Source organism: Mirounga leonina, unplaced genomic scaffold (genome assembly GCF_011800145.1).
Source record: "Mirounga leonina isolate KUSES-001 unplaced genomic scaffold, KU_Mleo_1.0 Mir_92, whole genome shotgun sequence".
NCBI classification, from domain to species: Eukaryota; Metazoa; Chordata; class Mammalia; order Carnivora; family Phocidae; genus Mirounga; species Mirounga leonina.
This window is the reverse complement of record NW_023270852.1, coordinates 13617988-13688329: the sequence shown is the minus strand read 5'-3', so window position 1 is coordinate 13688329 and position 70342 is coordinate 13617988. Positions and strand designations below refer to the sequence as shown.

At 53.7% G+C, this 70342-nt stretch overlaps 2 protein-coding genes across 2 annotated transcripts in view; both read right to left on the bottom strand.

Moving 5' to 3' along the window:
* Positions 1 to 21047, bottom strand: part of ARHGEF17 (Rho guanine nucleotide exchange factor 17) — a 55990-nt gene extending 34943 nt beyond the window's left edge. Inside the window, exon 1 of the mRNA XM_034995600.1 lies at positions 17471 to 21047. Within this exon, the coding sequence (XP_034851491.1) occupies positions 17471 to 20677 (3207 nt within the window). The 5' untranslated portion in view covers positions 20678 to 21047. The remainder of the gene's footprint in view (positions 1 to 17470) is intronic.
* A 9662-nt stretch (positions 21048 to 30709) lies between these two features.
* On the bottom strand, positions 30710 to 65763 carry P2RY6 (pyrimidinergic receptor P2Y6). The gene is made up of 3 exons (XM_034995141.1): positions 65738 to 65763; positions 32542 to 32603; positions 30710 to 31730 (listed from the first exon to the last, which is right to left on the bottom strand). The coding sequence occupies exon 3, from the start codon at positions 31694 to 31696 to the stop codon at positions 30710 to 30712; it is 987 nt and encodes a 328-aa protein (XP_034851032.1). The 5' UTR covers positions 31697 to 31730; positions 32542 to 32603; positions 65738 to 65763.
* Between the last annotated feature and the right edge of the window lie 4579 nt (positions 65764 to 70342).

Here is a 70342-nt window from a genome sequence, read left to right as displayed (position 1 = left end):
TCACACAGCAAAGATGAGTATCTGGGAATGCTATGCCCCCAGCCTCGGCCCCATTTCCAACTGCCTGTCACATTATATTGGTGTTGCCCCAAGCCCTTCTTACCACTCTGCCATTGACCTTCAGCAGCGCTAGCCTCTGGCCTTCATACCCACCCCAAAAAGATACTCTAGTTCTGGGAAAAAATAGAGTGGGAGCCATAACTCACACTACACACCAGGATAAATTCCAAATGGGTCAAAGATTTAAATGTAAAACAAAACAAGAAAACACAAAACACCAGAGGAAAACATGGGGAAACTGCTTTATAACCTTGGAGTGGGAAAGGCCTTTCTAACCGTGACTCCAAATACAGAAGCCATAAAATAAAAGCTTGATAAATTAGACCACATAAAAACAAAACCTTCTGCATGGCAAAAATATACCATAAACAAAGTCAAAAATCGAGTGACAGATCCAGAAAAAATACCTACAACTCATAACCCAGACAATAATAAACTCCTTAATATTATAAAGGTTCCTAGAAATTGATAAAAACCAAAGGTCAACAATCCAACAGAAAAAAAGGGCAAAGGATATGAACAGTTCATTGAAAAGAGAATCCAAATGTCTCTTGGACATGTGGAAAGACGCTCAGCCTTACTCATTGCAAGACAAATGCAAATTAAAATACACTGAGATACCATTTCACCTCTCAGATAGGGAAAATAGCGCAGGTCCAACTTGGTGATGCTGGGGGACAAAGGCTCCTTACCACGGTGCTGGACCCCTCTGTAGAGCATGAAAATTGGAATCACATATATGGTGTGTCCCAGCAATTCGACTCCTAAGAAATTGCTCTAAACACACACCAGCCCCCGTACAAAATAACCTATGAACAAGCTTGTTCGCCACAGCACTATTTTTAACAGCCAAAGACTGAAAATAACCTAAACATCCTTTAATGTGTGGTTCAGTACAGATCTGGGAATCAGTGCGATGGGACACCACACAGTGCAAGAAAGAATATGGAGGCTCTTAACGCACTGATAAGGGAAGATCTGGGCCAAGATCTCACTAAGTGGACAGCAGTGTGCCTCTGTGTGTGGAAAGCAGAGGAAAGACAGTGAATTTGCTGGCATTTGCCTACAGAAGGATTCACAAGAATTAATAACCGGGTATCCTGGGTGGGGCAGGGTAGGTACTAGACAGCTGGTGGGAAGGAGGCTTTTTACCCTTTTAGATTTTTCTTTTTTTCCTTTATTTCTCTTTTAAGATCTTATCCATTTGTTTTAGGGAGAGAGTGCACAGGAGAGCAGGGGAGGGGCGGAGGGAGAGGGAGGGAGAGAATCTCAAGCAGACTCCCTGCTGAGTGCAGAGCCTGATTCGGGGCTCTATCCCAGGACCCTGAGATCATGACCTGAGCTGAAACCAAGAGTCAGACTCTCAACTGACTGTCCCACCCAGGCGCTCCCCCTTTTTGATTTTTCTTAACCACATGAGTATATTACACATTAAAAATATTAAATACATTGAATTTTTAAAGACTTCATCTCACCGCCTGGCATCTGCTGCCTGCTTCAGGCTCCCGTGTCAGCCTTTGCAACCCTCCTCATTTTCCTTCTGATCCATCATAGGCTTAGCTTCAGTCTCTTCCTCACAAACTGTCCCTTCGGTACACTGACTTTCTGGGATCCCCGCACCCCCAGCCTCTGGGCATCTCCCCAGCGCCCCCCGATCACCCCTGCACACTGCCCTGTGTTCCCAGCCCACGCACAGGACCAAGTCCCAAGGCGGCTCCTGGTAAATGAAAACCAGATGAAAGTAGGAGGGGGTTGCTCTGGGACCCTGAGTTTGGAGCCTTTGTCTTTGCTTTCTCCCTTCAGTTTCCCACTCGGTCTTCTCTTGCACAATTCCAGTGTCATCTGTGTTGTCTTCCAGGACACTTTCCCAGCCCACCCTGCAGCCAGAGAGGAAGCTCCTAGCCCTTTCTGCAGAGAACTGTCAAATTCCTCCTTTACAACCCCCACGCCTCCTCAAGTCAGGCAACCTCAGAGCTAGACTTCAACCCAGCCAAAGCTTGGAGTTGAGTCCCCAGCCTAGATGAAGGACCTGGGGCTGGAACTCGCTGGGCAACGGTGGCAATCCTGCCTCTCTCTGGGCCACGGATACCGAGTGTAAAGTGAGGTCAGCCGCAGGCAACTTCATAGCAGGGTGGGAATTTCCACCAGTGAGAATCCAGCAGAGCCCCAAGCCCACGGAACCCCACCCCACCTCTGCAAAGCCCCTTAGCTCTTTTCCTATGGCAGCTGCCTGGGAGGATGTTTGAGCATCCCTCGGGGGACTCAGCATATCCCTCTCCCTCAAAGATGACTCTAAGCTATTCCTGGGGACCCCAGCCACTTCTCCCCATCCCTGGGACCGCTCCTCAGCCAGGCCAGGTCACTACCCTCCTCTTCCAACTTTATGATTTCCCACTGATCCCCTGTGGTCAGTGGTCCAGCCCAGCCACCACAGGCATTATCATATTTAATTTTCACAAAAACCCTATAATAAGTGTCACCATCATCATCATCATCATCATCATCATCATCATCCCCATTTTACAGGTGCATAAACTGAGCCACAGAGGGATTAAGTACTTGCTCCTGGTCATACAGCTAAGAGGAAGAGCAGGATTTGGACCTAAGCCATCTGGCTCCAATCTATTCTAACCATTACACCAACACAGCTGGACGTAGGATCAAACGTGAGCACTCAGGCTGCCCCTGACACTCCGGGTGACCCGGCTCTTGCTGACACACCAGCATCAGGCCAAATTTGCCTGCCTCCCCACCTGTGTCACACTGTGGCTGCATGATGCTCTGGCCATAGTGGTTCCTCCAGCCCTGCGAGCTCCTTCCTCCCTCCAAGGGCCTGTACCTTCCCGGAAAAGAGCAGTCAGCAATCAGGGCCTTCCCACCACTCTAAAACGTCGTCTTCCTCATCAAGTAGGGCCCAGCCCAGCTCTACAGGCCCTTAGTAGGGGACATCGCCTGCTCACTGGAGCCCCAAGGTGGGGTGCTCCATCATCCTGGCTCCTTCAGGAGACATGGCCCCACCAGGGTTTGTCCCTGCCCAGGGAGTCTGGCTGGGCTGAACTTCTGAGCCTGAGGAGAAACTGAAGGGAGAGGCTTGTCCTGCTCTCAACACCCCCACCAGGGCCCTTCTGCCCCAAACAGGGATTCTCTGAGTCCTAGGGGGCTCCATGGAAGTACACGGGGGGAGATACGATCAAGAGGGAGATATGACCCCACCTTCACTTATATCAACAAGGTTCCAAACTGGCCTGTTTTATAGTTCAGTGTCAAGATTTCTCCAGAAGAAAGGATTCCACTATTTTTTTTAAAGATTTTACTTATTTGTCAGAGAGAGAGAAAGAGAGCACGAGCAGGGGGTGGGGCAAAGGGAGAAGCAGGCTTCCCCTACGGAGCAGGGAACCCGACATGGGGCTCGATCCCAGGACCCTGGGATCATGACCTGAGCTGAAGGCAGACGCTTAACCGGCTAAGCCACCCAGGAGCCACCCCACTATTTTTAAGAGTTTGGAAATTACTGCCCCAGGGTGAACTCCAGACTTTCAGGGCTGGCCTTCCAGACTCCCCAGAATGCACCTGACTTTCTCCAGAACCAGGGGCCTTTCATGACATCCCAGACACACCAGGACTTTTTCATCACAAGCCTCTGCCTTCCTGGTTCTCTCTGACTGAAAGGCCTGGCCCCATTTCTGCCAGTCAGTCCTGCTGGTTCTTCAAGGCTCCAGCCGCATTAGCCTCCCTCGCCCTCCCCTACTTTGGCCTCCTTCTGATCCTCAGTTCTCAGATGGGGCTCCCACCTCTTCCTGGGGCAGGAACCTCTGTCTGTTTGTCCTATAGCCCACATGCTAACCCTGCAAACATAGGTACCACTGGGCGATAACGGAACTGAATTTTAAAGGTTACCCTGGGCTCTCCAAACCCATTACCCAGGCTGATTCCAGAGTTAATTACCCAGGGCTAATTAGAAAAGCTAGGAGCAGCTGTGTAGTCACTCAGCTACCCAACCAGTGACAGCAAGCATCTGGGTCCTCCCCCTGGGAATGAGGTCCTGCTCCAAGCAGGAAGTGGGCTGAAGCCCCCTCCCCATTCACCTGGTTCTGGCATTCATTGCACAACACCCAGCCCCACACGTTGGGCACTCAGGGTGTCAGCGAAGGGACAGATGGCTCTGTCTGCATTTCTGCAGATGGATAATGACTGTTTACATTACTTGTTCACATCTGGCTGTCCCTATCTACTCCAACTTTGCAGTCATCAAAGCTTGCTCCAGGGAAGGTGTGAGAGGTTCTCAGGCTGGGTCCTCACTTCTGATATCTGCACAGATGTCTTTGTGAATACAGAAGTCTGCTGGGGATTGAGAAGAAATGAGTGTATGAGTGTGTGAGTGTGTGTGTGTGCGTGAGTGTGTGTGTTCATGCCTCCATGTTGTGGACCTCAGGCTTTGCCACACTGGGTACATACTGTAGTCAACTTACCCCCTGGCGTGTGAATTGTCTGTTTAGTGTGTAACCCCATTCCAACTGCGGGCTCTGCCAGGACTCCTCTCCGCATTTCTACCCCAAGCTCAGGGCCCAACACCGGGGGTTTCTTCTCCAGCACCCATGGCCCAGGCTTGACCACATGGAAGGTGGCCTGATGACTGAGGGGAAGAGGCCACAGTGCTGCCTGAGGCCCAAGAGTTAAACTCGTGGGACAGGGCTCAGGGCTAGGGGCCCAGAGGGAGACTGGGGGGGTGGGGGGAGGCGGCCTGGGCTGGCTGCGGGTCCGGGCCTCTCTGGGCTCTTTGTCCAAATATGGAAGGTTTTTTTGTCTCCATTTGAGTCACGCCGGCCATGGCCCAAGAGATCTGCTTTCCAGATACTGCAGGCGAGGCCCGCCAGCACTGCCTGCCCTGCCCCTACCCACCCCTCCTTCCCCTGCCTGTGGTTCATCTCAGCACCCTTGCAACCCAGAGCTTTCCCCACAAGCAAGGAGCCCCGGCACCCACCGCAGCTGCACTCTGGCACCAGAAGAAGGGTCCCTGGGCCAGTGGGGGAAGGAAATACTCATTCCCTCTGCCTGCCCATCACCTCCTCTTGCAGCCCAAGGGCCCCTCATATTCCAGTGAGCCATTCGCCTAGTATTGACTGAGCCACCACTATGTGCTCCTTCCTGGGGCTGGACTGTGGAGTGCAAATCCAGTGGGTTTCCTACGTCCAAAGCGGAGTCCACTCTCTCCTCCCTCGTACCCACCTTGGTGATGGCACCGCCGCCCACCCAGGCAGGCCTGAAAGCCAGGAGCCTGAGTGACGTTCATAGATCCTGGAACCAGACTGTCTGGGTTTTGACTCCAACTCCCCACTTAGTTAGCTTCCCTAACCCAGGTGAACTACTTTATCAGGCTTTGCCCCGGGCTCCTCATCTAGAAACAGGGAGGACAGTACCTCCCCAGAGGTGGTTGTGAGATTAAATTGAGGGGCTGCGTGGAAAGTGCTCAGACCAGGGCCTGGCACACAGGGAGAGCTTGACACGCTTTGCTACCACCACTTGTGAACCCCCACCCGAGTTGCACCATATTCAGTCCAGCACCATGGACCAGATCTCCTAAGACTTACCATCCACTTCCTTCTTGATCTCTCTGCGACATTAGACCAAATTTACTCCCACAGCCTTGGAGTGAGGCCAGCCTAGGTTCTAATGCCACCACCTCTCTCCTTCTGAGCTCTGTGATCTAAGCTGGGAACCTCACCTTCCCTGGGCCTCAGTGTCTGGTTCCCACCTCACCCTTATGCCCAACTGGTACTGGCCTGGGACAGTACCCTTTGCCATCTGCCAACTCTCACCTGCCTGGGTGCTCAGGCCTGTCATCTCCAGGGCAGAGACCAAACAGTGCTGGTCATGGGTGGTGAGAAGAGTTCCGAGGAACCCGCGAACTCCCCAAGGGCAGGGCCCAGCTCTCCTCCTCCTGCCTTCCCCACTCCCTCCACATTATTTATTTAATAAATGTGTTTTGATGCCCCGTGTGCCAGGAACAGGAGGGCTTGGCAAGGGTGGAGCCACTTGCCCAGAACCATGTACCAGGTCACGGGGTGAACGAGGGGCCCCACCCACATCTCCACACCTCGGAACGTTTGAGGTCTGTCATCCCCCACACTCCCACCCCAGAAGAGAGGGGTTGAAATCAGCTGCCAGTGGAGGCGGGGGTGGTTCCTGACACTCAGGCTTCGATGCCAAGGGGACATGTCCCTATATAAGGCCCTCTTCTGAAGGCCTGGTCCTGGCCACGGATGGGCCTCTGTCCGGCTCTGTCAGAGTCAGGGAGATATAGGGAAAAGAGCCAGAAGGGGCGAGGCTGGGGGAGGAGGGCAGGGAGAAGGACAGAGGAGGGAGGAGGGAAGAAAGCACAGAGCCCCAGTCAGGGAAAGGCCTGGCGGGAGGGAGGAGGGAGGAGGCCTTCAGCAACCCAGGCCCTGGGTCCAGGTGAAGAGGTGGGGCAGGCAGGATAAGGGCTTACCCCGCCCTCCTCCTCCTCCTCCTCCTCTTCCCCCTCTAGCCTTGGGGCCAGGCCCAGGACTATTTTTAGCTGGGGCTGAATTTAGCTGTTCCCTCGGAAATTCCTCACCCGCCCCAGGCACCGCCCCCGCTGGCCTTGGGGAGAAGCCTGAAAGCTCTGGTCCAGGAGGAGGGGAGAAGAGGACCGGGGTGCAACAAGGAGCTAGAAGGGTACTTAGGCATCTGATGAGGAAACAGGCTCAGATCAGGCCCCAAATCTGAGTTACTCCTCTCCCTACAGCCTGCCCTCCTCTCCTCCAGGAAGGCCTCCAGGGCTGCAAGGCCAGAGGCCAGCACTGGTCTTGGGGTCTGGGGTACAAATATCACAAGGATACTTTGTGTCTGACTGCAGGACCCACTGTGAGTACTGCTAGCAAGATGGCCTGCCTGTCTACCTACCAGTCACTCTACCCCCAGCTCCTGAGAGCTGGCACAGTCCAGAGCTTTCTGGGACTCTGCCACATCTGGGATTCCTACTTCACAGAGAGGGAGACTGAGACTGAGTGACTGGTCTTGGGTCCTAGCTAGCAAGGCAGCACTGGCCTGCTCCTTCTTCCCCCCCCCCGCCCCCGCCCCCATGCTCCCTACCCAGGCCAATGCCAGAAGGAGTGGGACTGGGGGCATAGCCTGGAGCTCTGCTCTTCTCTGGTGACCCCACTGAGAAGCAGGCACTTCTCCCTGGAGCAGGAGGGACTGAAGTTAGACAGGAAGCATATGAGGCACAGAGACAGGGACCCGAGCTGGCTCAGAGCCCCCTTCCCCTTCTAGAAATACAGAGGAACATTCTGTATTCCTGAGGCAGGGGGATGACTCAGATGACCTCACATTCTGTCCCACTGCCACATTCTCTAACTGAAATAAGGGAGGTGGGCCCTACTCCCCTCATCCCAGTTTCTGATAGGGCCCCTGAGCCTAAATTTAAATTGTCAGGTTTTAACTCCAAATGATTTCCCTTAGGAAGTCCTTTTTTTTCCCCATCCCTGCATCACCTGTAAGCCTTAACTCAGGCTTCTCACCTCTTGCTCTCTGCAGTCCACAACCAGAGAATGTTTGTTAATGTGGCCCACCTGGCAATGCTCCTCCTTAGCTCCTAACCTTCCATGGCTCCCCACTGCCCACAGGACAAAGCCCAGGCCATTCAACTTGGCACTTAAGACCTTCAACCTGGCTCCTGCACACACAGCCTCTCCCTGTGTGCTCTGGTCAAACAGAGACCTCTCTGCAGACCTATATCAAGGCTTCTTTTTCCTGCCTGGCTCAGTCCAACTCCCTAAAATGCCAAGTCACCCATGCCATCCCCCCTCTCAAGAATTCCCAGTGGCCCCATATATGCAGCAGTCCAAGTGCAGGGCTGGAACAGCAGTGAGTCGCACAGGGCAGATTGCTGGGCCTGGTCTGCTATGTCTCAGCCTTGGGGAAGACCACTCCCCTTGCTGGCCCTCAGTTTACCCTCTCAATTATGCCAGGGTAAGGGATGCTTAGAAGACACAGCTGACAGCTGGCTTTTCTTTCTTTCTTTCTTTCTTTCTTTCTTTCTTTCTTTCTTTCTTTCTTCCTTCCTTCCTTCCTTCCTTCCTTCCTTCCTTCCTTCCTTCCTTCTTTCTTTCTTTCTTTCCTTTCTTTCTTTCCCTTTCTTTCTTTCTTCCCTTCCTTCCTTCCTTCCAATTTTATTTATTTATTTGTCAGAGAGAGAGAGAGAGAGAGAGAGATGGACAGCGGGAGTGGCAGGCAGAGGGAGAAGCAGACTCCCCACTGAGCAGGGAGCCCGATGCTGGACTCAATCCCAGGACCCTGGGGTCATGACCTGAGCCGAAGGCAGACATTTAACCCACTAAACCACCCAGGCGTCCTGACACAGCTGGTTTCTAAAGATCCTTCCAGGTGGACCTCCTGGGATCGAGGGCCCTAACCCTTTTCTTCCTCCTCCTGCCTCCTGGCCTGCCAAGAAGTTGGACATCTCACCACCATGCCACTCCACACCCCCACTCTCAGGGAGACAGGGAGAGACAGAGGGGGACAGTGAGGAACCAGGAGTGAGACTTCAGTGACACAGGCAGCCAAGAAAGATGGAGTCAGTAGGATTTTTGCGGGGGAAGGGTCCCTTCCTGTCCTTCCATCCCTTCCCTTCCACATCTGCTCCTTGACCTCCAGTGCCCTGTCCTGGGAAAGGACTGGATGTTTGTCTAAGGGGGCTCAGGGGGAGGGGTCTCAGCAGTCCCAGGAGGCTGGGCTGTGGGGCTGGCTGGCGGCCAGGACACCCCGCCTCCCTCCCTCCTGCTCCTTGCTGCTCTGGGGCAGGGCCTGCTCACCCCCTGGGAACCAATAAACAGGAAACAGACACCAACCTGGCGCTAGCTCCCTCAGCCTGGCCCCCTCCGACACAGTCCCCCCCCCCCCCCCCCCCCGCCACTGGTCCAGGACCCGCCCCGCCTCTCCTTGGCCCCAGAATCTCAGAACCAAGAAGTAACCATCTCAAATGCACGAACAAAATCAAGCTAAGAGGTATGGACTCCTGGGAAAAAAACAGAATCCTTCATCCTGAAACCACAAGATTCTACGCTCTGAGCGAGCAATCGCAAAAGTGCATGTTCTTAAAGTGGCCACCGTTCTGAGAGCTTCTAAACCTGGGGTCCTGGGCTGACAAGGCAGGACACTGAGGCTCCGAGCTAAGATGAAATGACTTGTTAGTTTTCACCCAGTGAGTGAGTCAGAGTCTGCTCTGAGATGTTAACTCTTATTGGTCTGACCCCAAAGCCCACCAGACCCTCAATCTCCCTGGCTTGGAGGGGCTGTTGAGCCCTGCTTCAGAGGCCAGTTCCAATGGGTCTGGGGCTTTGACCAGGGAGGGCTCTGGCTCTGCTCAGCCTCCCAGGTTGGGGCTGGTGGTAAAAAAGCAGGAGGGGGAGCTGGCGAGAAGAGCAAGGACAGTAAGGTACTTGATTCCCCCCAAATGCCTAGTCCTCTACTCTGCCTACCTCCCATCTCCAAAGGCCCAGGCTACTGGGCCACGGAACCTACCCAGTCAGTACCCCACCTGCCCTTCTGTCTAGAGCTCTGTCCTCTGCTTTAAGCTGGAAAGAGATGCTGGGAATCTGAGCATCCTGGAGTCAAGGTCTATTTGAATCTTAGAATCCTAGTGTCTTGCCTCTCAGTCCTGAAGGAAGGAAATAACACTTCCTGAGCACTTACTATGTGCTAAGCCCTCTTAGCATGATTTCATTTAATCTTAACAATAATCCTTGGTGGAGTGAGGGGGCAATGCACAGGATCTGTAAATGCTTGCCCTGGGTCCCAAAGCCAGCCTGGGGGTGGAAAGGATCTGGGTCGTGCTCCTTCCCTCCACCTGCCCCCTCCTGGGAAGTGCCTCGGCCTCTCAGGGCATGAAGGGACCCGACAGGTCCTCTGGTCCAATAGCACCAGGGTCACCAATCCCCAACACAGAGCTCCCGGCACACAGGGATAGGGAGCCCCTCCCCATCTGCCCCAAAGATGTCCACGTCCTAATCCCTGGAACCCGTGAATATGTTACCTTACATGGCAAAGGGGACTTTGCAGAGTAAGGATTTTGCAAGCAGGAACTTATCCTGGTTGATCCGTGCAGGCCCAAAGTAATCACCAGGTTCCTCACAAGAGGGAGGCAGGACGTACAGGTGAGAGAAAGATGCTGCTGGCCTTGAAGACGGAGGAAGGGGTCACGAAGCAAGAAGTGCCAGCAGATACCATAAGCTGCCAAAGGCAAGGACGCAGCTTTTCCCCTAAAGCTTCCAGAAGAAACACAGCCCTATTAACACCTTAATTTTTAGCCCAGTGAAACCCTTTTCTTCTGACCTCCAGAACTGTAAGATAATATTTGTACTGTTCTAAGTCCTAAGTGTGTAGTACTTTGCCACAGCAACAACAGGAGACCAATACACCACCCATCTGCCAACCTAGACTGGAATCAACTCATGTCCCTCTGACCTCAGGTGCCAAAGCAGACTCCCCCTCAGTCTCTCCCTACTTAGGAGCGTCTCAGAGCCACGCGGCAGCCCCACGCCCCGGACAAAGTTTAAAAATCCTGGTGGCCGTAGCATCACCACTTCTGGGGCTAGGCCCCAGCCTGAGCCTCACAGCCTGCCACCCGGGTGGGCAGAGGCCTCATCTGTGTGTGCGCGGTGGAGCCCAGAACAGCAGCTGGTGGCAAGGGCAAGGCCTCGGGGGCCAGACCTGGTGAGGCCCAGCCCCACTCAGCCTCAGTCTCCTCAGCCGCCGAATGGGGCCCCACCTGCCAGCTCTTCAGTCTACAAATTGAGACCTACTCGGGAAAGCTAGTGCCTCTTCCACCAGCCCCGGGGGGCGGGGGGGAGCTTCTATCCTGGTGCCCAAGAGCATGGAGGAATCTGTGGCTCTGAGGGGAAGGGACTTACTGAATGCCACACACCAGGAAAGTGGAGAGGCTAAGGCTGGACCCCATCTCCTGATCCCTAGTGCAGACCTTCATGTGCTACACCAAGTCATCCCTGGTGACCCTGGCTACTGGAGGGGGTGGTCGTGGACACCCCTCTGGGAGCTCAGACACCCTGGCTGGGGCCCCAGGCCCCTGCATGTCATCAGCTGGGGCTCACTCACTGCCCAGGGCCTGGCAGCCTGGCAGTTGTCCTCTGCCTGGATCCACCCCTGGAATGCCCCAGAGGATTGGGGTGGAAATGGGAGGAGAGGATCAACTCCCAAGGCAGGGGCATTGGCTCCAAAAGGCTCTCGCTTCCCAGGGGACCCAGAGCCCCCATTTTAGGGCGTGCCAGCAAGGCGCCAGGCTGCCTGGGCACATTTCCCAATAAGTACGCCAGGGCTTCAAGCCTTTCTGGGAAACATGGGCTCCCCCTTCCCCCACCCTACCACTGCCATTCTAGCCAACTCTGCTCAGTGGGAACTCTGTGGGACCAATGTATGGCCTGGGAGCCAGGACACCTGGGGCCAAATCCCATATTTGAGTCACAGGGCATTAGGCAAACCTCTGTCTACTCTGGACCTGCTTCTTCATCCATATATTGGGACCATGGCAATGCCCACCTGGCTAGAGGACCAGATGGGAGGGACAGAGTTACCTTAGGGTGGTGTGAGCTCCCTGTCCCAGGAGATATGCCAGCTGGAGCTGATCGGTGTCGTGGTGGCTGTAGAGGAGATAGCAGTGGGACATGGCGCTGCTGCTTTCCTCACTAGGGCCCTGTGGTGGTTCCACCCTCCTACTCTTTGAGCCCAGCCAGTGTGGGTCTGCAAGGGGCAGTCGGTGTAGCCTACAGCCCCAGGACACCCTGGGGCCTTTATCAACTTCCCCCTCCCCACACTAATCAACCCCTCACACACTGCCCAGCTCTGAGAGCCGCAGTAGCTCTGTGTTCACCTGGAACGCTGGGGTCCAGGCCCTCACAAAACTCTCTGCGCTGCAGCAGAAACCCACTACTCCACCACCTCGGTCCCAGCCTAAGCCACCATCAGCTCTCACCCAGATTATTCCAGTGGCCTACTTACCGGCCTCCCCGCTTCCACCCTGGGCCCCTGCAATCTACCCTGACAGAGCAAACAGAGCAGACCTAGTAAAGCCTAAGTCAGATCAGGTCACTGTGGGCCTACCCCATCTCACTTCAAGTCAATGCTGGAGTCCTCCTATTGGCCTATGAGATCTGCTTCCACCCTGATCCACTCCCACCCTCCCTTACCTCTCTGACCTCATTCCCACTTTGCTCCATCCACACAGTCCTCTGGATAATTTCTCCAACACACTTCTACCTCAGGGCTTTTGCACTTGCTGTTCTTCTCTGCCCAGAATGCTCTTTCCCTGAGATGGCTACCTGGCTTGCTCTCTCTCACTTTTTCCAGGCCTCTGCTCAGATCTTACTTCCTGAGAGAGGCTTTCCCAGACCTCTTGATCTAAGATTGTACTCCCTCCCTGTCAGTCTCTACTCCCTTAACCTGCTTTCTTTTGCTCTCTAGCCCCTACCTCTCCCTGACACATAATATATCCATTTACACACAGGTCTCCTCACTAGTCTGGAAGCTCCATGAGGCCAGGCCTTTGTTTTGTTTGTTACTGTATCCTCAGGACCTGGGAGAGTGCCCAGCGCATCCAGGAGCTCAGTAAGTATTTGTTAAAGGGATGAATGCATTGCTCTATCAAGGGTCACCCACGTCTCGATTGAAACTCCTACCACACACAACCTGCTATGTCTTTCCTACTTCCTAGCCTTTGCTCACGTTGTGCCCTCCTCCTAGAACCCTCCCTCTCTTCTCTGGCTATACAAACTCTTCCAGTTTTCAAGGCCAGGCTCCAGGCATAGCCTCCTCCAAGAAGTTTCCCCTGCCAGCCCTCAGGCCGATTCCCCAACATCCTACAGGCCCTTTGGTCTGCTTCTAGATTCTGAACTCTCTGAGTGTCTGATTCCCCTGGCCTGGGGGTGCCTCCATCTGCTGCAGGGCAGCATGTGTAGCCTGAGATCACAGATGGGGGGGAGGGGAAGGAAGCAGGAGGGGCAAGTTCCTACACTGAGAGGGTGCTGGGGACAGGATTAGCAGCAGCCCAGAGCATCCCAAACCTAGCTCGTCCCAGAAATGTGGGGCTGAAAAATGTCAGACTCAACTCTGGTCCATCCCCCAACTCTTCCATGTTTGGGGGGGGACCCATTCCTGGACTGTACTCCCTCCAATAGTCCTGGACCCTTAGGAAGGAGTAGGGGGGGCGGGAATAAACAGAAGAAAGGGACAGCCCTCTGCCTGTCCTCTCCATCCCACCCTCCTACTGGGTGACAAGACATTTAATTATAGATATTTGGTACTACACAGAACTCCAAATGTCCTGATTGCCTCCCCTCCCAGAACCAGTTTCCATGGAAAAATTAGAGCAAAGAGCCAAGGAGGGAAAGGAGAGAACCCCCGCCCCCATGGGTTCACAGCCAAGGGGACACAGAGAGAAGAAAGGTGATGAAGAGCTGCAACCCAGGCCTTCCTCAGCAAGGCAGGGAGCTGGCTGGGCAAGCTGGGGGTGGGGGGTTGGCATGTCTGCTGGGGCAGGGGGTTGGTGCTTGGGCCTGGCTGTGCCTTGCCTAGCTGTGTGACCTTAGATGCAGCATTCTCCTTTCTGAGTCTCAAAGTTCTTTCCATCCCACCCCCAGGTCCCAGTGAATTAAATAACCACCAGGAAGGTGTTCAGGCTGTTAGGGGTATGCGGGTGACCCCCCCAACTCCCCCCTGACCCTGTCCCCCTTACTTAGATGGCAGGCCAATCCCACCAAGAAACAGGGATTGCTTGGGCTCCTTCACCTCTAAGACACTGACATTCTAGGACTCAGCAGGAATCTACCAGCCTGCAATTCTAAGAATTCAGCACTGGAAGATTCTCACAGCTTTTACACTTGAAGAATGAAACATTCAGATATCTGGCATACACTAAGCACTTAATAAATTTTAGCCACTGTTACTGCTATTCCAGTATGCTAAAATCCTGTGAGTCAATCCATCTGTGATTCCGAGACACAAGTCATTTCCTGTTTCTGGGCTAGAATTGTCACAGCTGTCAAATGAGTATCAGTACCTGAGGAAAGAAAGTTGGGCTATAAGACTCTGTACTTTAAGGCCGGGGTAGGGGAATCCCTGGAAAGAAGTCTATCATCCAGGCTATTGCGGGTCTAAGTGGAAATGACAAGGGGTGCGGCAGGGGCAGGGCATGGAGGCTCTGCTGCCTGCTCCCAGCGGAAACACAAGCAGGTGTTCAGAGAATAAAATGACCACGAGCTATTCCTTATTCCCTGGGCTCCTAGGTTCTCACAGCTGTTGCACAGAGCTGCCTTTCCTTTCTCTTCCAGCAGCACTCCAACGCTTCCTGTTTCCGTTGACCACTCTGCAGGCTGTCCTCCCTCAGAGCTTCAAAGACCAGGGTGTCTAACATCCCACTGTACAGATGGGAAAATCAAGGCCCAAGATGACTCTGTCCAGGTCTCAGAGCGAGTCAGAGGCCGGGCCGGGCCTAGTACCCAGGCCACCTGCTCACAATGGGGATATGCCATGCAGAGGGCAAATGCAGCTTCTGGGTTGGGAGAGACCCGAGTTTGAGGGACTCCCCAAAGCCTGGGGTTGGGTCAGGGGCCACCTCTACCCCCCAGGGCCTCTCTTGTTTGCCCCTGGCTGGGTTCAGCCTGGTTTCTGCTTCATCAGCAAAGTGTGAAAGCCTCTTCTCTTCCCTTCTTATTCTGGAGCTCACACCACACCATCTCCACCCACAGCCCAGGGAGCGTGACTGGAGCCCCAGGCCCGAAACAAGGGAACATTGTCTCTTCCACGAAGGCCATAACGAGGGGGTGAACAGCTGCTCCCCATCTTCCTGGAGGCAGAAGGAAGGGTATAGCAGAGGGGATTTGGGCTAGTAGATGGGAGAACTTCCAGGCTTTATGAGGGGGTTGGGGAATTAGGGGATAGTGATTCTCTTCTGAGCCAATTCAAGTCCACCAGGTAATACTGAGGCTCAGAGTGCCCAGCCCTGTGCTCAGAAACCAGCAGGGGACAGGGAGGAGGGGCCACGGCTGGTCACTGAGAAGTAGCTGGGGCAGTGGAGTCTGTTTTGTCCCCCCTCTCTCCTGTCCCCAGGGAGGGAGTGATCACACCATCCACTCACCCTACAAGAGCCTGCCAGGCAGAAACCATTACCCCCATTTTACAGAAAGGGAAAGTGAGGTATAGGGCAGGGATGTGACTGATCCTAGGCCACACAGGGATCTGGAGCCTCGGCTCAAACCCTGCTCTTCCAGATATAGACTTACTAGTTCTTTTCTCTACGAGGCAAGAGGGAACATCAAGCTAGGTCTAGAAAGGTGGGAGGACTAGAGTGGGCTAAGGTTTGGAGGCTGGAGAGATGCTCTGTTGAGGATAGGGAGAAGCCTGTATTATGAGCAGATATGCCCCACCTCATAGCCCTCTGGGGGTGGAGGGGGCTAAGCCTCTCCCTGAAGTTGGTGGGACAAGGGGACAATACGAAGGGAGGCAGACCAAAAGCCAATTCTGCAAAAACTCCCACCTCCTCTCTGAGTCTCAATGCTTCTTCTTAGGAGCACCCCCCTCCCACAGTTTCCCTGAGTCCATTGGTTCATTCTTGCCTTCTTCCCTAATTTAGCCTTCAAGGCTCCCTGAGGAGATAATTATGTGGGAAAGACAGCCGGGGAAGGGGCCCCTGGCAGGAGTTGCCCTTGCCCTCCCCCACCCCTATGTTCGAAAGACAACTGGCACTGGAGTTAGGGGCAATCAGAGCTGTCCCACCAGGCTCTCACAAGGAAGGATAGGTCCAAAATTTCCAGTCTCCCCACTCCCTGCCTGCTGGCTCTCTCTGTGGCCTCTGTGAGAGACACCAGAGCCAGGACAAGGGGGAAACAGAGACAAGGAAAGAGAAACAAAGAAAGAGTTCAGAGGGGCCGTGAGAGTGCTGGGAACAGGGAGTGACCAAATTAGTCCAGGCTTTAGGGCTTCCAGGCTCTTCACACAGGCAGGGAACATAGTGGGAGTGTAGGCCGTGGTTGAAATAACCCTGAGCCATCCCCACACTAGGCCCAGAACCCAAAACCCAAAACCGAGCTTCCATTTCAGAGGCGGGGGCATCATGGCACCTAGAACCTATTGGAACCCACAGCCAAAACTCCAGGGACATCTGAAGGCAGAAGTGGGGGCCTCAGAAAGATTGAGTCCCTTGGGGTGCCTGGGTGGCTCAGTCGTTAAGCATCTGCCTTTGGCTCAGGTCATGATCCCAGGGTCCTGGGATCGAGCCCCGCATCGGGCTCCCTGCTCCGCGGGAAGCCTGCTTCTCCCTTTCCCACTCCTCCCTGCTTGTGTTCCCTCTCTCGCTGTGTCTCTCTGTGTCAAATAAATAAATAAAATCTTTAAAAAAAAAAAAGAAAGAAAGAAAGATTGAGTCCCTGGGGCTTGGGGTCTGGCAGAGGAAGGGGGAAGCACTTCAGAGTCACCAGGAAGGGGGTGGGGTGGGAGAGATGAAAGCTGGAGGGATGGGGGACCAGTGCCCCCACCCTCTGCACAGCGGCAGCCCTGCCTGTGGGGGCTGGAGCCACTCCCAAACTCTCTCCAGGCCCCTGTCTGCTGAGCCTGGGCAGCCTCTTTTCTGTCCCTGCTCTCCCCTGAAAGCCCCCACTCTAATCAGAAGAAGTGCTGGCAGACCTCAGGCACAAGAGCGCCTCAACTCCAACCTGTGAACTCCCAAATCTGTGCAGTACCAGCTGGATGGAGACATAAGGACCCTGTCCACAAGCCCCTGCTTTCACAGATGGGGAGGCTGAGGCACAGAGAAAGGCCAGAGCTACCAAAGTACTTTATGGAGTCTTTTTTGCTCCTCCGTAAAGTAATGCCTGTACCGCTCTAATTCTCCCAGGCTCGGGGACAGACCCACATTTTGATCTGCCGCAGGAGGCCCACATGAGGAAGTACAAACCTATGTCAACTGTGGGCCCCAAGCCCGAACATCCTACAAGGGGTCTGGCCGATAGGGCAGCACGACTCAGGAAAGACCCTCACCACCTCCTTGCGTGTTTATAAAAAAGAACCAGATAGGAATCTCTAAAACCAATCCCCGAGAAACAGCTAAAGGACTAGATTAGAACCCTTTGTAATTATCACCCAGAATACCTCGAAGCAGGCGAGAACCTTTGACATCAGCACCAGCAGAAGCCTTCGGGCCTGAGTAGACAGGAGCCCTGGGTCATTAACACCCTTAAAACTCCCTGGGCACTCCCAGGACCAGGGAAGCACCCTCAGACCTGGGCACCTACCCAATGAGCACACTCAAAAGGCTCCTGTGGAAGTCAGCGCCCACAGCCCTTCTTCCCCCCCCCCACCCCCCCCCCCCCCCCCAAGGACTCACCACCTGTGGCTTGCTGCAGCACTGGCCGGCTGGGGCAGGCTCATCTGGAGCCCGGGCTGCCTCAGGGGGCTTGGCCTCAGCCGAAGGCGGTGCAACAGGAGTCAAGCAGGGCATATCCACTGGTGCCGGGGCAGGAACCTCGCCAGCGTGGAGGGTCAGCATATACTGCTTGGTGACATCCTCGAGTGACGGTGCCTGCAGCGTGGAGTGGGCCCTGGCCGGGAAGCCCACGGGCTCGGGCACAGCCACAGGGGGGCCAACAGTAGTCGGTGGCTCAGGCATCACAATAGGTGTGAAGGTGGCGGGCACACTCGCATGGCGAACGTGTTTGGAGGATGGTCGGGCCCGTGACAGGTTGCTGGTCTGGTCCTCACTGCCTTCCTCTCTCTGCAGTTCCTGGTGACTGCTCCGGGCTGGACGCTTCTTGGAACCCCGTCGGATGAGCCGTGGGGACAGAACATCAGCCAGTTTAGGGTCAAGGTGGAAGTCGCGGCGGCCAGGGGAGGAGGCAGGTGGGGTCTTGGGTAGGGCCCTCTCAGACTGTGCCCGGCCCCTGGCAGGACTGGGTTCTTCTGGTTCTGCCCGCCGCTCTGCAAGAACGGGCTCACTGCTAGATGGAGGCAGCACGGGCTCGACTTCTCGGATGGGCTCCCCTCCCGGGCCCTCAAATCCAGGCCCAGCCAGCTCCCCACGGCGGCTGGGGTCACTCAGAGATTTCTTCTTCGGGGCTTTGCCAGCAACCCTGTCGTCCACCGCACACCCCGAAGCACCAGGCCCCTGAACAATACTCTGAATAACCTCCTGGTAACCCTTGCTCTCTTCACTGCCCACAGACCAGTCACTGTGGCCACTGGTCAAGCCCTCGTCCACAGCTGGGGCCGCTGGAAGCCCTGTCTTGGGGCTCAGCGAGCCCAAAAGGTTGCTATCCACGGAGAACCCAGAGGGCTCCTCGGAGGTGGCAGCCCGGTGGCGCTGTGGAATTGGGTCACTCAGAGACCGGTAGGCCTCACCTGCCTCTCCATTGCTCAGTTCAGTCCCACCAGGGCCTGAAGGAGGGACTTTGCGTCTCCGTCGGAGGGCACCTGGTGTGGGAGGGGTATCAGGGGACACCAGGGCCCACCCTCCCAGATTATCTTCAGCCCCAGGGCCATGGTGGTTGGTCTGGGCTGAAGACGAGGAAAGGGGTCGCCACACCCCCGTGGTACCCAGGCTGCAAAAGGCTGAAACAAGAGGCTCAGGGTCTGCCCCAATGCCCTCATCTGTCAGGCTAGACTCGGGGCCAGAGAGCTCCTCCTGGGACCGCTGCCCTTGGGTCATGTCTCCTGCCCAGACAGGGCTTCCAGGGGGGACATCACTTCCGTCATCCTGTTGGGCACCCATTCGCTGGATCTTCTCAAAAACCTGACGGGCCTCTTGTACATACTGATCCTGGACAACCAGGGGCAGTGGGTCCTCCTCGGCACTTGGGCCTGCCAGCAGGAGCTCAGAGGAGCTGGGCTTCAGGGCGCTGGTGCGGGATAGGCGGCGGGCCACGGGCTTCTCAGAGCAGGTAAAAGACTTTGCCCTCCGAAGGGTGGCCGTCAAGTCTTTGAGTGTGGGACGGGTGCCAGGTGACGCTGGGGCTGGGGCAGGCGTGGGTCCAAGTTGTGCCCTGGGGCCACCTGCTGCTGGTGAGTCTCTGCCATCTAAGTTGGGGCCGCTCCCGAGGTCACTGGGGCGCCCACTGGGCTTTCGGACCCTGAGCTCTGAAAGGTCTGAGCGAAGGAAACTGAGCAGCGTCAGGGTCTCTGAGGCAATATCTGGATTCGACAAGGACTTCCGCTGCCGGCTTTTGTCCAACTCCAGTCCTCCATCTCTCAATGCCCTCGTGGTGCCCACAGGTCCCTTGGTGCGGGTTCGAGGCTGGGGCCTTACGAGGAGCCCCTCTCCAGCTCCAAAGCTAGGGGAGCGGTACATGCCCCAGCCCCCAGAACCCCGACTAGCCCATGGGTCCTCATCCTTGAGGGTCTCCGTGCTGGAATAGCGGCTGCTACCGCGGGAGCCTGCTGGGCTGGCTAGGTATGCAGGAAAGCTCACCTTGGCCACGCGGAAAGCTCCCCCCACAGTGTCAGACATGGGCCGGAGTCCCTCCTGAGGACCTGGTCCACAGTGAGGCGAGCCAGTACCCCACTCCCGGGGTCCTTCCTCACTAGAGGCTCTTGGAGATTTGGGGGGCTCAGGACTCCTGGCTCCTTCAGCTGAATCCATGCTGCCCAGATTTAACCCATAACTGTCTGGCCTACAGTCCTTATCCAAGAGGGAGCTTCCAGGCCTGGGTCCCGGCCTCCCTCCCCAGCGGTGGCCGCCCTCACCGTCCTGGTCCTCGTCACTGCCCGAGGAGTGGCCTCCGTGGTAGGCCGGACTCTGCGCCCCGGGCGGCGGCGGCGGCGGGACCTCCTCTTCCTCCTCGCTGGAGCTGGCAGCCGGGCCGCGGCTGACAGGATAGGAGGAGGCGATGGAGGAGGAGCAGGAGCAGGAGGCCCGGGCCCCGGCCTGCGGTTGGGAGAAGCTATGCCAAGAATGTAAACCATCCGCCGGACGCGGCGCCCGCTCCTGTTGCTGCTGCTGCTGCCGCCGCCTCCTCCCCTCGGTCCCTGGGCCGGGTAGCGGCCGCGCGGAACGCAGGCCCGCCAGGGGGAAGCACGTCCGAGGAGGTGGCGTCGGCGGTTGCCGGGGCTCGCGGGCCGGGGGCTCCCACACGGCACCGTCGGGGCTGGGCGTCCCCGAGGCCTCCGAGTCGGCACTGGGCCGCCTGGAGCCAGGGCCACCGAAGAGCTTGCGCATCTCGGTGACGCTGGGCCAGGCGCCGCGCGCCGCGCCCTCCGCCGCTTCTTCCGCGGCCCCGGGGGAGACGCCCCCGTCTCGGGCCCCTGCGTGGTCGTCGTCCAGGCGCTGCGCGTCGAAGCGCCGGGAGAGCTGGCGCACCGACGGCGAGAGGCTGCGGAGCGGGCGCGGCTGCGCGGGGGAGGCCGGAGGCCCCGACGCCAGTTTGGACACGCGCCGGGAGGGCTGGCCCGGGACCGACGCGGCAGGCCGGCACGAGGCGCGGCGCCGCAACCCGGGGGTGTCCGTGGCCTCTTCCTTCGGCCCGGGCCCGCCGCTCCAGCGTTCCAGCAGCTTGAACGAGACGCTGCGATAGAGCGGGGACCGGGGCGCCCCGTCCGCCATGGTGGCAACACTCACTCTGGGGGGGCTGGCCTCGGGGAGCCGCGGCCAACCCCCCCCCCTTGCGCCCTCGCCCCGAAGGAGCGCAGCAGCCGGGGTCCGAAGGCCTGGGTTCTGCAGCAGCAGTGTGAGGGGATTTGCGGGGAGAGGGCGCAGAGACTCAAGCAGAGGTTTTATCTGCCGCGGCTCAAGTTTCTGAGGCCGCGGGCGGCATCGGCTCCATCCAGCGCGGTCCCTCCCGCCTCAGCGCCGACCCCCGGGGCCGGCCCCCTCTTCGGCCGGGGCGATTCGGAGCATCGCGGCCCGGCCCGGTCCGGGCAGGATCCCAGGGCTCTGTTCCTCGGCTCCGTGCCCGCCAGCCGGCCTGCCTGCCTTCCCTCGCGCTCCCGCTCCGGCTCCCGCTCCCTCCCTCTTGGCTGCTCGCTCCGCGCTCCCTTTTGTTGCAAATAAACTTTGTGGCTGAGGAAAGGGGGTGGGAGGCGGGGCCTCGCGCCCAAAAGAGGGGGTGGGCTCCGGGCGCGCGCAAGGCTGGGAATCGGGGTTTCGGGGGGAGGGAATCGGGGAGGAGTCGAAGGAGAAACAAGACTGCTTGAGCACATGCAGACCGAAGCGACCCTCCACAGGACCCCTTCTGGAACCCATTGGCCAAGCTGCCCCCCCAAGGACTCGCTGCGACGCACGAAACCTCTGAGTGTGGTCAGCTCCGCCGACACACAGCCGGGGCTGCGCACCGACTGCGGTTCAGACGCTTCTGCGCGGTAACCCCTTCTGCCCAAGGAACCCCAACATGGCAACCTTCGACCCATAAACTGGTACACACCGACATTCAGGTACACCCAGAAACACTCTTCCAGCAGGAAGGGGGCGGGACTCGCCGCCAGGGGGAGCAGTGAGCGCCACGGCCGACCTGGGCGCTTGCGGCTCCCTGCCCCACCCCTCCGCCCAGCCCAGGCCACGCCCCCACCCGGCCCTCCGCCGTGAATCCTACTGTCACGGAGACCCGGTCAGCCTTCCGCGCCCCCAAAGGCCCCGCCCCTCGTACATCTGCGGCCTGTCCAGCTCTGACCCTCCCACATCGCTCCAGGTGCTCCACCCTTTGTGGCCACTCCCCCACCCGCCCCCACGTTTCCCGCTGCCCCCCCCCGGCCCCCCCCCCCCCCCCTGCCCCCGCCATCTCGGAGGCCCCTCTCCTCGATGCTCCGCCCTGCGTCCCCCCGCCCTCCTCCTGAGCTCCGTGATACGCGGCTCTTACGCCCTCTACCGGCCGGATTCGCCCACCCCGTGGAGTCCAGGACAGGTAAAGCAGTTCCCAACACTAAAAAATGGGAGTGTTGGGAAGACTTCATTTCCTTTACTTCCTTTCAGGGCTTTCCTAATCTCTTCAAGAGCCATTTCAAACCTAGTCCCTTCGCAAAGCCCCTTTGGCCTCACACACAACACGAGCTTCAACGGAAACGCCCTTGATTTGCCACTGCCAAACCGACACGCCTACTTGCGGCCCTCCACCGTCCTAACAGAGCGAGCGGGTCGCCTCTCTGACTTCAAGCTGATCCAACCTTGGGCTCGCCTTGCACCTCTGTCCCGGTCTGGCAAGTCTCCCATTGTCCCGGGTACTTGGGCCTTCCCCACCCCCACCTGCTTCTGTGAGGTCCCATACATCCTCAGGGTCCCAACTTAAATGCAAGGCAGCTCCTTGACATCTGAATGAACCAATGGGGATTTATGGAGTGCCTTGGATGTATGGGTAATATTATTTCATTCATTTTATTTAATCCTAGAACCACCCTGTAGGTAGATAATATTGCCTCTTTTCTTTTTCTTTTCTTTTTTTTTTAAGATTTTATTTATTTGACAGAGAGAGAGACAGCGAGAGCAGGAACACAAGCAGGGGGAGTGGGAGAGGGAGAAGCAAGCTTCCCGCGGAGCAGGGAGCCCGATGTGGGGCTCGATCCCAGGACCCTGGGATCATGACCTGAGCCGAAGGCAGACGCTTAACGACTGAGCCACCCATGCGCCCCAATATTGCTTCTTTTCTATGGGTCATGAAGGAGATTTAATTTTGATCACTGTCAAAGTCAGAAAATGGCAGTACCTTCAATGACTCAAATTCAGATTTGAGGAGTTTCAAACATGGTGCTCCTCTAGTCTTCACTGGTCCCAGATCCCTGATGAAGAAGGGGCTTCTCTCTCCTTGAGCCCCCAGCATCCTCTTCTTCCTTCTTGGGCCTGGGCTCACCTTCCCCAGGAATAGAGGATAACCTGGTCTGACTCACACTCCCCTTGGCCCAAGAGGACTGTGGCTGGGCCTCACTAGGCTGGCAGGCCCTGGGAGCAGGAGGCCGTGGTCCAGATGAGAGGGGCAGGGATGGGCATAGGGCAGGATGGTAGACACTGAGGGATTGATTGACTACTGCATGAGAAAGGGAGGACTCAGCCAGGACCTGGCACCCTCCCTACTGCTTCCCTTGGGTCCGTGGCAAATCCCTGTAGGGAGAAAACTTCCTCTCTGAGTGGAGACCAGCCTCCTGTAAGTCCCTCACCTCTGCCTCAGAAGGACATCTCTCCTTCACTGGGGAATTGATGGCAAGGAAGAGAGCCCTGCCTGGCCTAGTGCCTCTCTCTACCTCTGCCTTGCTGTGTGACCTTGGGTATATCCTTACACTTCCCTGGGCCTCAGCTGCCTCATCTGAAAAGTGAGGAGTGGGTCTAGATTTCCCCAAAGGTATCTCTCTACCTCTATTGAGGTCAGACTCTTGTTTGTTCTGGAGTGTTTTCCTACTTTTTTGGTGGGGGGACCCTCATCCTGGGAGTCACTGCTTTCCTCCAATAACAATGGTCCCTGCCGTCTGAAATTTGTACTTTTCCAAACTCTTTCACATCCTGTCATATTTTGTCTTCATATCAGTTCTGGAATAGAGGTTTTTATTCCCATATCACAGGTGGGCAAACTGATGGACAGGAGCAGAGACTCAGGTCACCTCAGCACCCTGCAGCTTGGCCTGGAGGTGGGCTGACTGGGGCCTCTGGATCAGGAATTCCCCTTGGTGGGGAAGGAGGGTGTTTAAGGATCTGGGGTGGGCCTCCACCCAGTGGGACACTTACCCAATCAGAGAGTGGCTTGGCTGCTTCCAGCACCCCATGAGTCCTCCCAGCCTCAGCTCCTTCTGACTCATGATGAGACAAATCATCTTCCAGGTACAGAGGGACCCTGATTGTGTTTAGCCCTTCAAAGACTCATCTAGGAAGTGGCTGGAAACACTGGGCACCAAGGTGGAGAGAGGAACACTGTGTTGGGAGTCTAGAGCTGGGCCCAATGCAGGCAACCTCAGAGACATGCCAGATGACCCTCAGTAGGTCACTCTCAGGCTCCTCACCTATGAAAGGGGAATGAAAACATTAACCCACCTACCCAGTAGTCATGGTGACCCAGCAAGGTCAGGGCTGTAAATCCCCTGGAGAAATCAAGATAGTCAAATTGTGAGGGTCCTAGTCATATCCAGTGATGGGCCTTGAGTACTTAAGAGGGAAAAAAAAAATGAGGAGTGAGAGGACCCCAAGAAGTAATGAGCTCCAGGAAGGAACTGTCTTGGGGGGAGTCGGGCTCCTGACTCCATTCCCAAGTCAATTAGAAATGACCTGAGATTGTCGCCTTTCCTGTATGATTAGAACTCAAATGCATAGAATTGGATTATTTATAAACTTTTGTTCATGACACATTCTCACCACTTGTTTAATTGGCTCCCATCCCAAAACAAAACAACTAGGACTTTGACAGTGTTTCCCTAACCCATTCTCCTGCTGCTGTGCCACCCAGGATAGCCATTACCTCCTGTGTTCAGCATGCCCTTGCTTTCCTTTTTGTATAGTTTTGCTGCATCTGTGTATTCCTTCAAAGTATATAGTTTCATTTTAGTTGTCTTTATCAAAAGGGCATCTTGCTGTGTATACGTTTTTTGAGACATCTTTGTACTTAATATTATACTGCTTGGATTATCCATATTGTTACACATGGGTAAAGGGCATCCTGACTGCAGGTAATATTCCAGTGTGTGAATATAGCACAGTGTATTCATCCATTCTCTCGTGGACGGGCAGTGGAGTGTTTCCAGGTGTTTGCTCTTGTGAATGGTGCTGCTTGGAGCACCGTGCAGGACACCATGTGCACATGCGCAGGAGTGCTCAGGGTAACGGGCCAGGTGACTACTCAGCATTCAAGAGGCATGGTCAAGCTAGGATCAAATACCTCTGTGTTTCTTGTTTGTTTGTTTGTTTTAAATTATCTGTGTTGCCTTTTAGGTGAAATGCCTGTTTTTGCCTCTTCTATTGGGTTATCATACTTTTTTGTACTTGATGATAATTCGGCCCTAACTTTTCCATGCGCAGTACCCCTGGTGGCTTAGAGAGGGCTGGTAGTATTATCACCTTTTTACAGGTAAGGAAACAGAGGCTTAGAGAAGTAAACTGGCTTATTCAAAGTCACGAAGTCAGTAACAGCCCTTCTGCACTGAGCTAGTAATACCTTCTGAAACCACTGGGCCTCTGCTAAGAAGCCTTCTCTGCCTCTCAAGCTGAGTCACAGCCCCCCTGATCCTCAGCATCTCTCAGCCCCTGACCATTACATGAGATTATAGTCTCCCTAGTGAGGCCTTCCTTGCCCCCAGCCCCCCCTTTTTTAAGATTTATTTATTTATTTTAGAGAAGGGGAAGGGGCAGAGGGAGAGCGGGAGAGAATCTCCAGCAGACTCCCCACTGAGCGTGGACCCCGAAGCAGGGCTTGATCCCATGACCCTGAGATCACAATTTTAGCCGAAACCGAGAGTCAGATGCTCAACCCCAAGAGTCAAAAGCTCAGCTGACTGAGCCACCCAGGTGCCCTGCCCCCTACCCCTCTTTATGTTCTTGTAAGCTCTCCTCCCCTGCTGTAATGATCCAGGGTTATGTTTATTTCATTACTGCCATTCTCCTCCATCAGACTAGGAACTCCCTGAGGACAGGGACCCACTGCTCAGCATGATGCCTGGCACACAGTAGGTGCTCAATAAATGTTGTTTAGTGGTTGAACTCTTTCCTTGTCTGTACCCTCACCCCTCCCCAAGATTCTTTTTGAGGGTAGGGTCTGGGTCCGTGGAGGAGCAGAGAGAATGTGTGTCGAACAAATGACTGAGGGAGGGAGGAGAAAGCTGCATCTATTCCTAGGACAGATCCAGTGCCCCTGGGCTTTTCCAAAAGGACAAACTGGTCCCTAACTCTCTGGCTCCTCCATCTTTGGCCCTGCCCCTGTCCTCAACCTACAACAGCCAACACTCACAGGTCTCCTGTCATAGAAGCATCTTCCCTGGACCTGGCCTCCCTGGGAAACTTCTCTCTTTTCTTCTCCACCCATCACCTCCACTTCCTCCCCCACTCACCCAGCTCCCCTGCCACAATCATTCAGAAACCCCCAGGCTTTGACCTGCCACATCTCTGGCTCCCCCTCCTGCCCAACCCCTTAATGGAGTTCCCAGGGTTCTCTCCAGGCCCTTCCTTCTTACTCTGTCCCTCAGGAAACACATCCATCCCTTCAGCCTCCAGCCAAAAGCAGCATGACCACTCCCCAAGCTTTGCAACTTTTCTAAGCCTTCCTGGGTATCTCCAGACCCTGTTGACTCCTAGCTTGTCACCAGGCTAGACCCTGGCCCCCACCCCAGTCCAGGACACTGCCTAGCCTCCGCCTAGGTCTACCACCTTAGGATAGAATCCGAGTAAAGGGATTCATTTGGCTATGGCTAACAAGAGCCCGAAAAACTTGTGACTTAGAAAAGATAGACATTTGGGGCGCCTGAGTGGCTCAGTTGGTTGGGCAACGACTGCCTTTGGCTCAGGTCATGATCCTGGAGTCCCAGTCCCGCATCAGGCTCCCTGCTCAGCAGGGAGTCTGCTTCTCCCTCTGACCCTCCCCTCTCTCATGCTCTCTCTATATCTCATGCTCTCTATCTCATTCTCTTTCTCAAATAAATCTTTTAAAAAAAAGAAAAGATAGACATTTATTTCTCTCTTGTGCAAAAGTCCAGATTTAGGTGGTCCCAAACTGGAATGGTCAGAAACCCAAGCTGTTTCTCACGGTCCAAGATGGTGCTCCAGCTGTCATGTCCCCATTGTAAGCAGAAAGAAAGGAGGGGAGGCAAAGGACAGACACTATCTCTCTTTTACAGACATTCACCCCCTCCCCATATTAAATTGCCTTAGGGCACTTTGCTTATCTTCCATTACCCAAGATTAAGTTACGTGGTCATATTTAGCTGCGAATAAGGCTGGGAAATGAAGTTTTCATCCTAGGAGACCACGTGCCCAATTAAAAGAGAGTTGATATTGTGGTTGGCACTTAGCTGTCTCTGTCATAACTTCCTAGGGGGTCCCCAGTTACTGGGACTGGCTGAGGCAGGTGGGCACTTGGAAGGCAAGTGAAGAAAGGAAAGGAAAGGGTGGGAGGATGGGAGAGGTGGAGGGGGGCACCTACTATCTGGGTTAGAGAAAGGCTGTGTGACCTTGACACATCAATTCCCACATCCGGGCCTGTTTCCCCAACTGTAATTGGAGGTATTGTAAGGATTAAATGAGAAAATGTGTATACAGCACACTGTATGATGCCTAGAACCTGCAGAGCCCAGCAAATGGCCACTGCTGTCATTGTCGTGGCTCCCTGGTGCTTTCCTGGGCTGGCACCAAGCCTTTGCCTCTCTAGCCCTGCCAACTCTCCAGCCTGGTCTTAGGCCACAACCCTCCTATCCATCCTCCAACAGCCTCCATGCCTTGGGCTGTGCTGTTCCCCGCACCAGGAACAACATGGCCCTCTCATCTTCAGTCTAATTACATCCACTCTTCAAGCCCCAGCTGCACCACTCTACCCCCCAGGAAGTCTTCCCCAAGCCTTGAGAATCTTGGACCCCTGTGAACCCATGTGCTCCCCCGACCCCTCACCACGCTCTACCTCCACACCTCGGTCTATATCCCCTCTGTCTCCACCCCAGCAAGCAGGCATCCCCAGTGTGATCCCCCACCACGGAGTGTGCTCTGGGTTAAAGTGAGGAGAGAGAGTGGGGGGTGGGGACAAAAGGAGGGGAAAGGAAGGGGCAATTCAAGCTTCCCAAATGGCACTTGAAGTCCCTCATACTGGCATGTAATAAATGACTTTTCCTTCTTACAGGAACAGCTGGGGCTCATGGATTATGGGCCTTGTTCTGAAAAAAGTGTGCTGAGTTTGTTTTTGTTTTTGTTTTTTCTTAAAAGACCAGCTGCCTCCCATGTGAAGGAAAAGGAAAAATCCTCTGCTCAAAGCCCCTTGTTTAGAAACCTCCTAGGCCAATTCCTAGAGAGAGACTCTGGAGGAACTTGGGTGCACAAAAGGCAAAATCATTATGACAGTACCATGCATTGCATGCTTACTATGTTCCAGGCATTATTCTAAGTTCTTTGCACATATTAATCCTCACAACTACTTTACAAGATTTACTATTCCCATTTTACAGCTAGGGAAGTTAAGGTACAAAGGGGCTAAATAACTTGCCCAGAGTAAGACAGCTACTAAGTGGTAGAGCCAAGATAAACACCAAGGTGACCTGCTCTGGAGTCTTTACCCTTTATGCTATTCTGCCTCACAAAGGGAAGCTGGGAATGCAATTTACCTGTGGCCCACAATTCCCACTCTTGGAAAAGTGACCAAAGGGTCACAGTTCTTGGCAGTCTGCTAGGATGGTTATCTGCGACTCTCCACGGGGCTCAGCCAGCACTGTGGGCGAGGCCCTCTGCCTTCTGCTCGCCCATTCCCCTACTCCCCCGTGACAGGCAGCTGACCAGTCTGGTCTCAGACTCGGAACAAGACACAGGGTAGCTAACATCTGTACTACTTGGCATGACATCGCATTGTATAGGGAATAGACCTCTTCTGACACTTCCTCACATCTTTTCACTGTGACCCAAAGAATCAAAGTTCCTTCTGTCCAAATTATCAGCCTCTTCAGAAGGGCATTTTGATGGATTCCCAAGGTGGGTTGGGCCTGGTTTGCCCCCTTCCTCAGCCAGCTGCAAGCACTTCTCTGACATGACTATGGAGTTTAACTCCGGCGGAGTCCTTCTCTGAAGGGCCCCATGGCCCAACAGCCTTGGAGATGAGACAAGGCTAAAAGCAAAATACTAAGTTATGCAGTCCTTCCTCTGCTCTCTCTCCCCTCTACCTTCTGAGAAGGTAAATTTTTTTGTCATGGCTGGTTTGTGTGCAGGGTCTGAGTGGTACACCAGCAGCCAAGGGCAGGCTAGATTGTTCTATAGGAGGAAAGCTGAGATCTGGGAGGAGGGAACAGGGACTGGAGGAGAAGTGATGGTGGATGGGGTGGGCGGGGTGGTGGAGATATGAGGAAAAGTTGCAGAGAGGAGGAGGAGCTGTACAGGTGGGGCTGAAAAGAGGGGTGGGTGGGAAGAACAGGTAAAGAGGCCTTATGTGGTGGAATCCCCTTCGCTGCCTCCTCAGAGATCTTCAGTGAAGATGCCTTTCCAAAGCTTTTGAAGGCTCAAGTCTTTGTTTGAGATGCCTCCATGAGATGGCCTCCAGCAGCTTCCAGGCACCCACAGGCCAGAATGATGGAGCTGGGAGGGCGGGAGCAGAACCCATGGAACAGTCTGTCTTGAGACTGGTTGGCAGGCTCCTGGCCACGGGACCTCTGCATCTCTATGTTGCAGCCTCCTGGTGGCCCTGCATCTCTTCAAGCTGTTGACTTCTAGAATGAAGCAGGGTTGAAGGGCTATTTCCCCTCACTTGGGGGTCCTGGTGGAGGGGTCCCCAGACTCCCAGGAGACCCTGAGGCTGAAAGAGGCACATTTGAAGAGGTAGGTGGAGAAGAGGTAGGGTCTGGGTCTTTTCCTGGAGTTCAGTGCTCTGGTCCCACCCACATCACCCCCTCCTGGGCTTAACTGAAACTCACTGTTGATTTACGGCCAGATTCAGCACATCTCTACCTTTGGGTTTTATACACACACAGTGCCTTCCATCAGGAGCAGCCTTCTTCTCTCTGCCTTTTGGATTCCTCCCCAGGTCAAGCTCCACCTCTTCGAAGAAGCACTCCTTGATTCCTCCCTCTGCTGAGCCCCCACAGCCTGGAACATCTGAGCCACTCTTGCCATTGTCTGGAGGGTGGCTATGGGACAGCTCTTGTTTTCTCAACTTTCACACACAGGAGGCCATATGCCTGCCCCCCACCCCAGCTCTCTCTACCCATCTGCCCCAGGGCAGAGCCTAGCACAGGGCTGGCCCAGGCTGTAGGAACATGCTCCCACTTCTATTGGCCGACCTCCCACTCAGCCTTCAACACCTGGTTCAGATGCCACCCATCTCCATCCCAGGAGATCTTTCCTGACTCCTCGAACTGGATCATGGGCATCCTCTATTTACCCCTCCCTCCCTACCCCCCACCCCCTGAACCATGCTTCTCTCTGTCACAGCCTTGATATCACTGTGTCAAGCATCTATATGTCCAGTAGTTGGGAGCCTATATGGGGCAGGGCTAGGACCAGTTCTCCCAGGGCCCCAGAATCAACCCAGGCCCAAGGATAAGGTGTAGGTAAAGGTTTGCTGAATGAATGGAACATCGCACACCTCCAGAGAGCTCGTATTCATCCACTCAAAATCCAGCTCAAATGCTCCTTTCCAGAAGCTCTCACTTCTTCCTCCCATCTTCCCCCAGTCCCTGGATTGGTGACTCCAAAGCATACAGCACACTCCTCAGTTACAGTACATGCCATACTATATTTTTGTGAGCAGCTTCACATGGCTTCCCTGACTCCAGGGCTGACTGGCACCTTCTGGAGGGCCAGGTCCAAGCCTGTCTCTCTGTGTCCACAGGGCCGGGTCCAGAGCAAGGGCTCAATAAATAGTCATTGGTGAGATTCTGGAGTCTGTGGGGGACCTCATTCCATGCCCAGCTGAGCTAAGCTCTAACTCTCTGCATGGTTTGGGGTTGGAGGGGTTTCCCGTGACCTGGCCCCAGGTGTCCTGCCCCAGTGGACTCAGTGACCCTGTCGCTGCCACTTGGCCGTGAGCTTCTGTAGCAGCTCCTGGGGCCGCTGGCGGAACTTCTTCTGAGTGAAGTAGAAGAGAATGGGATCCAGCACGCTGTTGGCACTGGCAAAGGGCCGCGTGCCCTTGTAGGCAGCCGCAAAGGCCTCCAGCACAGGGCAGGGGACACCGGCTGTGGAGCGCACTGCCAGGTAGGCTGTCTTGGTGACATGGAAGGGCAGGAAGCTGATGGCAAAGGCGGCTGCCACCACCAGAGCCATGCGGGCCGCCTTGCCACGCCGTTCCCGGGCCACCGGCCCTACGGGGCCATCCTGGCGACAGAGACGATGGGCCAGGCGGCAGTAGCAGGCCAGCAGGGCGATAAAGGGCAGCAGAAAGCCGATGACGGTGAGGGCCATGCCATAGGGCAGATAGCGGGTGGCCAGGGCGGGTGGGCTCAGATCGTAGCAGACGGTGCGGTTACGCTGGATGCCTGTGGCAGCAAAGAGGGCTGTGGGCAGGCACTGGGTCGTCACGGCCAGCCACACGGCCCCGCACACCAGCCAGGCGGTGCGGCGGCCCCCACGCTTGTGCCAGGGGGCCAGAGGGTAGCAGATGCCCAGGTAGCGCTGGAAACTGATGCAGGTGAGGAAGAGGATGCTGCCGTGTAGGTTGGCGTAAAAGAGGAAGCGCACCAGGCGGCAGGCGAGGTCGCCAAAGGGCCAGTGGTCGCCTTGGGCATAGTTGTAGATGAGCAGGGGCAGGGAGCAGGCATAGAGCAGGTCAGCCAGGGCCAGGTTCAGGGTGTACACAGCTGTGCGGGTCAGGGCCCGGCGGGACGTGCAAATCTGGGCAATGACGCAGGCATTCAGTGGCAGGCCAGCCACCAGCACCACTGAGTACACAGGTGGCAGGAGCAGTCTCTTGAAGTTCTCTCGGTAGACGCAGGTAGTGGGCGGGGAGCCCAGGGCCTGGCGTGTACCATTGTCCCACTCCATGGCTGCCCGATTATGCTTCCTACATCCAGAGAGGCTGGGGAAGCAACACACAACCTGTCAGTAACCACACTCACTGACCATCCAGTAGGCCCCTGTCCCTCTCTGGGCCCTGATCGCCACCTGAACCATCTTTGATACTCACCACCCCACACAGCCCTCACTTTAAGGAAACCTGGAATACAGTAAAGCTCAAGCTTGGGAAAAATCCAGTTCACTTTATAATATTCATTTCCCATCAACCTTCCTGGTGATCCTCTACTCATCCTTCAAAAACCCTAGTCAAATGTCTCCTCTGGAAATAGAGATTGACAGACTTTAGTTTTTTTTGTTTTAAACCTTTTTTTTTTTTAAGTTTTATTTATTTAAGTAATCTCTACACCCAACATAGGGCTCAAACTCATGACCGCGAGATCAAGAGTCACACACCCTTCTAAGCCAGCCAGGTACCCCAGACAGACTTTAGTTTGAATCCTACCTGTGCTACCTGCTAGCTATGTGACCTTGGGCCAGTGATATACTTTATCTGCATCTCAATTTTCCTATCTGCAAAATGGGGGAATGATATACCCATCTCTTAGGATGACATGAGATTAGAGGTACTAAGTCAAGCTATGCAGGGCTTCCCCTGGGCTTTTTGGAGTTTGGAGATTATGGTCATGGTGAGCCTGCCTGTCTTTCTCTCCTATACTGGTCGGAACCTCCTGATGAGAAGTGCCAGGTCTGATGCCCCTCTTTGTCTGAGAGCCCGGTCTGGGGTCCAGGGCAGAGAAGGCCCTGGTAATTCTTAATTAATCAACATGAACAGAACGTCCACACATTGTGAGCTGACAAAGGACAGCGCCCACCTCCTCAGGCTGGACTCCACCTTCCAAAACCATGGTCCTTCTTTTGGCTGCAATCTTCTTATCTGTAAAATGGGGGGAGAAAGTGATTCAGGAGTTCCCTAAGCATCCTTCTGCTTGACTTGAGGCTACGAATGCCTGTCTGGCCTAGCTGCTGGGCCACAGCACCCCCTGGTGGCTAGAGTGAGAACAGCGTTCCGGAAGGCAAATGGCTGAGGACCAGCCAAATCTACGGCTTTTTTTTTTTTTTTTAAGATTTTATTTTAAGTAATCTCTACACCCCAGGTGGGGTCCGAACTCACAGTCCCCCCCTCCCCCCAAGACCAAGAGTCATGCACTCCACCGACTGAGGTAGCCAGGTGCCCCTACTGCTTGCTTTTGTTTTGTTTTGTTTAAAGATTTTATTTATTTATTTGAGAGAGAAAGAATGAGACAGAGAGAGAGCATGAGAGGGGGAGGGTCAAAGGGAGAAGCAGACTCCCTGCTGAGCAGGGAGCCCGATGTGGGACTCGATCCCGGGACTCCAGGATCATGGCCTGAGCTGAAGGCAGTCGCTTAACCAACTGAGCCACCCAGACGCCCATATTGCTTGCTTTTTATAGAGAGGAAAATACAGCACAGCGAGAGTCTGTGGTGGCTCAGTTTTACTCAGTGAGTTAGAAACAGAGCCAGAACCAGAACCCAACCACCTGACTGAGAGGATGCAACTTAGTGTAGCCCATGGACATGGAATGTAGAGGTTAAAGCCCAACTTCAGAGTGAGGCAAGCCTCATTCGAATCCTGGCACCCCTGCTTCTGTGTTGTTCAACCCAAGGCATGTCACTTGCCTTTTCTGGGTCTGTGTTCTTATCGGTAAAACGTGTCATAAGCCTGGTATACAGTAGGTGCTTAATAAATGCCATGTTATGCTGTTGTATCCTACATTTCATCCCTCCACTCTTCCCTCAGGTTTTGGGGGAGTCAGCAGCACAAATGTCTTAGGGGGTTCCCTGGTGAAGTTAAGTCTGACTTCTTGATACCTACTTCCCAACCAGCATGTCCACATTTACTGGTGTCCAGAGAGAATTCACAACTTAAATCCAATGGACCTGTAAGACCAAGCCTTTGAGATAGTGAGTCAGATCACCCCCCTCCCTGTTAATAGATGGGAAAAACTGAAGTGAAGAAAAAAACATGAAGTCCTTCAAATGCACACAGAACAGGATAGACGGTTGAGGCCAAGTATATGGGCTCTGGTTCAGATGCACAGGTTCAAATCCCAGCTCTGCTACATGTGAACTGTGGGGCCTTAGGCTCATTATTAGACTTCTGTGCCTTGGTTTCCCCATCTATAAAATGGGATCACATCGTACCTGCTTCATAGGGTTGTTATGAAGATCAGTGCCTGGCACAGGGCAAGTGTTAGCTGTTCTTAATGTGAATATACCCTGCTAAGTCAAAGTATGAGATTTTTCAAAGTTATGTTAGAGCAAAACATAACTACCCAAATTAATTTCTTCCAACTTTAAATTTGATTCTGGTGAAAATATTTTTCCCAGATTCTGGGCACCTGCAAAATGAGGTTTGGATCTCTAGTCTGTATCCCACATGCCATATTACCTTTAATTATGAAAAACCCTTTGTGGGGCTTCAGCCCATGTGCTAGGAGTGCTGGGTGCTCAGCTAGTCAGTTAAGCATGGAGGGAAGTCAGAGGCAGAAGCTTTGGGCAGGCCCTCATTGTAGCCAGGAAGCCAAGATTAGTACAGGCAGAGAAAGTTCATTTACTCATCTCTTCATTTATTTGTCTGGACCTTTCTTTTATGTATGCATTCATTCTCTTGTTTTCTTTTCTTTTCTTTCTTTTTTTTTTTTTTTGAGATTTTATTCACTTTTTGACAGAGAGAGACACAGCGAGAGAGGGAACAAAAGCAGGGGGAGTGGGAGAGGGAGAAGCAGGCTTCCCGCTGAGCGGGGAGCCCGACGCAGGGCTCCATCCCAGGACCCTAGGATCATGACCTGAGCCGAAGGCAGACACCTAACAACTGAGCCACCCAGGCACCCCCATTCTGCTGTTTTCACCTGCCAGGCATTTAAATGCATACTTACTGCCTGCTGGATGCATGCAGGCACAGTATATAGATGCAGGTGTAGATAGAGATATAAAAATTATACATATACATATGCTAGTCTGAAGAGGGAGACCAGTGTGAGCCACAGGATAGAAAAGACTTTTCAGAGGAGGATGAAGGATGGAGCATGACCCAGGGAGGGTGTGGGGGTTGAAAAAGAAATCCCTGGGTGGAGAGGGGTGTCCTCGGGTGGGGAGGAAGGTAGAACAGGCCGGGCTTGAGAGGAGAGCAGCCTGCTAGGGCAGATGGTCATGGTGAGGAGGAAGAAGCGGGTAGAAGGAACAGTGCTGTTTTTCTGAACTCTTTTGGGAGGCCCGTTGTCCTCAGATACCACCCCAAGAGAGAGCTGTCTGCCTCAGGTGATTGGAGGCTCCAGATATTTTCTGCTCTCCACTCCCTGGTAAGACTAGTCCTCTTGGAAGGAGGCAGAGGCTACGCGAGGAGAAAGGCAGGCCTGGCTGTCCCCCTGGCTCCCTAATACACTCTGCCTTCTGAGGCCCAAGGCGGGGCAGGGGCTGGTCCTGAGGGAGGGCTCCCTTGGTCCCTGCCTCCGTGGCTGGCCCTGGCTCCTCGAGCTCTCGCGGCTGTCACTCTTTCTTGGGCCCTGAGCCCTGGGCCAGCTCAGGCCCCAATGTCTTCCTGGGCTCCGGCCACTCTGACTATGGTGGGGGGCTTTCTAGCAAGTGGCTCTGACGACATCCTTCCCTGCATCCTTCGGCCCTTTGAGGAGAAGCTCCAGCTCCTGACGTTCAAGCTCCCTGCCGAGCCCTCCAGCCTCATCCAAGGCACCCCAGGTTGCGCCCCTCCGCCCCCTCCTGTCCTGCCACACCGTTCCTGAGACACCGACGCTGCCACACGACCATTCAAAGCCAGAGATCTAGACTTCCTCTCCGGCCTCCCCATCTTTGCAGTTCCCTCCACACGAAGTGCCATTCATCCCCTGTCTGTCTGTCAAAACACTAAGTGTCCATCCAGCTCCAGATCCAATCTTGCTTCTTCCTCTCTGGTCCTCCAGCTGGGTGGAGTCCCTGTATCTGCCCCATCCCCCAACACTGCGCCCTCCTTTCGGTCCTGCCCAAAGCCACAGTTCCTTGTGTCCAGCACCCATGCCCACCTCATCCTGGCCCACGGTGCCAAGATGCACCAACACTCACAGGCAGCCTCCTGTCCCCGAAGCGCCTTGGTGGCCTCAAGGGCGTTAGCGCAAGGGAGGGCCAGACGCGAGGCTCTCCGCTCTCCGCTCTCCGCTCTCCTGCCGCAGCCCAGGCTGCAACACCTCCGAGGGGGCGGGTGGCTTCCTCTGTTTCCTGGCAGGGCTGTCTCCGACTGAAATAGCCCCTGCGGGGGCCACCCCCTCCCTACCATCCCCAACACCAAGGCCTGGCGGAAACTGGGGCCTAGAGGAGCAAAGAGGCGGAGAAAATGTCTCCTTCCTGGAACCCTCCCCACCCCAGCAGAGGAAAGATGGTGATGAGGGGGGTAGAGAGGTGGGGGGGAGAACCAGAGGCTGCTGGTCAAAAGCCATTCCCACAGACCCAGCAGCTTCTTTTCTCCTCAGCCCTCTCTCAGTCTTCTCATCTGTCAAATGGGCACGTTGGTGATTAAAGAGCTTTCGGCTCCCCCTTTAGCTGTAACACCCAGAGCGACCTTCCAGTCACTCACTCCCCCAACCATCCCTTTCTCCATTCGTTCACTAGCTCATTCACTGACATGTCCATCCCTCCGCCTGGCAATCCACTTAAGCACTCAGTTACTTGGTCACCTTCTCCCTCCCACCTTCCCTCTCTTCCTTTTCTCCAAAACCATTTACTGAACACCTACTCTTTGCCCTCAGATCCTCCCACATACCTCCATTTAGCACTCACTGTCTCCTTCCACATGGCAGGTCTGGAGCTACTGGGAGTGATGGGTATGGCTTGTGGGGATAGAGGTGATGCCCCTGAAAACTCACCTGAGTGAGAGTCTCCCTGCCGGTGCCAAGCCCTTTTCCCACCCCTCCTCACTCCCAAACCAAGACTCACAGCTGTTAGGATGGCCAGAGGAAGTGAGGTGGCTTCTCCTTTTCCCGAGGAGGCGAGCTCCAGTAGTAGAGGCAGCATTTGAGGGGGGTGACCTGGAGGAGGTAGGTTTTGAGTGGGAGCAGCTAAGGTAAGTAAGGGAGGCGGGGGACAGGGTCGCACAGGGAAAGAACACTGCCCTGGGCATTTGAGGTCCAGGTTCTTGTTCTACTTTGGCCCCGACTCACGGTGTGGCCCCTACTCACAAGCCCCTTCCCCTCTCTGAGCCTCCTTAGTAGAACGTGGTCATACTGGCCACCAGCATGTTGTGAGGATGACCTGCCAGAGTGAGGGAGGACCCTTTTTACCCTGGAAGGTGTAAGCACTGAGCTCCCACCCAAACCCATTTTACAGGCAAGGAGATTGGGGAACTGAGTTGGGGCCAAAACTTTGGGTCCAACTGAGAAAATTCAGGTTTTAACTGCTGGGAAACACTTGGTCAGTTGTGCAAGGATTGAGTACCTACCGTTTATTCAGGTCTGTGCTAAGGGCTTGCTTGTGCCTGTTGCACATGTGGCCTCCTGTTCTGATTTTAGTGCTGCTGGAGCCCCGGAGGGCAAGGAGACCCGGCTGTCAGCCCAGCAACCAGTCCGTTGCTGGGTTCCTAGGACAACCTCCAGTGGTCACCCCTATCACGGTGTCTGTCCCAAGAATGGTAGCAGCTCTGAGGGCTTCCTGGAGGTGTCAGCCTCAGGCCAGGGCTTGAGTCTGAGTTCTTGCTATCTGGGTGGGGCCCAGATGAGAGAGCTCAGATCTTGGGGGTTATGGGTACACTTAGGACAAGTGACCCGGAATGGCTCCTGGAGAAGACATGTCTGTTGCTGGGCCTTAAAGGGCCAGGGGGGCTTGGGTGAATGAAGAGAGAAGAGGGCATCTTAGGCAAGAAGCACACGGGTGGGGAAGGAGCTGACCCCTGTGTGAGAAATGAAGAACAGCGTAGCGTGGGATGTGTCGTGTGAAAAGGGGCCTGGTGGGAGGCCTGAGGGGGTTGGCCCGTTGAAAACCTTCAGAACACGGCTTGAGGGGGCTGGCCCTGCTCCCAGGCCTGCCAGGGCTCCGGAGTCCAGCTTCAGCCCTTCCCCACCAGCCTTTCTGGGCCCCAGGCCACTGTGTGTGCTGTTTCCTCTGCCTGGGATGCTTTCCCCCCACTTTCTCCGAATAATTCCTGCTTATCCTTCCTGTAGTTCTCACATCTCATTCTCAAATGAGAATGACTAGTGGTACCTGCCATCTAGGAGGTTGTAGGACATAAATGAGACCGTGTAGGGGAGGCGTCCTGGCATATGGTATGGACGCAATACACTCTTGTTAACTGAATGAATCCATTCCAGGCCCAGCCTGAATGCCCCCACTTTGGACTCCCTCCGCCCACGGCAGTCCATGCTAATTTCTGGGTCCCCTGCACCCAGTGTCATTTCTTAACAGCCTCCCCTCTGCCGGGGGTTTTCTCTGCAGTTCCGGGCGGGTGGGGGGCGAGAGTGTTCTCTCCATTCTACAGATGAAGAAAGTAAGACTCAGGAAAGGTCAGCGAGTTTCCCAAGGTGTCCCAGCCAGGGCACATTTCAATACAAATTCCTTATCCATGGTTTCCCTGAAATCCATGCTTAGAAGTTCAAGGCGGGAAATTCCCAGAGGATTGTCTTTCCTGCACTGAGGGCCTCTGGCCATGAGATGGTGCCAGCAGACTGCCTGGGATGGCCAGTCTCAAGCCTTTTGCTGGCTGCCCCGGGGTGGGGGCTGTGCGGCAGGTCTGCGTATCGCCAAGGCCTCCCCTCTGGGGCTGGCACTGAGCAACCTCAGCCCTGGGCTCCCAGCCTTAGTTCCTCTTGACCCACTCCCCAGCCTTTCTGCTATTTATTCCCATATCAGCTCAAGCCCTGTTCTCAGAGCCTCACCTGGTCCATGTGGCTCACAGGAGCCACTGGGGACATTGGCAGGGGGACAGGGCCAGTGGTGAGCCCTGTCCATCTGAGGTAGAGGCCCCGGGAGTGTTGCCCCAGCACCAGGCATCCACCACCCATCTCCGTTCTGGGTACACCTGTGGCAGAAACACAGAAGTCCCTCACTTCATAGAAGGGACAACCTCTGCCAGCTTCCTTTTTACAGTTCAGGCAACACGTGGGATTGGTTTGTGCCCACAGCAGATGCAATTCAGGATAGACGTAAGGAAAAACTGGCAAGGGTTGAAGCTCCTTGGGCTGCTTGGATCCTATGGCCTCAGGATCCCCTTTAGATGACTCCATAGCTCCTTCCCCATCCCTGCTCCCAGGCCCTCCTATCTGGAAGGGATGAGGAGGCCAGAGGCAGGAGCTGGAAGCCTGAGTCACTGTCTGCCAGCCAGCCAGGAACCAGCCCAGACCAGGCTGGATGTGGGAAGAGGCCTCCTAAACTTGGCCGGCCTGCCTGCTGGGAAATACGGCCTGGAAACCCCCTTGCTTGGCCTCTGGCTTGTGAGCTTAGCATCAAGGGCACAGGATGACAGGGATCAAGACTCAGCTTCCTTCCCCTGGCGAGTCAGACAGACTGGGATCCATCACCAACTTACTGAGTGACCGGGGTAAGCCACCTACTCTCTCTGAACCTGGGTCTCCACATGATAAACAGGTCATGGCGCCTGCCTTCTAGGGTTATTATGCCCTCTGTTACAGTCACCAACCCAGTCCCGACCCAGAAGCAGCCAGCCTGGGGCAGGAGTGCCCCTGGAACCCGCCTCAAGCCAGCCCAAGGCCAGGTTCCGGACGCCAGTGCCCCTGGGCGCCGAGAGGACAGTGGGCAGGGGGCCACACCCACCACTCCTGGAGGAATTTGGGGTTCCCCCCCTCCGTGGTATCAGGCCAGCTGCGAAAGCAGGCAAATCTGGTAGGAGACGGGCACGGGGGGGGGGGGGTGAGCAGAAAACTTGATTTCTCTTCTCTTTTTCGACTTCCCCTTCTTACCTCCTACTCAACAGGAATTAAAGCTGGAACTGAAAGCCATTTTGAGTGCAAGGAAGGAGAAGCTGTAGCTTTGGGGAATTTGGGAGCTGAGGCTGCTTCCTTCCATTTCTCTCTGGCCCCTACAGGCTGAGCACAGAGAGAGCCTGCATCTCCTGCACCCCGGCTGTGCACCAGGCCCGTCAGCCGAGCTCATGGAATCCCCACCAAAAGCTGGGCAAATGTTCTTATTGGGCACTGACCTCACGTCATCACTGTGCAAAATGCCCCACCTCATTTACTCTTCACAGTTTCCACCTCTGCTTTACAGATGAGGAAGCTGAGGCTTGGCAAAGTTAGCAAGAGGTTCTCTCTTAGGAAGGTGAGTGAAGAGGTCAGTGACCATGGTGGCCCCAGGTGGGCACAGGGCTGAGAAGGCCCAGGGCAGCCTCGGGGCTGGGGGATTGTGGGGGAGAGAACAGGGGCCCGGAATGTCCCAGGGATGGGGCAGCCCCTGACAGAAGGAGAGTCCATGGTGCCGGCTTTCCAAGTCCATGCCCATGGGCTGCCGCACTTCCTGCCCAGGGCTCTGGAAGATCCCAGCACCTTCCTTTTCGCTGGAGCAGTGGTCCCTCATGAGAGGGTCTCTGTTTCTTGCCTGGACCCCGTTTTTGAATTTTTTTACTCCCCCCGTCCCCCCGCTGAAGAGGTACGCCGCTTGGATTCCCCTTCATGCAAGAACCTGCTGTTGACCTGCAAGAAGTCTAGTTGGCTGACAGCCTCTATTGGTGACTTCAGGACCCACCCATCCTCCCAGATAACCAGGCTCCAGTTCTCTGGGGAAGGGAGGGCCCAGGTCCAGCTATCTGGCCTGTCCCGCAGGCAGTCGCTGTTCTCCTCCGCAGTTCCTTCCACCCAATTCCCAGACTGCCTCTCACGATGATGACCTGCCTCCTGTTTTTCCTTGGGGGGATCCCCTCCTTCCCCTCCTCAAGTCTTGACAATCTGGGAGTGGTGGCCCTGTGACCTCGGCCTGTCCATGAAAGAACAGTGGCTCCTCAGGCCCTGTAACTGGCTCAGGGGTGGATGGGTGACCTTTGCGGGGTGCCTCAGAGTCCATTTTGGAGATTTTGCTGGAACACTGGGGAGGAGGCAGGTTTTCCACGGGGTTTGCAAAGCTGGTTGGAAGTGAGCCTGGAGCTTCTAGAGCCAGGTGAACTATATACCAGCTACTGTCCTATGCATTGTTGATACTAACACCAGGAAGGAAACTGTGCAAAATAAAGCCAAGGGATGGCAGAGTTGAGAAATGAGAATATATAGGTTTGCAAGAATACCACTGAGTGCCTGGTTCCACTTACGCCTAAAGCTTTATCTTCCACTGGACTTTCTGATGGCATGAGCTGAAAAATTCCCTTGTTGCTGCAGTCCATTTGACCTAGGATTCTGTAATTTATTTTATTTTTTTATTTTTTTAAAGATTTATTTATTCATTTGAGAGAGCGAGAATGAGAGAGAGTACATGAGAGGGGGGAGGGTCAGAGGGAGAAGCAGGCTCCCCGCTGAGCAGGGAGTCCGATGCGGGACTCGATCCCGGGACTCCAGGATCATGACCCGAGCCGAAGGCAGTCGCCCAACCAACTGAGCCACCCAGGCGCCCAAGGATTCTGTAATTTAAAATCAGGAGTCCTGCCTATAGACCTGCACCTGCTCCCTCCATGTCTCCTCTCCTCTTCCACATCACATGTTCACAGGGTCATCCCTGGAACCCTAACATCCCTTCAGGGGAGGCTGGAACTAGCCATGTACCTGGAGGCCACCAGCAGAGGGGCTGATGGGGACTGAGGGACTCTCAGGTCAGGCCTGATCCCGATGCGGCTGCGAGGGAGGCCCCCCAGTTCATTTCCCCTGAGGGGAGCCCCTCTTCCAGCAGCAACCAGAGTAACCACTGTGTCATCTCAGTAGCTCCTGGGTAGGAGCCTGGAAAGCTGGAAATCCAGCTTCTAGTCCTGGATTTATCACGCACCTGCTGTGGGACCCTGAGAAGTTCACTGCACCTCCCCAAGCCTCACTTTCCTGAGCTACTTCACGGTAGCTGTGTAGTTTCTTGGCCACCAAGCTAAGTGCTTTTGCTGCAAGATCTCATTTGCTTTTACTACAGCCCTGCGTGGTGGAGTGTCTTATCCCCATTTGCAGACGAAGAAACAGGCTTAGAGAAAGCTGGTGGCTTGCCTAAGGTGACGCAGTGAGTCATGGCAAGCTGGGACTAGGACACAGAACTGAATGTTGATAAAGTCTGTGCTCAGGAAGAGAGGCAACATTCCTCTGTATGTGAAAACTGAGGCCAGAGAGATTAGGAACTTGCCCAAGGTGCACTGTAAACTTACCATGCCACCCTGCCACTCAGGAACACAGTGGCCTGAGATAGGACACAGAATTGGGGGCCAAGAGTCAGGGCAGAAAAGACCAGCCTGAGAGTCAACGTCAGCCAGACTCCCTCCCTTCTCTAACTTGGTTAGGAATTGAGGACAAAGTCTGCTTTGCCTTTGGGGTCCCAAAGACTAGTACAGGCTCCAGCTCCCGAGTGGCACTGGGAAATGTTGAAGGAGTGAGCCTAGTCTGTAAAAATGAGCCACAGGGCTCTGTCCTTGGTGCTGGCTCGATTAAAAAAAAAAAAATCTTTGTCTGGTTGATGACACGGAAGACTTGTCAGGGGGAATGAAGGTAATGACTGCAGGAGTAGCACCTCTGCCCCTACCTGGGTCCCCTAGACTCCAGCTCTCAGGAAGGGCAGACCGCCACCACTGCCTGAGTGTTCACTGTGGATTGTCATCCTGCCCATTTCAGACACAGACCCTAAGGTCCCAAAGGTAGGCAGCTTTGTCCACAGCTCTCACAGGTAAGGTCTGGGTGTGGGGGAAGTCTCAGAGAACCTCTTACCTCCCATGAAAGGCAGCTCCCTTGCCTTGCTCCTGCTCTGACCATCCCCAGCACCTAAGTCCACCTGGCAGAGAGAGGAGACCCAACTGGGCCCCAGAGCCTAGGGGTCTATGACAGGGCTCTGAGTTCTGGACTCTCAGGGCCAGAGGGGCCTTAAGAGAATTTGACCCAGAGCTCTCCCCAGCCCTTCAGAGAAGGAGGCTCCCTGAAGCCTCTTTGACAGGACTTGTCTGGCCTCTCTTTGCATACTTCCCATGACAGGGAACTCACTCCATCTCTCCCAGGCCGCTACATGACCCCAGGAGAAAGCTCTCTGGGAGATGTGCTTCATCACACAAAGCCCTGATCTCTGCCCGTAGCCACTGTTTCCCCTCCCCAGTCTGGCCTGCTTCTGGGGTTACAGAGCTCGGCTGCCCCCAAGTCCCAGGACACCCTGCAGAGAGTGTCCCACGATTCATCAGCTGGTCTTCATTCCAACAGGCTAAATCCAGTGCTCTTGTCCAGGCCCAGGAAACCTCGTAGTAGAGCTCATAAACCAGACATGAGGCCAGGGAGCCATGACCATTTCCAAATCTGAAGACAAAACCCTTTGCTTGGGGCTTGTAAAGGGGGCATGGTCTCCTTCTTACCATTTTGAGAGGATAAACCTGAGCAATCCCCCAAAGCTTAGTATCTTGCCAAGGCCACCCATCAGTTGGTGGTCTTCCAATTGGCCAGAGTGCCTTCCACCAAACCCCAAATCCTCACCCTCAAACATCAGGCATGTAGGACTGGGGTCCCATTTGTGGCCAACCTGGTGTGGGAGGAGCCATGCTGTGTAGGCATCTGAGGGGTGACCTGGGAGGAGGAAGTCAAAGGCAGGGCAACCTCCTGACTCAAGGGATCAGCAGTGACACAGGCAGTTCCTGCCGCAGAGTGTGTTGCTTCGTGTGGCGCGGATATGAGGACCACTGGGCAGACGTCACCTCCTTCAGGTGGCCCCTCAAACGATACATTCTCCATGAGGCCTTCCCCCAACACACTAGCTAAAATGGCAACTTCCCACCTTAGACATGCGCACTTCCTACTCCCCTTCTCCACTATATTTTTCTCCATAGCATTTATCATATTTTAACATACGATTCTGTTCATTTGTTTGCTTACTGTCTGTTTCCTCCCACCAGAACATAAATTCCACCAGGGCAGAGTTTTTTATGTTTTATTCACTACTACATGGCCAGTGCTTAGGATGGTACCTGACACAGAGAAGATACTCAATAAATATTTGTGGGATGGATGGATGGATGGACGGATGGATGAATGAATTTCTGGGCGTGACTCAAGAATGTCTACACAGAAAGGACTTAGGGGCAGAAATGTGACTGGGGGCAAAGGGGGCTATGTGTGATATTATGCTTGTATTGCAAACTACAGTTTATACTTACAGTAGGTTTACTGGCTGTATCAGGGGCTGATAGAGACTTCAAAGCCACCGTGGGTCTCCTCTCTCTGGCTGTGTATGTGAGAGATTCAGGTTGTGAATAGTCCCAGCTGAAAAGAGTGAAGAGGACATGGCCTGGTGGCCCTGGGCTGCCTGCTTCTCCCTCCTGCCCTGTCTGAGGTCTTCCCTGGCACCCCTCCCCTGACACTGGCCCTGTTCCATCCTGCTGTCCTCCCAGAGTCTCCCAACCTCTACACCATCTCTCCCTCTGCACCAGGGCCTCTGATGTGGAGGCCTCCAGCACCCTGGGCCAGCATCTTCCTGGCCACACTCCCTTCTCTTGCCAGCCTGGAGCTCTACCTCAGGACCTGGGGTTCCTGTGAACACAGCCAGTCGTGTGGATCCCTCGTTCCCAGCACCAACAGACTGCTTGGTCCTGCACTGTGGAGTTGTGGCTGGAGGATGTGACTCAGCAGAGAGCCCTAAGGCCCCACCGACTGGGTCACCACCCCACTTGGCCGAGTCCCCAAATTTCTGACTGTCCTGGAACAGTCCCTCTCCCATCTCTTCCAAGAGCCTTTGCCCCATTTTTCTTGTCAGCCCTACCCTCAACCCCAACAGCCTTCAATTCCTCCTTCAGAGCAAAGAGTGCCATTTCAGAAGGGCCTCCTTCAACCTTCCTGGCCATCTAAATAAACTTGAATCTGTTCCGGGTCTCTCATTCCTCCTAGGCCCCAGGCGGCCTCCTGCAGTGCTGATCCCGCCCTCTGCCCAATCCTTCCCCTCAGCCCACAACACACCCCATCCTCTCATGCCACCAGCTGTGCTTCTTCCTTCACAGTCCAGCTTGTCCTTGAGTCCTCTGCCTCCCATCCTCCCTCTCTGCCCTCATTTCTCACACCTCTACAATCTGCCCAGGACACCTCACACAGGGAGCCTTTGGGCCAGCTCAGGGAAGAGGGGTGGGCACCCTGTCTTTCTAGGTGAGGCTGGCGAGATGGGACCCTGGGAACCAGTGACAATCTGAGCTCCATCCCGAGAAAATCTCAGAGGTGATCTTGACATGGGAAAAAACAGGCCACTGTGAGGTCACTTGGGTTCATTTGTTTGCTTACTGTCTGTTTCCTCCCACCAGAACATAAACTCCACCAGGGCAGAGTTTTTTATGTTTTATTCACTACTACATGGCCAGTGCTTAGGATGGTACTGGGGGGGGGGTGGGGGGGCGGGAAGCTGTCTGTGTGACTTCCAGGAATGGGCCTGGACTCTTCTGGGAATTTGAAGTGGGGCTCAGGCTGTGCAGTGGTACCTCCTGAACGTCTGTTTAGGAGGCAGCTGGGGATTCTGGAGGGGCTAGATGAGGGGACAGACACCGTGATATTGCTCATGACATGGGCTTGAGAAAACATCGCAAAATAGTAGGGGCTGTTGATCATGGAACAGGTGAGGGTGGGGGGCAAATTTCCCCCAAGCTACCCCCCAGCATCACTCCAGTCATAGGAAATATGAGGATTCATTCCAGAACAGGTCTCTGCTCAGAGCTCCCTGGAAAACCCAGAGTTCTTCAAACCCCGTTAATGGGGTTTCTTCCATGTGGTCCCATACACCCCTCCATTCTATCCTCCACCCAAGGTCAGTTAGATCCAACTGCCCATTCCTGGCACCTGCACCCCTCTGCCACCTGCACCCCTCTGCCACACATCGCTGTTCCCCCTGCAGAGCTTGGCTCCTCTCAGGCCTGGACCCTGTCCTGGCTCCACAGCTCACAAGCAGTGGTTTTACCTCTCTGAGCCTCAGGTCCTTCCGTATAAAATAGAGATAATCATACCCACCTCATGGCAGTGTTGGGGCTCGAATGAAGTAATGGATCTGGAACACCTAGCCTGTATCTGGAGCAAGTAGGTATTCACTCCATGAGGCTTCTATTACCACTCGTAATTTCATCACAGCCCAGCTGAGAAATGGCCTCACTTATCGCCTTTGCTTATTTACCCATTCATTCATTCATTCATTCACTCTTTTGACATGTATTTGCAGGAAGCCTTACAATGCTTAGAGACTTCACTGGGCTCTGATCCCAGTCCTTGAGGAGCCCCAGCTGGTGGAAAAGACAGATGAAGGGGTCTTCATCTGTCACAGGAAGACAGAGGAGGCCCATATCCTTGCCTGGGGTATCAAGGAAGGATCCCTGGAGGAGGCGATTCTGTGGTGGAATGTAGACAGAAAAGGGGAGGTGTTTCTGGCAGAGAGGCCTGCTGGAGATATGAGGGCACAGGGTAACTGCAAGTGTTTGTGTTTGCAGGAGGCGAGGCTGAGAGATCATCTGAGCCAGGTCCCCACAGGCCTCGAATGCCAGGCTACAAATTTGGCCTCTGTATTGTGGGTGCCAACCAAGGAGCCCTCGGCTGTGTGTAAAGCAGGCTAGAGGTGTGATCAAATTTGAGATCAGGAGGTCTCTTATGCTGCTGGATGGAGGGTGGGATTGGATATGGTGAGAGTCCAGGTCAGAGACAGTAGGGCACCAAGTGGGGTCCTGGCTCCAGGGCTGGCATAGTAGGGCCAAATCAGGGACCTTGAATGCCAGGCTCACGGCCCTCTTCCATACACCCCTTCACAAGCCCTGACAGCCAGAGTGCTAAAAAGACAAATTGGAAGGAGGGCAGGTTCTCAGAGATGCCTGGTCTAGCCCTCAGGTCACAGCCAGGAATCCACGGCCCAGAGCAGGCAAGAGGATGGCGTACAGCCCTCAGGTGAGACCATGGAGGGGTGGGCTTCTGCCCCTGTACCCTGTTCTCAAGGCTGCTGTTCCAATCTGACTCTCCTCTCCTGGGTAGATGAAGAGTCCAGAAGGATAGCTTGCTCCAACTGCCAGGCCCATGTAGGCCCTCTCCTCTCCTCTCCACCTGGGGAGGGGAGCCCTTAGAGCTTCCTGAGTTCTCTCTTGCACTTCACACCCATTCTGCAGCTGAGGATATTGAGGCCCAGAGAAGAGAGGCATTCAGCTCCTTTGATAAACACGGCTCTCTGGGCCTTGAGGTGGGTGTCAGGTGTGGGAGATGGAATACCTGGGTCCTAGTCTCGGCCCTGCCAGTGGGCAGCTGGATTCATGATTCTTGAGGAGACTCAGCCGGTGAGGGGTGGAGCCCCTACAGCACAAGCCTCTGGCCCTGGCCGGCCCTTGTGCCCAGCACTGTTCCCTGGGGGGCACCTCCCCTTCCATACCAGCCTGTGTTTCGGCAAGGCACAGCTGAGGAGGACCAAACAGGAAGAAACCATGTGGTATCTGCTCCAGGGAACTGTGGGCCCGGGCTGGTGCCTTCTCTGGGCCAGGTCCCACCCTGCCCAAGGGAGTCGGATGATCTCATCAGCACAGCTCAGCCAGGCCATGCCCTTGTCCTCAGCCCCACCAGCTCTCCCAGAGTTGGGTGGGTGAAGAGGCCTGGCTCTGCTCCCTGGAGCTTACAGACAGTGACCAAGCCTCCTCAGTGTCTGGGCTTCTGCTTGACTTGGACCCCACCCAGGGACGGGGATAGGCTGGGGGGAGCATGTGGGACTGCATGGGGGATATGGTTACTGACTGTTTAAAGTGGTTAGCGCCAGGTGCCCACCAGCCTCCAGCCTCACCCACAGAGGCCAGTGGGGGCAGGGCATGCCCATTGCCACTTCCCACTTGAAATCAATCACCAAGCCTCACATCTGTCAAACTGTCCCCTTATCTCATCCTGTGGTCCCTGACTCAGCCTAGACCACATCCACCCAATGCTCTGTCGTCCATCTCCCCAGCAGGTCCATCTTCTTTTTGCAGCCAGAGGGATCTTTGCTCAGCAAAACTCTGACTTCATCACTCCCCTGCCTAAGCATTTTATGGTTCCCCAGGGCCTGGGGATAAAGGCAAATCAAGGCCCTGCTGACATCTTTGTTCTTAGCACTCACCCCTGTCCCTCACACGCAAGATGCAGGGCCCAGAGCTACTTTCAGTTCCTGGGACCTTTGCTCCTCACTCAGTACTCTTTCCACCGCCCCTGGATCACCCTCTCTTCACATATGCCACTGGCCGACTCCCGCTACAAGCTCAATGACAGAGGAGATCCATGTCCTGCCCTCAGGCACTCAGTGTAGATGAGGAACCTGAAGACCCATAATCTGAGGCAGGCATCCTGCAGGGGAGCCCAGGCAGGGGGAAGAGATGGTTCTGCAGGCAGGGAAGGCTCCGTGCAAGAGGCAGCAACGAAATGGCCCAGTGTATATGGAGGCAACGGCATTTCTGGCAGAGGGAACAGCAAGGGCTGAAGCTAGATGGGGCATGTTGAAGGGTGCTGAACATGGCGGGAGCTGCCCATGTACCAGCAAGTGTGGCTGGAGAAGAGGCGAAACGAACACTACTAATGATACAGTAATTGAACCCTTACTGTGTGCCAGATGTACCATACTCCACTCAATCCTCATAATGGCCCTGTGAGAGAAGACTGGTATTATGTCCATTTAATCCCTCAAGTGGGGCTGTTAGCTGACTTACCCAAGGTAGCACAAGTGGAAAGAATGGCTACTGGGCTAGGACCCCAGGCAGGCTGGCTCCAGAGGCACACATTCTAAGCTCCTACAATGCATTAGGGCTGGAGTAGGGAGGTTCTCAGGTGCCAGGGAAATCCAGCCCCTCCATTCTCTGCCCAACCTGCCTGGGACCCAGCTTGCCTGGGGCTCACCCTCCCACAAGTCACGGGGCTCCCTCCAGGGAAGGAATTCTTCAGGGAGCAACTAAAAGGATTCCTTCTACTTCTCCCAGGGCTCCCCATGGGAAGTCTGAGGTGAGGGATGCCCTTTCCCAGACCTCTTCTGGGGAGGAATGTTCACCTGTCATAGCATCTCTTGCTATGGGGAGCTCCCTCCCCCACTGCATGGTAATCTTGTGCATTCGAAGTGGGCACCTGACCCAAAGCTGACCAGTTAGGGCATCCATACAGACCCCTTACCAATGATTGGTTTAGGGGAAACCAATCAAAGTTTGTTCCAGAAATTTTGGTGGAACCAGTATGAAAGTTTCTCTCCCTTTTCCTCTAGGATTATTAGTTGTGAGGGCCATGGAAGCCTGGTGCTTCTAGAAAGAACTTGCAGGGGAACTTAGGAAGCAAGTAGAAAGTCAGAAGAAAGAATACAAAAAGAGTGGTGATGGTATCATTGTAACTGCTAGATTTAGCCACGCCTGATCTAGGTCTACCTTCGACTTTTCCTGTACATTAACGTATTATACCTTTCTTGCCTAAACCAGTTACATTTGTCACTGGCGATCAAAGCAGCCCCAACCAACAGGACACCAAAAGTACAGGCAACAAAAGAAAAAACAGATAAATTGGATTTCATCAAAATTTAAAACTTTTGTGCATCGAAGGACATTACCAACAGAGTGAAAAGGCAACTCACAGAATGGGAGAGATTTGCCAATCATGTATCTGAAAAAAAGATGAATATCCAAACTACACAAAGAACTCCCACACCTCAATAACAAAAAAACCCAAATAACCCAATTCAAAAAATGGCAGAAGACTTGAATAGACATTTCTCCTAGGAAGACACACAGATGGCCCATAAGCACAGGAAAAGATGCTGAACATCACTCATCATTGGGGAGACTCAAGTCAAAACCATAATGAGATACCACCTCACACTCATTATTAGGAGGGCTACTTTCAAAAAACGAGGAAATAGCAAGTACTGGTGAGGACGTGGAGATGCTGGAGTCCTTGTGCAGTGCTGGTGGGAAAGCAAAATGGTGCGGCTGCTGTGAGAAACAGTATGGCAGTTCCTCAAAAACAAACAAACAAAAAACAACCCATAGAACGGCCATAGGATCCAGCAGTTTCACCTCTAGGTAAAAATAATTGAAACTTATTTTTAAACAGACTCAAACAGATATGTATACACCAACGTTCACAGCAGCATTATCCACAGAAGCCAAAAGGTAGAAACAACCTAAAGGTCCATCAGCAGTGGAATGGATAAACAAACAGTCATCTATACATACAACAGAACACTATTCAGCCTTAAAAAGGAAGGAAATTCTGACATATGTTATAGTATTGATGAACCTTGAAAACATTATGCTAAGTGAACTGAACCAGATACAAAGGACAAATACTATATGATTCCGTCTATATAAGGTACCTAAAACAGTCAAATTCATAGAGATGGAAAGAAGAACACTAGTTACCTGGGGCTGGGGGAGAGAGAAATGGGGAGTTATTATTTAGTGGGTACAGTGTTTCAATTTAGGATGACAAAAAAGTTCTGGAGATGGACGGCGATTTTGATTACACAACAATGTACCTAATGGCATTGAACTGTGTGTTCAAAAAGGGTTAAAATGGTAACTTTATACATGTGGTGTAAGAAATATATTTTTGGGGGGCGCCTGGGTGGCTCAGTTGATTAAACAGCCGACTCTTGGTTTCGGCTCAGGTCATAATCTCAGGGTTGGTCGTGAGATCAAGCCCTGCATCAGGCTCCGTGCTCAGTGGGGAGTCTGCTTGAGATTCTCTCTTTCCCTCTGCCCCTACCCCTGCTCGTGCATGCTTTCTCTAGAATAAATATATATATATTTATTCTTTATTTATTTTTATTTTTTGGTCTTTGTCCCTGATTCCTGACATAGAGCTCCTAAATTCCTTGGAATTTCCTGAATAATAGGAGCATCTTTTGTTCTATCGAGTTGACTCTTGGCAGGCCCCTGAATCATTTCAGGATGGGGGCTGGTTGCCAGAAAGAACAAACCTTGATTAGAAACTTAGAACTTTCAGCCCTGCTCCCTAATCTCCTGGGAAAGGAAAAGGGCTGGAGATTGGGTCAGTTGCCAATGGCCAGTGATTTAAGCAATCATGCCTACGTAATGCTGCCTCCATAAAAAACCCAAACTGGCAGGGTTTGGAGAGCTTTGAAGTTGGTGAACACATCAGAGTGCTGGGAAGATTCTGCCCCTTCCCTCATACCTTACCCTATGAATCTCTTCCATTTGGCTGTTCCTGAGTTGTATGCTTCATAACAATCTGAGCCTGGGTGTCTCAGTCGGTTAAACGTCTGCCTTCGGCTCTGGTCATGATCCTAGGGTCTTGGGATTGAGTCCCACATCAGGGTCCCTGCTCAGTGGGGAGTCTGCTTCTCCCTCTCCCTCTGCCCCTCCCCCTGCTTGTGCTCTCTCTCTCTAAATAAAATCTTAAAATAATAATAATAATAATCTGGTAATAGTCCAATAAAGTGCTTTCTTGAGTTCTGTGAGCCATTCTAGCAAATTATCAAACCTGAGAAGGGGGTTGTAGGAACTCCTGAGTTACATCCAGTCAGTCAGAAGCATGAGAGGTCCAGGACTTGTGACTGGCATCTGAACGGAGGGGTGGCAATCTTGTCCTGTGGGACTGAACCCTTCACCTATGAGGTCTGTGCTACCCCCTCAGAGTTGGTGTCAGAACTGGCTGGCGTCAAGAGGGAAAAACCCTACACATTTGGTGATGCCTGCCTCTGGGGCAAAGGTCAGGCAGGCTGACTGCCCACGGTGAAGGATTTCAGTTGCCTCAGATCCAGGTTCCTGTCCTGGAATGCAACCCTCCACGTGTGCAGGTGTTACTTGGCCTTGTGTTCTATTGCCCTTGTGGGACCTGGGGCTTGACGAGCCAGTGCTAATCCTGACATTCTCCCTGCTTCTGTTGCTGAGGAACAAAGTTCTCCACCTGCAACCAGGAGTCAGGTCTTCTGCCAGCATCCGTTAAAATGCAGTAGGCTAACCTGTCAGCTTGGATGTGTGGTAACATCACGGGCCCTTCACAGTTCTCGAAGCTACTTGCATCAGAATCTCAGGTGGGAGATGGAGGGAATTTGTGTTTTTAACAATTTATTATGATAGTCAGCCGACTCAGGCTTGGAGGAATCTTGCTCTAGAGTGAAGCCCTGGGAGAGCTGGTTTTCCTACGAAGCTGGCACTTTCCTCCTCGGGGAGGCTCCATTTCCCTTTTTGTTCCAGCTGCTAGGAAGCTCACAGTCGAATTTCCCTGTGCTTCTGCTTTAACGTCCACATTAGCCTCAACCTTCTGTGTCACTTGTATGTTCCTGCTTCTGTTTTCTGAATAATCAATATGTAATTCACCTACCATAAAATTCACACTTTCAAAATGTACAATTCCCTGGCTTTTAGTATATTCGCAAGATTGTGCAACCATCCCCACTATCTAATTTCAGACTGTTTTCCTTACCACAAAAGAAATCTTGTACCCATTTGCCCTTCTCATTTCTCTCTCCCTCCATCCTGTGGAAATTAGTTACCTACTTTCGGTGTAAGCAAATCAGATTTGCTGATTCTGGAGACTTCATGTAAAGGGAACCATATACGTGCCATTTTGTTTCTGGCTTATTTCACTGAGCATAATGTCTTTAAGATTCATACATGTTGTAGCATGGATCAGAATTTCCTTTTTACAGGTGAATAATATTCCATCGGAGAGATACACCATGTTTTGTTTACCCATTCATCAGTTGATGAACATGTGGGTTGTTTCCTTCCGCTTTTTGGCTATTACGGATAACACAGCTATGAACATTTGTACGTAAGTTTTTGCATGGATACATGTTTCCAATTTTCTTGGGTATATGCCCAAGAGAGGAATTGCTGGATCCTACAGTAACTCTACATTTAAGTTTTTGAGAAATTGCCAAACTGTTTTCCAAAGTGGCCGTACCACTTCACATTCCCAGCAGCAATGTATGAGGGTTCGAATTTCCCTACATCCTCCCCTACACTTGCTACTATCTGTCTTTTCCATTATAGCCACCCAAATGGGTGTACGGTGGTATTATATTGTGATTTTGATTTATATTTTCCTAATTACTCCTTTTTTATGTTGTCATTCACATTTCACCATTTTATTTTATGTATTTCTGATCTGAGGCCTGACATCTTTTACGGAATGAGTACCCCATGGAGTAGGAGAGTCATGGGTTTCAGGGCTAGACTTTCGCAGGGCTCTCCCTCTGCTTCTATTAGCTGTATGACCTTGAATGAGTTATGCAACACTCTGAGCCTCAGGTTCCCCACTTATTAAGCAGGTTGCGGTATTTAACTTTCATGGTTGTTGTTGTTACTGTAAAGATACATCTATGATACAGCTGTGGCATAGGACTGGCACAAAGTAAGTCCTCCATGAATCTCACTAGGCCTGGGACTCTGACAGGAAGGTTTCCAGCTTGGTCAGGAAACCCAGGATGGGGGCTGTCGGATTTTGACCCAGTATCTGCTTTATTCTAGCAACTTTTTACAACAGAGGCATTTCAGGCTGCCTCACACATCAGTCTCTCCAAGTCTCTGTTTCCCCTTTGGGACATGAGAAATGAAACTGTGCCCCGTGATGTTAAAGGTTGGCGAATCTGTAGGGTTTATCCTAACATCTTACAAGTTTTGTCTCTCGCCTCAACCATCAGACTAGCTGCTGCCTAAAAGACTATCTCCTCCCTCAGATGAAGGGCTCTCCATGGTGAGGAAGGAAGTGAATTAAAACTTCCTAAGAACCTACAGTAATGCTATGTGCCTGATCTTATTTACCACTCTGTGAATTGGTCAGGTATGCTCTATCATCCCATTTTACAGGTGGGGAGACTGAAATTTCAAGAAGTTAGATAACTTGTCTAAGATCACACAGCCAGCAAATGCTGGTGCCTAGGTTCAAAAACCCAGCTCAGATTTCAACATCTGATTTCTTTTCCTCATCCAGAGTGTTCCCCCCACCTCTGCCCCTTAATAGGAGGTGCTCAGGAAACTTCGCTGACCTCAATGGCTTGTTCTCAACCCCCTGGCTTGCCAGAGACAATGTCATCCCTTTGAGCTGAGATCTGTCCCCTAGACACCAGAGGTCAGCTCACTCCTGGGGCCACAGAACAGCCCTCGCTCTGTCCCAGGCCCCCCAGACAAGTGCTGCGCTGGGAGTCAGGATGCCAGGCTTCTGTCCCCACTACTACAGGCTTAAGCCACCCAGGCCTCAGCACTCTTCCCAAGTTGGCTAAGCAGAAAGTTGTATCTACTCACTCCTGGGTCCCTGGCGTCTGGCACAGGGCTGGGCCATCTCCACAGACCCATAGCTGCACGGGCCTGCCCTCCCATGGGAGTTGTTAGTGACAAGGCCAGCCCTAGGGCAGGGAGAACAGGAGGATACCTCCATTTGTCCAGGCTGGGGCTCTGGCCTTTCCCAGACATGCCAACAGTCAGAGAGGAAGAGTTAGAGCTGGGCCAGCAGTACCCACCCCAGACTGAAATAGAAATGCATTTCAGAGACAAATGGGGAAATGGGCCCAGAACCAGAGGAGTGGGGTGGAGTGTCACTGGGGAGAACCCTGAAGACACAGCTTCCTGAAAGTTTTGTCTTGGCCTCTGCTACAGCGAGCACTAGTTGCCAGACTCTGCCAACTCATCCCTCCTCCGGGGAGGACAAACTCGAATCCCAGGTCCCACACTCTAACTTCTCTGAACCACAGCCTCCTCAACTGCAAAACGGGGATAACAAGAAGCTTGGCTGCATTCGTCAGCTCAATCCAAGCACTTTGGAGCTCTCGGCACATAGTAGGTGCTCAATAAACGGCAGCCATTGCTATCCTCACTTCACCTGCTCTTTCAGCTCAATACTGACCGAGTGATTCATTCATTTGCTCTTTCCTTCACTTATTCATCCAGCCAACCAGCCAGCGCATGCCCCCTAGGTGAGTCACAACAGTTAAGAATAAAGTCTCCTGGGCGCCTGGGTGGCTCAGTTGGTTAAGCGACTGCCTTCGGCTCAGTCATGATCCTGGAGTCCCAGGATCGAGTCCCGCATCGGGCTCCCTGCTCGGCAGGGAGCCTGCTTCTCCCTCTGACCCTCCCCCCTCTCATGTGCTCTCTGTCTCTCTCATTCTGTCTCAAATAAATAAATAAAATCTTAAAAAAAAAAAAAAAGAATAAAGTCTCCTGGGGTGCCTGGGTAGCTCAGTCGTTAAGCGTCTGCCTTCAGCTCAGGTCATGATCCCAGGGTCCTGGGATCGAGCCCCGCATCGGGCTCCCTGCTCAGCGGGGAGCCCGCTTCTCCCTCTCCCACTCTCCTGCTTATGTTCCCTCTCTCGCTGTGTCTCTCTCTGTCAAATAAATGAATAAAAACCTAAAAAAATAAAAAATAAAAAAATAAAGTCTCCGGAGTTGGGTTGGGGTTAAAACTCCCGAAATGCCACTAGCTGGCTGGGTGACTCTGGGAAAATCACTTCCCCTCACTGAGGCTTCATTTCCTACTTGTAAGATGGGAATAGTAAGAGCACCTCTGGAGGGGGTTGGATGGTGTCTAGAGTCAACGGGACAACGACGTGACAGCAGCGAGCACAGGGTCTCAGAAGGAAGAGTGGGTGGCAGGTGAGCCACACAGAGGAGCCAGGCAAGGTGCCAGCCCCGCAGACCAGGCCCTGCTGGGAGCGCCAGGCAGCCCGGCCTCCGGGGACAACCACAGGACGAGGTGAGGGCGGGCAGGAGGCAAGAAGAGTCAGCAGGCTCAGAGACAATTGCTAGGTTCCTGGACCATGGCCGGCTCCCTTTCTGGTAAACTAAGAAACAGTGAGGAAACACACACACACAAAGGATTGTAAGAAGTGTAAAGGAGAAAAGCCCTAGCCAAACAGGGAGCCTCGGGCAGCGTGCTGTTACCCCACCCCGCCAGGCCAGGGGAACACGTCCATGTACACACATCGCACACGCGTGCACACACACTCACAAGCTGCACATTCCCACTTGTGCTTACACACCCAAGGGCTGGCCCACACAGGCACATGCACACTCAGAGGCGCAGCTCTTTATAGTTTGCAAAGAGCCTTCTCACTTATCATCTCATTTGATACAGAGGGGCGGAGAGATTGTCCCTGAATTGGCTTGGGGCCCTTTCCGGAGCAGACAAGATATGTGAATCCCAGACACATCCAGGGCCCATCTCACGGCCGAGCTGCCTCAGTTCCCACCCCCCAGCCCCCACCCCCGGAGGTGTTAGCAGGAGATGAGCGGCACCAGAAACCCCAGGAAAGTTTTAACGCAGCTTCCTTCCCCAGATTTCCTCGTTCACCCCACTTCACTCTCCTTCAGCAAGTCACACTTGGACTCAAGAACTCACTTTCTCACCAGTCACGTGGGGTCAGCTCTAGGCTGTCTTGCGATTTAGCTGGGATGGCAGAGGCAAGAGTTTCCCAAGGGCCTTCTCTGTGGACTCCCATCCGGTCATCCCTTCTTAGCCTTTCCCACCATAGGCTCCCAGAGGGCTCTGAGGGCAGAGCCCAGCCTCCTCCCTGGGGGACCCTCACTAGCATACAATATCTACCAGTCTTCAAATAGTCAGGGGAGTCATTGTTAGCCCCATTTTATAGAGTGAGAATTGAGGCCTAGAGAGGGAATGTGTCCTGTGCCACTCGAGACTCAAACCCAGACCAACACGGCTCCCAATTCTGTTTCCACTCTTCCACCCTCCACGGGCCCCACCCAGTCCCCGAGTCTGCCTGCAGGCTCTTGGCACAACTAGGACAGGGGAGAGAGGAGGACCCCCAAGGCTTCTCCCACCCCCACTCCAGTCTGTGATGAGCCACAGCAGCTGCAAGGGGGACTGCGTGTGAAGCTTTGAGAGGAGGTGGGGGCTCAGGCACACTCAGGGCACTGATCCAGAACACTCACCCAGGAGTTAGTGAGCTCCACATTGGTCCATGAAGTGTTGGAGCAAATTCTGACTCCCAGAGCAACCCTAGAGCTAGCCAGTTCCTGAGCCACAAACTGTCACGTGCATGTCTCACAGAAGTCCCCGGAGGCAGCAAGAAACCAAGAAATCAAGGAGGGGAAGTAACTTGCCGCAGCACAAAGCTGGCAAGAGGCAGGGCTCATCCCAAGAACATTCCAGCTCATTCGGCCACTACCCAGTTGTGAGCGGTCCCTTCATCGTCTGGGTGTGCCTACCTGCAGAGTGCCGACGGGACAAGAGTCTGAGATGGCATTTCAGGACCTGGGCTTGCACACGGAGGCACTTGTCAGTAACCATTTTTCTCCTCCTCCTCTCCACCCTACCCCTCAGCCGTCTCCTGGCCTTTCTCAGAAAGGTCTGGAGAGAGTCCTGGCCCTGCTTCTTGCTGCCACCGGGAACAACTGATCTGGTTTTCTTCACAGTGCCTGGAAGATCCATTAAGAAAGCCTGAGACCCTGGGGTTAACAGCTCTGCCAGATACCACCGGCTCCCCCTAAGGGTCGAGGATGGCTCCTCAGATTGAGGGTGATTTGGGGGGGAAACAGTGAGCCTGGGCCACCACCCTCTTCAACAGCTCTAACCCAGCTTTAAGCTCGGGCTTGACGAGAGGGCAGACTGGGTGGCTCTGCCTCAGGCCAATGGTGGCCTGGGACAGCCCCTCCCCCGCCAGAAGATCGGTCCTCCTCTTCTTTTTTGTTTTTTTGTTTTTACAAGTACTTATTGGGCACCTACTCTGTGCAGGTTAATGTCCAAGGCACTTGAGAACACAAAACAAAGCCTGTGCCCTCATATCACTGACATTCTACCAGGGAGACTAGTATATTTTAGCTAATGAGTTTAGTAAATACAGAGCAGGTCAGGCAGTGGAACTACGGAGGAACATAAGGAAGGATGAGGGGCAGCGCGCCAGGAGGTTGCAATCTCAGCCAAGCTGGACAGGCACCATCTGGAGTTGCTGGATCCTCTTCTTACACCGCCCCCTGCCCAGCCCAGAGGAGACCCCAAGCCCCGAGTCCCCATTCTGTGCCAGGCCCTGCCTCAGGGGACCTCAAGAGGGGGCAGGGCTCCAGGGCGCAGGCCTTAGTTCAGGCCCACCAGGGCCCTGGTATGGAGCATCCTGAGCCTGCCTTCCACTCATGGCCATGGAGAAGCCTTCCGAAGGCTCTAAATTCTCCAGTCAACTCCAGGATCCCACTGTTGAGAGAGCACGAGGCCCGGAGACAGGTAGGAGCCGGCCTGGATCACACAACAAGCTGAAGGTGTCCTTGTTCCCTCTCCTGCCTTCTCCTCCGGCATGTCCGCAAGGGTGGACTCAGGGCTGAGCCTCACGGCAGAGTGCTGGCCTATGGGGGCTGTCTATGCCCTCAGCCAACTCCTGGTTACAGGACTGTGAGGTGCTCCTCCATTTGGCCCATCTGGTAGTCGTAGCCTGCCCCATCCTCCCAGCGTGGACAGGCCAAAATCTCATTCTCTAAGCCCTGGGAGGCTGAGACCACTTCTCCCCAGCTCAAGCTCAGGACACTAGTGTTTTGGTTAACTCTGCCTCATCCTGCTGCGTGACTTCAGGCAGGTCCCATCTCTCTGTGGGCCTCGGTTTCTTAATCTGTCCAACGGAAGACATGCAGACACCTGTATCTCAGGGCTGTCGTAAAGAATGAGCAAGAACACTGGCAAGAGGACAGTTTGTAAACTTCTAGGTGCTACTTATGTAACAGGGGATGTTCTATCCTTAACATCCCTGCTTGTCTGAAAAACAACCTCCTCATGCTTGTGGGACCCTGGGGTAGCCCCTGAGCAGGCCCTTGATGCTTGATGGGATCTAAGTGTAAATTCAAAAAAAGACAAAACCACCTCTGTTCCCAACCAGCAGGCCAACAGATGACAGAAAAAGCCTCTCCTTTGTCCTTGTGGTCAGAAGATGAGGAAGGAGACATGGAAAGGGACAAGGCCAGGAGGTCTGGGAAAGCCAATTCTGGGAGAAGAAGATGTAAGCTTGAGGTAGTTATAAGGGTCACCCATCCTCTACCTCAGGCCCCCAGGGGTGGGAGAGGACATAACTAGATGGATGTCGGGCACAGGCAGCCTGCGAGGGAGGGGTGTCAGCCATGTGTGGGTTTGACCCAGAAACTGTACAGGTATTCGCAGGGGCACACATGTTAGAATTGTACCTGTGTGTCTATGGCACACGTGTGTGTCCATGTGAGTGGCCCTGGAGAGTGTATGTTTGTTCACACGCATGTCGGCCTGTGTCTGTGTCTCTGTGTGTGGTGCACGCATGTGCCCACTCCTGTGAACCCCCAGTTCACAAGCCTTGTTCTCCCAGGCTTGGCACTCTTTGCCACAATGCCAGGCAGGCCCAGATACCACAGGAGATTTGTGGAGTTCCTGGTCACTGCAGGCTCTCGATTTTCCCCAGGAACAAAAGCAGTTATGCAAGAGGAGGAAGGCTTAGAGGATTAGCTCAGGCTCAGGCCCTCCCAGCTCAGTCATGGGTGTAGGCTCCTCACGGTGGGCGTGTGCCCAAGGCCAAAGCCCCGCCTCCTGGGGTCCTCAGACCCTCCGCTGCATGTGGGCGCTGACTCCTCCACAGTCACCCTCCTGCCCTCCATCAGTCTCTGTACAATAGCCAAGCACTTTACATTTTACACCCCCATGGTGCTCGCTGGATGGTTGCTGGCCACGAACTGGCCGGGCTGACCTTAGGACCCTGCCTCCAGAGTCCCCTCCCCCGAGGCAGCCACTCCCAGCTGGGTCTCAGGGCCCCCCTTCCTCACCCTGGGCTGAGCTCACAGGGCAGCTCCCGCTACTCCACTGGGGAAGTGTCCCCTCCTTCTGAACCTGGGTTTCTCCAGCTGTCCGATAAAGCTCTCTCTGCCCACGTGAGTGGACCACTGAGAAGGCCTGGGATGAGCCCCTGGCCAGTAGGAACAGTGTCCTGCCCATCCCAGCCACCCAAGGCTACTGCTCACTGGCGCCTTGCTGCTCCCCGGAGCCAGGAGGGAAGCACAGCCCTCAGTTCTCTGTCTGAAACAGGAGACCACCTGGCCCCAGGGATCACCAAGGGACTGGACCCTACTTGAGGCTTGCAGGCAGCATGCCTGGTGGTCTCCTCAGATAGGGGGAGGCTCCCTCTTGCTACACCTCAGCTCTCCTTCTCTGCAACCTGGGCACCTCATTCTGTCCCGCGTTGGGGGTCTGCTGTTACCCATCATAGGAAAGGACAGAGGGGCCACAGGGAACGGGCAGAGGAGGAAGGAGCACGTGCTTGTGGGTACGGTCCCTCACTGGTGCACAGCCAGCAGACCCGGACCCCAACACAGCTCCATACAAGCCACACAGGTCCACACACACGCACATGCCCAGGCAGCTGGCACACTCTGGGGCACACCACCCCGAATCCTGCACCTGTGCAGCCGCATAAATGCGCACTCACACGCAGCCCAGCATATGCAGGTCTACTGCTCGGTTCCACAGCCGGTTTCATACCAAGACCTTTCAGAACCAGGAAAGAGGTGGAAGGGGGAGAGCTGAGTCCTTGGATGCCCAGGCCCTTCTTTGGCTTCTTCCCAGAGGAGACTGAGGGGTTCCCAAGGACACAAGATGGTTTCTCTGGCCCATCCTCTCCAGCCATCCTGCATAAGCCCTGCCCAGAATGCTCAGAGAAAGCAGACAAAGGTCCTTTCAGGAGTGTGGTCCTCCATCTGCCCAGCCCTGTGTGTTACCAGCTCAAGGTGAGGCCTTGGACTAATTAATCACTCTGGATTTGGGAGCTTAAAGAGCAGAATGTGAGAAAGAGGAGTTGTGGAAGGGACAGGACCATTCCTGGGCAGAGAGAGCCCAGCTACCCCCTGGAGCCCTCGCTTCACCAAATTTGTGATTCATTCACTCATTCAATCTATATTTATCGAGCTCTTCTGAGTGTCAGTGACCTAGTGGTGAAGAAGAGCATCTCAGTCCTTGTCTCAGACTCAGCTCGGAGTCCAGCTTCCTCAGAGCTTCCAGGATGGTGTGGGTGAGGTACCAGTCCCAGGCTCCTCTACCATGCTCTGTTTCTCCTCCATGGATTCCAGCCACAGCCCAATCTAAGTCCTCACGGCACAGACTGAAGTGTGAACTTCGCTCAGGAGCACTGGCATCATCTGAGAGCATGTTAGAAATGCACCCTGAGGCCCTACCTTGACCTACTGAATCAGATCCCCAAGGGATCCAGGCATAACTTGACATTTGAGAAACACTGATATAGAACATTCCATACAGATCCAGTCCTTCTTCCTGCTGGCCTTTCCAGAATGGCCCATTCAGGTAACAACTATATGGGCAAACACACAGTGCTTATAAACATCTCATTCAACCCTCATACAGCCCTATAAGTTACGTACCATTACTATCCCCATATTACAGATGGGGAAATGAGGGACCGAGCAGTTAGGCAACTTGCCCAAGATTCACAGAGCTAGTGGTAGCAGAGCCAGGATTTGAACACAATGTTTTGGACCAATACACTGCCCCATTCAGCACATGTGTCTCCATGTCTGGGTAAGAGTGAGTGTGGTCAGACAGGCAATAAAAAAAAGTGAAAAACTCAAGGAGCCAGTGGACCTCCTCCTAAGAATCTAGGAAATATCAGATTTTACTCATGATTTACTTTAGGATTTACAACACTGTCCTTAAAGGGCTGGAGGCAGTGCAGAGAATAGCCATATAGGCCACATGATCCTGTTAGAGGCAGGGCAGAAAAAAACAGTAGAGAAATCTAGACTAAGATGGTGACTGAGCTTCCTGGCAGCCAAAATAAAAAGGGAGGGAAGAATGGGACTGGCAGTGAGGACGCTGTGAGGATTCCTGAGCTGAGCCAAAGTCACAGGGATGGAGACAAGGGGACCAGTGGAGAGATATTTGGGAGGCTGGTTCAATGTGGCTTGATCACCAAATGGAGGAAGAAGCCCAGAATGTACCCAAACCCTTTGCTCCTGTTAGGGTGGCTGGAGGACCGAGAGCACACGGATAGGACTGGGCACAGTACCTCACACAGTAGGCATGGGTAAATGTGTGCTACGTGTCCCCTCTTCATTCATGCTAATGCCACTCCCATCCTCACCCCACTCCATACAGCCTGGGGGCTCAGGACTCTGGCATCTGCTCTTCCCCCAACCTCTGGGAGGCTCTTGCTCACCACCCCAGCCTCCAGAACCACTGCCCCCGAAGCTACAGCTCCTTCCTTCAATCATCAGCTTGGGGGCTGAGGGGTGGTCATGGGGAGATACTCATGGAGAGCATTGTGCTTCAGCAGGCCTGCTTTCCGGGCTCAGGGCAGGGCTGGGTGGAAACGCTGCAGGGCAAGAGGTGACACGCAGGGAGTCCCCCGCACACCCCCAATCTCATAAACTCTCAGCCAATCCTGGGTTCTTCCAGAGGACAAGCCCCCCAGTTCTTTCAGTTCTGAGACCGATTTCTCACACGTGCGCTGAGACTGAGGCTGAGCAGGGAGGAGGGGAAGAGAGATCGCAGTCATGGTGCCTTGTGCTGTATTTTCATAACTCTTCACCTGATCATTCATTTCTTCCTTCTCTCCTCACCCTATTTGACTAATGTTTATAGTCTGGTCCAGGTACCCCACAACAGTGTTGCTGTCCTCAGGGGTAGGAGAGAGAGGTCAGGGAGTTTTAGTCCTGTGTGCCAGTTTGCCAGATGAGCAAAGTGAGTTCTGGAGAGGGAAAGTGACTTGTCCAAAGTCACACTGTTGACGCGGGGCCTGGCCGTCTGCCCTTCACTCCCCAGGCCACGCTGACTTCAAACACGGCTATGCATTAATGGTGCCATTCTTGTGAACACCACAAGAGTCTTTTCTATAACCTAAGATACTTAGAGAGTCTCAGACATAGTGAGGTTTGCCACTGGGGTCTCCTCAGCCCCATTTCTTTTTCTCTCCCTTCATCCTCTTTGTGTCCCCTCCAGGAACCCAGTGATCCCACAGTTCCCTCATCCCGAGGGGAACGATGACAACTCCGGATCCAAACCACTCCCTCTCCTGGGCCACTCCTTCCCCTGAAAGCCATGAGTTCAAGTACCTCCACTGCCCTGTTGAGGAAGGGCCTGTGGGTTCACTGTCACCCATCCCAGGGAGCATGTGGCCATTTTACCAGGGACCTTCCCTTACCCCAGAGGAGGAGCTCCAATGGCAGTGGTTGACTGTGGAGGGAACTTTCCTGGGGCTTCTCAAACAATTCTGCAGAAGTGACCACTAGCATATTTTCTCTGGTGGTTTATAAGCTTTAAAGTGTCTCAGGCTGCCAGAGCCAGAGTCAGAATCCTTGAACACTTAAGTTGGAATCAGGGAATGGTACAGCAGGAGCACAGAAAGTTAGAGTTTAGATTACAGACTTTAAGAATGTGTGAGTTGAGATTATAGATTCTTGGGACTAGGGCTGTAGAATCACGAACAATTATAGTGGGAATTGTGGACTAAAGGAAGTCTGACAGCTGAGATGAGAGAGCTGGCCTTGTCACCCAGCCAGTCAGGGCTGGGCCAGGTCCCCTGCTACGCAGCAAGGTTCTGTCCTCCAGACCTCCTGGAGCAGGACACGGGGTCTCTGGGGCCAAAGCACTCTCTGCTTGGGGACAGTGGGGACACTGGTCTGCCTCTGCTCTGTCCTGAGCCTCACCGCCAGCCCATCACAGCACCCCGCCACCACAGAGGATATATTTAGGTGCCCTCCCTAAATATGTTTCCACGGCTCCCAATACTGCCTTTTATGTCCCCTCCTCCTCTGAGGCCTCTGGGCACCTTCTCTAAACTACCCCAATGAAGTCATCAGGAACAAGGGCTCTTGCTTCACCAATGCAAACATTCCCCTTCCCTCAAACAAAGCCCAGCTTGAGGGGTCTCCTGGGTCACCTCAGCCTGGATTCAGGCCCACCTGCTCTAACTCTGACCTCACCTCCTCCATGCCTTGGGCCAGGGACCAAACATCCTTGATCTTGCCCTTCTTGACCTTCCTCATTCCAGGCAAAGGGCACCCTTGCCCCTGCCAGTCCCCAAACACACACACACACACACACACACACACACACGCCAACATTTTTCTGTTCCTCTAGTGTTTGTCAGGAGAGAGAGTCCTCCATTGGAGACCCATGGCTACCCCTGCACTTTACCCCAGTCTCCCTCCCACACGCCATCCCGGCCTTGCCAGAAACTTGGCATTCTCCCCTTTCAGACTGCATCTTCCCAGGAGCACAGAGTCACTGAAGAGTGCAAGAGTGATGGAGACCAGGGACAGGAATGGATTCCCTAGACACACTTCAATGGAAGGCTCTCAGATTCCCAACTGCCCAGCTCATGAGAAATTGTTGTTCCTGCGGGAATCGGGATTCCTGGGGCAGGCAGGGACACCCCCCCCTCCCCCCGCCATGTAGAGGCTCCATTATACCCATCATAGTTTTATCACCAGCAGTTAGTTTTATCACTAACAGTTAAGGGATTTTATGTGCTGGAGATTGTACCAGCATTTTATATCCTTACAATGACCCTAGGAGGCAAATATATTAATGTCTCCATTTTATGAAGGAAGAAACTAAGGTGAAGAGAGGTTTTGACCAAGGTCCTACATGTAGAGAGTGCCAGAGCTGGGATAACACAACCACCTCAACAGTCCCAGGTGGTAGCCTGCTATGGGAACCCCCTTCCCTGTAGTCCCCGCAAGTTCAGCACCCTTGACCTGTCCAGCCAGTGGGGAAAAAGCGAGAATCTCTTTGATGGTCAGGGCTCCTCTCCAGAAGCTCAGCTCCCCTGCTGCTGAACTAGAAATAACCAACAGACCCCACTACAGTCCCCTCACGCAGGATACACCCCCACACCACCGTGACCCCTTCCCTCACACCCCGGACACGCCGCCGTACACAACTCCAGCTTCCCACAATGCAACCGGTCCGCACACAGGCCCACGCAGCACAACCACATAGCAACCACACTGCCACACTCCCCCAGGATGTGTTAAGTCCTGCCATCCCAGTTTGGAGGGCAGGCAGGGGGTTCCTACTCTACAGGTGCCAGAGGGCTCCCACCACAGGATAAACCCTGCCAAGCCTTGAGTCAAACTCACTGGATGATAACTTATCAGAACAATATTTTTATATTAAAACAAGTGCAGAAATATTAGAGAGGAAGGCAAAATCCACATGAATTCTGAAGATTAAAAAGTGAGACTTCAAAGAAGCTGTGTGTGTGCGTGAGTGTGAGCGCCGGACTGTCTGCACTTCCTCCACCCAGATCCCCGGGGGAGCTTTCATTCTCCTAAGCCTTTAGTAAGAACCACCCCGGGGTCATGGAGAATGTTCTGTTGGTGGTAAGGGCTACACAAACGCTCTGACCTTCCATTACCCAGCTCAGCACACCACACAGGGCCGCGGATGTGCCACACACAGAATATACATCTCAAAACAGGCACAACACACATGTACGCACTCTCGTGCTGTGGCTCCTGCCACACGGTGTGCACACGCCATGGGCACACAAGGAACCCCTGGGTGACTCTGGCACAGTCATCCAGAGCTGTAGATAGGTCCCACCCACACTTCGTGCGTGTGGACACGCCCCACAATCCACTGGTCACTCTGCACACACACATTGCCCATACTCCATACTAATGTCTTTTTTTTTTTTTTTTAAAGATTTTATTTATTCATGAGAGACAGAGAGAGAGAGAGGCAGAGGGAGAAGCAGGCTCCCAAGGAGCAGAGAGCCCGACGCGGGACTCGATCCCAGGACCCTGGGATCATGACCTGAGCCGAAGGCAGACGCTTAACCATCTGAGCCACCCAGGCGCCCTCCATACTAATGTCTTACACACTGCCAACATTACACACACACACACACACACACAGAGGCACTCACCCCTGGGAACCCCACCTGGCCAGGGCTGCGAGCCTGGAGCGGGCAGGCATACGCGGGACCCGCGCGCGCCGGCACCTCCTGCCCCTGGATCCCCCGCCCGCACAGCCCTTACCTGGGCCACGCAGCGCCAGCCGGCTCCAGGCGCGGAACGCCGCTCGCTCCGGCGCTGAGAGGCGAACCCACACTCCTCTCGCTCTGGCGATAGGAGGCGAACCCGCAAAGCGAGGGGCAGCGTCGGCGGCGGCCCTCGCTCCCAACCCAGCGTCTGCGGCCGCCCGCGTGCCTCACAGCCCGCGCGCGAGCGCCCGAGCGGGGGCGGGGCGGGGCGGGGCCGGGGCGGGGCCGGGCCGGAGCGCACCCACGTTGGAGTCCTGCCCAGGCTGGACCCGGCTGGGTCGCACGCCCCTTGGGGGACCAAAGGGTGCTGATAAGAGTCTGGAAAAGGCCACCGGCGTCGGGGGCGGCGCTCTGGGCTGGGATCAGGACCCCTGGACTCTAGTCCAGGTTCCAGCACTCCTGCCCTTCCCTGGCCTCAGTTTCCCTCTTTGTACTGGGGACAGTGGGAAGTGGTGATTCCTCAGGTCTTTTGGGCTCTGCCTGTCTACAGTTCTGAGCTGGTGGTGGAGAGGGAGGAATAATAAGTGTTATATCTTGAGTACCTATTATGTGTCAGGCACCGTGTTACGTATTTTTTAATACATTACCTCATTTAATCACCATAGCAGTTCCAGGGACCTTCTTAATCCCATTTTACAGGTGGAGAAACTCAAGTCACAGATTGAGCGACTTGCCCAAGGTCACACAGCTGGTAAGTGGCAGACCTGAGATTTTGAACCCAGGCAGCCTGGCTCTACAGCCCAAGTACCCCTACAGGCTGGGTTGGTGGCACTTTCCACACCATAGACAGCTCCCTGATCCTCATAACAGTCCCAGGAACCTGGTGTTACAGATCCATTTTACAGATTAAGAAATTGAGGTTTGGGGAGATTATCTTACCCTAGGTCACCCAGCTGGTGGGACATCACACTAAAGATGGGAGTTGGAGTGATGCTGGGGATGGTGTCAGTGTAACAGGACAGCACTTGGCACAGAGGTGGTGCTTCTCAGTGTCAACATTCCTCCTGTCACTCCCTGTCCCTCTCTTCTTTTATCTCCTACTGGACTGTGGCCTCCACTTCCCTCATCCCTGAAACCTCCCTGACCTGTAGCCCTCAGACAAGCCAGCTTGGTGACCACTGCAGCTTTTATTCAACAGTTGAGTTCCTACTATGTGTCAGGTTCTGTGGCAGGCACCGGAAATGCACAAAGACAGTCCGGATGGCGCTGGCCTCATGGAGTTTATAAGCCAGTGGGGAACTCAGACATTAGTCGTACAAATTCATACATAATTACACATTGTGATGAGTGTTAAAGGAAAAGTGAAGGGCTGTATGAGACATTAGAATGGGGGCCAGGGGAGGCATCCAGTTTAAATCAAGAGATTTGGGAAGACTTCCCAGAGGAAGTACCATTTGAGCTGAGACCAAAGTGAGTGGTTGGCCTCAGCCAGTTGACAGGGAGGGGAAGAGACTCCCTGGCAGAGAAACTGCACAGAGGGCTCAAGGCAGGAAAAGGCTTCTCTAGTTCCAGGAAATGAAGTGCAGCCAGAGTTGGGGGTGCCCCACAAGCTGGGAGGCATGGGGGGAGATGGGTTGCAAGAGCAGCAGTGACCATACCAGACGGGCCTTGTGGCAATGGTCGGGAATTTGGCTTCTGTCTGAAGGGCCGTGGGAGTCACTGAAGTGTTTAGAGCAGTGGAGTGACATAATCCAATTTCACTTTCATAGATTTCTCCAGCTGCTGGATAGAGAATGAGGACTGGGTGGGAGGGGCCAGGTGGCAGCAGGAGCCCAGGGAGGAGGCTGGCTATAGCCGGCTTTCCATAGGCTATCGCCGGGCTTTCCATCGTCTGGAAAGAGGTGATGGTGGCTGGCTCAGGAGGGAGTGGGGGATGGAGCTCTGAAGACAGACCCAAGGGTGTTTAGTGTCAGGGGCTCTCTCTGACTGGACAGATCTTGAGGCAAAGCCTTGTCTGGTTCATCCCTTTGCAGGGAGAAGGTGTTTGCCTGTGATTCAAGGGACTTGGGCCCCTAGAAACCCTCACCTAGGGAAGCTCTCTCCTTTGCCTTCACAGTGGCTCTTGCAAATCCCTCCTCTCTACAAACCCTAACTCACTACCATCCTAGCCGCAGAACCCACCCTCTACCTGACTCACCAAGAAAATTCACTCACAAATGTTCACTGGCCATTTCTTGTGTCAGGCAGACATTAGAACTGAAGCCCCAAGAAGTGGCTCTTCTTTCATCTGCAGTGAAGGCCCCAGCCAGAGCCCAGAGCTGTTCTTCTGTTTTTGCAGCTGGGTCCCCAACACCCTCAGGCAGCCTACTCTTTCCTGGTCTCCTTTCCTGCCAGTCTGAACGTGCTCCAGCATCTCCCCCAGCCCTGCTTTGGGGTCACGCTCTCCAGGTATTACCCCCTCTCTTCCCTTCACTGCCAATGAGTTACCACCTCTGCAGTCCTTTTCCATTTAGTCTCTGCCCCTACAGCACTCCAAGACAGGCCCTCCAAGGACCTAGGAACGTCTGTGTCTCCGAAGGAGTGTCACTCCATGGACACACTCAAGAACTCCCAGGATGGCCCCCACAATACCCCTCCTGGTTCTTCTCCTGCTTCCCAGATCCTCCCAGGACTCTGTCCCACCCTCTTCTCTGCTCACTCTGCACATTCTCCCTGGGGGAGGGATCCCTAAATTACCCTGTGCCCTGGACACTCAGTCCCCACCTCCAGCCCAGCCTATCTCCTGCATCCCAGACCCGTTGCTCCTTGGATATCTTTGATGTCCCCCGATAACCAAAGCCTCCTCTTCTCTATTGTACTCTTCCTCATATCCTAATCTCTGTGACACATCAGCCCCGGTCACCTCACCCCAACACCTGTAGCCCTCAGAAGCCAGCCCCCCCTTTCAGCTTCCTTTGCAGCTTGTATTCAGTGAACATTTGCTGAATTCTTGCTGTGAGCCAGGATTAAGGAAGGGTTTCTTAAAGAAAAACAACAAGAAAGAAAAAATCATGTAGGAAAAAATTGGTGAACTCAAGTCTAATAAAATTTTTAAAGTTCCGTTAATCCAGACATACACATACACACACACACACACACACTAGTGAAAAGACAGACCACAGCTGACAGAAGATAATTGCAACATGTATAACAAAGGGTTATTATTCAGCATATACAAATAACGCCTACATATCAATAAGAAAAAGCCGAACAACCTAATGGAAAAATGAGCAAAACACACAAATAAGCATTTTATTTTTTATTTTTTTAAATATTTTTATTCATTTATTTGAGAGAGAGACAGAGATAGCGAGAGAGAGCACATGAGCGGGGAGGAGAGAGAGAAGCAGGCTCTCCAGTGAGCAGGGAGCCCCAAGCCAAGCTTGATCCCAGGACCCTGAGATCATGACCCGAGCCGAAGGCAGACGCTTAACCGACTGAGCCACTTAAGGTGCCCCACAAATAGGCATTTTATTTTTATTTTATTTTTTAAAAGATTTTTATTTATTTATTTGTCACAGAGAGAATGAGCACAAGCAGGGGGAGCAACAGGTGGAAGTAGAAGCAGGTACTCTGCTGAGCAAGGAGCCAGATGTGGGACTCAATCCCAGGACCCTGGGATCATGACCCGAGCCGAAGGCAGATGCTTAACCAACTGAGCCACCCAGGCGTCCCACAAATAGGCATTTTAAAGAAGAGAAAGCAAGTATGGCCAATATACATAAGAAAATATGTGTACTCACAACCTCGCTATCACCCAGGGAAATTTCTATTAAAACCGCAGTAAAATGCCATTTTACAGACATCAAATTAGCAAAAACTGAAGAGTTTGAAAATACCAACTTTGCTAAGAGCGTGGAGATGGGAACTTGTTGCACTGCTGGTAAGACTCGAATGAACACAACGAAGTCCAAGGACAATTTGCCAATATCTACTAGTTGAAGATGCACATGGTCTAATACTGAGTCATACTACTCAACATATATAAGCAGGAGAAACCTGCAGATGCTTAAAATGTACATCACAGCATTGTATCTAAAGCAAAACACCAAAAGAATCTAAATATCCATTAACAGGAGAATGGAAAGATACATTTTTATTCAGATATCCCTTGCTATCTGAACTCTCACTCTCCCAATGTTTGTTATAATGGCTCGCAAAAATTTTACTTGTAGAAAACCTGATAAAATGAAGTTGCAGGTGCTCACCAGCATGAGTCTGGGTAAGAGGGGGGGAGTGGGCGGCAGTCCTAACTCAGCTGTTCTCCCAAGAGGACAGGATCATGCCCCATGCTCATGTCCCTTAAACTTATTTGATACATAATTGTCACCATCTTCCTCTCATTAAGTGAAAATGTCTTCTAAGGAAGTGGAAAGTCTGAGAAGAAAGTAGGTAAGCCTGAGAGGCTTAGAGAAGCCCATTCATTGGAAGAAAATGTGGAAGTAATAAAGCTCATGGAGAGGCCAGGCCAGGCCCACATCCTCCTTCATCACACACAGGAACTGTTCTATGTGTGAGAAAACAGGAAAAAAAGCTCATTCAGTGTTAGATAATGGAGTAATCAGTGTTTTAAATGCTTTAGAACTTTCCTCAGTGATGGAAATATCCCATATCTGCCATT

What these genes read in the sequence shown, in the direction of transcription:
- P2RY6 (XM_034995141.1), bottom strand. Translation starts at nt 31,696, where the DNA reads ATGGAGTGGGACAATGGTACACGCCAGGCCCTGGGCTCCCCGCCCACT.